The sequence below is a fragment of the Lactuca serriola genome, chromosome 4, assembly GCF_051521515.1.
Source record: "Lactuca serriola cultivar US96UC23 chromosome 4, Lser_US96UC23_V15, whole genome shotgun sequence".
NCBI classification, from domain to species: Eukaryota; Viridiplantae; Streptophyta; class Magnoliopsida; order Asterales; family Asteraceae; genus Lactuca; species Lactuca serriola.
The window spans coordinates 139,922,964-139,994,424 of record NC_136411.1 but is presented as its reverse complement, the minus strand read 5'-3'; the positions used below and the strand labels follow the sequence as shown (position 1 = coordinate 139,994,424).

The window sequence follows — 71,461 nt, the reverse complement described above, 5'->3', positions numbered from 1 at the left end:
GTGGATTAACTCGTCGAGTAGGGGCGCGATTAGGTGACGTGTTTAAATGAATGGACTCGACGAGTCGAGCATTGGAATCGCCGATTCGGCGCTGTGGAGGAAAACCCTAATTGTCCAGGTTTGGGACCTATTTAAAGAGCCTTAGGGTCTTAAATTGCGGCTATCCTTACCCTGGAGAAACTCTAAATCATCCTTGAGAGCTTAGAGAGTAAAGAAGAGCCATCTTGAGCATTTTGGTGTGTCATTTCTAAAGAGAAGATGAGATTCTAGCAAGAGGGACCAGAAGGGGTTGATGTACTGAGGTTATTAAGCCTAGAGCTTCACTTTGAGGTAACAAATCAGACCATTTCTCCTGTTTGATGTTGATTTCATGAATCTAGGGTTTCATAACCATTCTCTTTAGAGGTTTATGGAATGTTTGAGATCCCAATGTGGAATAAGCCTTAGATCTGGACCATGGGAGGTCTAGAGAGTCCCTTATGTTCAGCTTTATGCAGTCACATAGAGAGTTTGAGCCTAGGTTTCCATTTAGATGGCTATTTCTTCATTTATGGCTCTAATCATGATGCATGGACGTAAAGTTTGGACCTTTATGTGATTTGTGGGTGCTAGAAGGATAGATTTACAAGTTGGTGAAGCAAATCTGACCTCAGAAGGTCAGATGAGTTTGGTCATGGAGGAGACTCGTCGAGTCCATAGGAGGAATCGACGAGTCGGATCGAGTTTACCCGAGTTTCGTGATCAGTGGAGACCTAACGAGTTGAGTGGGCGACTCAGTGAGTCGAGTGAGACCTTGTGAGGAATTTGATTACGCGTGTGGACTCGCCGATTCGTTGTCTGACTCGACGAGTCTGGTCAAAGTTGAACGGACTTTTAGAGTTTATTCAACCAGTGGACTATTGGGCCAGGGGAGGGGTAGAACGGTCTTTTACCCTTCTTGGAAGCATAGTACGAGACTTGTCTAGCCTTTGAGAGCCACTGCTGATTTAGAGTTATTTATTTATGTGATTAGGCGGCGGCTAGATCGGTATTTCGAGTTCGAGACTTTTCGAGAATTACCCGAGGTGAGTCTTCTCACTATACGTTACCTTGAGTGGTAGTTATGTGTGACCGGAGGGTCTTATGTGCTTACATTGAGTACTATGTTATATGTGATATGCTATGCATCATGTCTTTGTGATTTATGCTATGCGGAGTTTATAGACCAGGCCGAAGGGTCCAACGATATAGACCGGACCGGAGGGTCCAACGATACAGACCGGACCGGAGGGTCCAACGATACGGAACTGGAGGGTTCCGCTGAGACACACCGACCGGAGGGTCATATTGTAGCCTTGAGTGGCATATGTGTTGTATGTGGTATTTTGGGGAACTCACTAAGCTTCGTGCTTACCGTGTTATGTGTTATGTGTTTCAGGTTCTTCAGAATCGCGGGAAGGCGGCGGCTCGATTGTACACACACAAGAGAAAAGGGTGATGAATATAGATCCTGGAATTCCATAATGTTCTGAAAACCTTGATGATTTTTAAATAAAAAGTGTTTATATAGAACAATGTGCATTTTTATGAAATAAAAATGAATAAAATAAATTTAAAATTTTTCGGTGTTACAGATACTCGAGTTTGGAGATCAGAAACCTGCGAAAAACACCTTTGGAAGGAGAGATCGTTTGAAGAAAGAGAATTTGAAGATTAATTCATTACATTCGGTTTGCATTTATTTAATCATGTCAATTTCTTTTGAACTTATGTGTTTACTTTCAGCCATGAGTAGCTAATCTAGTTTACTTTCGTTTAGTTAAATGAAACCTTGAAACTATGAGTTAGTTTAGTATTTATTGGATTTTATAAAGTTGGTTTGGTTCTTGTGTTTGATTATCATTACCTAGCATGTTAAAGTTTGTATCTTTGTTGCTTAAATTCAAGTTTAGTGTAGCTTAGTGACCATTAAATTACATGTACTTGTTTACCTAGTAGTTTAGTGGCCATTAAATTGCTAGAGCTAGGAGTGACCACATATTAGATAAAGTAATAAAGGTAACAACTTTAACTGTGTTGGAGACTATAATTATGAACATAATTGTGTTTGATTAATTGTCTGTAGCATAGATAGTTATCTAGATCTATCTTACATAGCCCAATTATCATTAATAACTAATTATGTGTTTGCTTGTGTAGGACCATTCCATAGTAGTACATGTATTGGTGAAAATATTTGTAGATTGGACCAAGATTGCTAACTACATAATAATAGGTAACCAACTTTATTAATCCATAGTAACTAACCATAGGAAAAGGTGGATTCGAAACTAAACGAAAGTGTTTTTAATATATTTATTACAATTTTTTTTTTTTTGAGTTTTTAAGGTAATCTGAACTTGAAAACCAGATAAAAACCCTTTTTAATTATTACTTGCTTTTAGATTAATTTTTAGTAGTTATTTTAATATATTGAATCCGTTCCCTGTGTTCGATACCCAACTTACTTTACTATACTATAAAATGAATAGGTACACTGCCTATAGGTGCATTACTAGATAAGTAGTTAGGTTATAAATTTATAGCTAGATAGGTGATATCTTTTGCACACATCAACCATCCTGGGAAGGCTAATGTTGTGACTGGTGCCTTAAGTTGCAAGGTGATGAGTACACCTCTTGGGACTTATTTCTGAGATTCGTTATTGTTTTTCCACTTTTAGATTTGATCAAAGAGGCTCAAATGGAGGGTTTGAAGAGGGGAAATTGGAAGGCGGAGAAAATCAAGTGGCAGATCCAATTGTTTGTCAAGGATAGTCGAGGCTTGTTGATGTAGTGTGGGAGGGTTTGGGTTGCGACTACTGGTGAGGTGAGACAGACGATGTTGGAAGAGGTTCGTAAGTCGAAGTTTTTGATCCATCCAGGGGCTACAAAGAAGTATAGGGATCTGAAGTTGGGCTATTGGTGGCCCTGTATGAAGATAGAGACAGTTTGGTTTGTGGAGCGGTGCTTGACTTGCCGGAAGGTCAAGGCCGAACACCAAAGACCCCATGACAAAGTGCAGCTGCTACTCATTCCTATGTGGAAATGGGACAAGATCACTATGCACTTCATCACAAAGTTGTCGAGGATGGCACGTGGGGTTTGATTCTATATGGGTCATTGTCGATAGATTGGCCAAGATCACATATTTTATTCCGATTACCGAGAGTATATCAATCGATAAGTTGGTCAACTTTTACATTCAGGAGGTGGTGGTTTAACACAGAGTGCCTATTTTGGTAGTTTCAGATCGAGACGTTCATTTTACCTCCAGGTTTTAGAGGAAGTTTCATGAGGAGTTGGGTACTCAGCTGCAGTTTAGTACAACATACCACCCCCAAACCGGTGGGCAGAGTGAGGAGACCATTTAGACATTCAAATGTATGCTCAAGGTGTTTGTGCTTGATTTTGGCGGGAGTTGGGTTACTTATATGTTGGGTTTTAAGCATTATAACACTCATATGGTGCACACGCAACCCTAAATGCTTTGGATCTATGTTTTCTCTAATTATACATGCAATAAGATTTCCAAAGCATGAAACCTATAACTAGCATACAATATTGGTACATGAATAAAAAAATCAAGTTATAAGAATACCTAATAATATTATAAATGAGTTACATAATGTTATATAAATATAAACAAAACATCTAACTAAACCTAAAATTATAACTGTTTGAAATATCACTTTGATTCAAAAGCACGAAATGTATACAAACCGGATTTCACTAGAAAAAAAAGTTATGTAGTTTTGTATATTGAGTTGAATCGGTCCGAGTTAGAACAATTTGGACTGATAAATGAAGTTTTTTCCCTTCACCACATACATTTGAAACTCCCACGATTTTTCAAATTGTTTACAATGATATCATAAATAAGTTTATCCGATTCCAAAAAGAACATAATGTTATATAAATATTAAAAATTATCTACCTAAACATAAAATTATAATTGTTTGAAAAATTGATTTGATTCAAAAGCACAGAATATATACTCGGGTTATATTTTATAAATGAATTCATTTTACAATAAACTTTTGAATCAAGAAAATACATATAAAAAACTTTCTATATTAAGTATCTAACTGAGTTTATGATTTTAGAATTTAACAAAAAGTTATTCAATAAAAACTTAGTTTTTTTATAGCAACTTACGAGATTATAGAAAAATGGAACTACTAAACAATAAACATGAAATATGTACAAACCGGGTTTCACTGGAAAAAAAGTTATGTAGTTTGATATATTAAGTTGAATCGGCCCGATTTTGATCAATTTAAACCGATAAATAAAGAATTTTCCTTTTACCACATACATTTGAAACTCTCATGATTTTTCAAATTGTTTCATATGATATTATTATTAAGTTACATAATGTTATATAAATACTAAAAAACATCTACCTAAACATAAAATTATAATTGTTTGAAAAATCAATTTGATTCAAAAGCACGGAATATATACTCGGGTTATATTTTATAAATGAATTCATCTTATAATAAGTTTTTGAATCATGAAAATACATATAAACAAACTTTCTATATTAAGTACCTAACTGAATTTATGATTTTAGAATTTAACAAAAAATTATTCAATAAAAACTTATTTTTTTGGATGGTAACTTACGAGATTATAGAAAAATAGAACTATATAATATATCAAATTGATTTTTATAATTGTTGCTCTCCTTTCTTGAGGTTTAGGGTTCACGTCTCGTCAGAGACATAGATGGATTTAGGAGTAGTTTAGGTTTATATTGTATTTATCGTTCAAAAAATAGTATGATGAAAAGGCTTTTTTTTAATTTACGGCCTTTAAATAAACGAAATGAAGGAAAAAAGTATTTGTTTTATAGCTACAAAGTAACTGAAACATGGTTCTTTTTTTAAATCTAACCATATTTTTAAAAGATATTTTTTAAGGGACAACATTTTCGGATATTCGGTCTAATATCCAAATCCGTATCCGAAATTTCGGATATCCGAAATGTCGGATATGGATTCGGATATCAATATTCACTATCCAAAATTCGGATATCCAGTTTTGAACACCCCTAGGTTCACGTACTTCCAGTAAGAAAAGGAAGAGTCCGGCGTGATGGCACAGCATCCCCCCCCCCCCCCCCTTATGTTTACACGATTATGATTTCTTTTACTTTGACGTTTTGGATAGTTTGTATCTTGGATGTTTTCGAGACATGATGTATGGGACTGATGAATTTGAAAATGAAAATTTTATCATTGTTTTTGGGACGTTACACATTTTGCTCAAAATAAAGTCTCGATGGTTCATCTATAGTGTACATTTCCCTTTGGGTTCTGAATATGTTGGCATCTTCACCATGAGTTTTCTATTTTCTTTGTTTCTTAACTTTCGGTCCATTTTGAAACATACCCTCTTGTTCAAACTACCGGTGGGGTGTTACTATATATTTATTATTGTAATTATCGTTATTATTATTTTCCCCAAAGCCTGCTCCGTAAATTTCCTATATAATGTTAGATAATTGAGATAAAAGAGGACTTAAGCAAAATATTTGGTATAAATTGTTACATATGATCTCTATAAATGTCACTTCTCAAGTCAAAGTGTACAAACGACCGAAGGAGTATAACTGTATAAGTTGTGGTTTGTGCTTAAGAACCGGTATAATCTTTGAAGATGCGTGAAATGTACGTGTTATATGTTAGGCATCGTAAGAGCCATGTTGTAGAGTAATGAATGATTTTGAAATCCAATAACATATGTAATAGGTATTGAGTAAAAGAAATACTATGCTAAATAATAAAGTGATTTATTTTATTATAAATTTATAGCATATATCTTTAAATATGGCATTTTAGTATATGTTTTGCAAAATGAGAACTTAATAAAAATATTTTTTTATTTTATATATAATTTGCTCTTTAAAATAATAGAAACTAACAGAAATAAATTGTTCATTATATAAAAATTTATGCTATTATAGTATTATACTTTATTTATTATAAAATATTTAACGTTAAGCAAAATTTAAATGTATTAAACTCCAATAAGTAAACATACATGAAATCAATACAATTGGATGCTATATAATTTAATTTCTTAGAAACTAGTTGTGTAACTCGTAAGTTATACGGGTTGAATAAAACAAAAAAAAATAAATATGAAGGTTTAAACAAAAATTTATTTAAATTTGAAATTTGAAAATTAAAATTTGAATTTAAAAGGAAACATATTTAATAGTATATGAGTTGTAATATTATAATTTAATGGTTAGTTTTAAATAATACAATTATTAATTGAGGTGTAAATATGATGTGTTAATTAAAAAAAGATAAACAATGAGAAAATGATACATAGAAAAAACATTTATTCAAAAATACCAAAAAATGACATGTGTTCAAGTTAATGAGAAAATGACATATTGCAAAACTATTTTCATTTATTAGGAATGACTAACTAATATAATAAGTACAATGAAGTGATAGAGTCGAAAAACAAATAATTTAAAAAAACAAAGATAAAATTGGTTAAAATATCAAAGATAATTTATATTTATATTTTTTTAAATAAATAGATTTATTGACAAGGTGGTAACCTGGAGTACACAATCACAGGCATCATTGCACTCATATAAAATTGACATTTTATAAAATTAAAAAAATTAAAAAAAACACAAGATAATTTATAAATCTGGCTTTCAACATTAATACAAATTCAGTCGGATTGGATCAAAGTAAAATTAAATTCCAGTATATGATGATATTCATATGAATTCTTTAAAAAAAAAACAAATAACAAAATAAAAATGATGAAAAGGTAGCATATATATATATATATAGCCATGGGAACAGATTGAAATTCCATGAAGAACCTTGATGAATTGGTAGATGATCTAGATGTGTTTCACGAGTTCTTCAAATGTGTTCATGGCAGAAACCGGCAATCCAAGCAACACATTCACACTTTTCCTCTCTTCTCCATGAGATAAGAACAGAATTACTTCTTTCTCCGGCAATGCCACCGGACCTGACATCAGCGGCTCCCCCCACCCAAAATCGTTGGCGTGGAACGATAACTTTGACCATGTCGTAATCAACAGCGTCGACGACAGCGACGGCCGCGCTCGTGTAACCTCGAAATAATCAATCGCCGATCTCATGTAATCGTCTGTAACCATTTTCACCGAGTCGTGAACTAATTTCACGGTGAAAGACAGCGGATTTCCGACTTGTTCTCCCGCGGTGCATATAGAGTTGGTTAGAACGATGCCGTTGCCGCAGTATCCTTCCGGCAAATTCGGTTCGAATCTGGAGCGTCCGTCTACGGCGAAGAGGAGTTTCGTTTTCTGATCCGGCTTCATTTTCAGTGATTCGGTTCTGGCTTTCCAGACGAAAGCCGATAGAGCTTCAAAAGTGGTGCAGCTCTGTACGCCGCCGTCTGCGGTGGCTTTGATTTTGAGGTTTTTGAGGTCCTCCGGTGAGAAACAGAATGAGCGGTAGGAAATCTCTTCTTTGTAGAGATCGGCGGTGTTGGATATGTCTTCAATCTCTTCGAATTCATTGTGAGAAAACTCCACCACCGGAGGATTTCTGGCATTCAAAATTGTCCGATCGAGGAATGGCTTGACTTTTAGCGGTAAACCTCTTGCAGTTCGACTCCATGAGCTGACGAATTCCATGGCCGCAATTCCATCAAACAAATTATGGTTCATACCCAACCCTACCACAAACCCTCCACATTTGAATTTTGTCACCTACCAAATTTTTGAAAAGAAAAAAAAAGTTATATTGTTTATAAATTAAACTAAATAATAATAACCAAAATATTTCAAAAGTTTCAAAAAAATCATCATCGTTTTTTTCTATATATCTGACATTGTATCAGAGCAGTATTATGAAAGCGACTAACCTGAACAACAACAGGAGGAATATCAAGAATATTTTTAGCACCAGGGGTATCATAAACCAGCTTGCCAAGTGTAATCGGATCCGGCTTTGTATGATCACCAAGTTCTTTGATATCACAGTTAGCTTCAGCTTCAACAAACACAGCACCTTCATTAGTGCAATTCACGATGAGCTTTCCCTCAGAGCTGATAGTCAACCTTCCGGCTGCTGGATAATAATGGACAAGAACCTTAGACAGAGCATCCTTAATCACCTCAGCTGCCATTTCATTTCCTTTTTCCTCGGACTTGAAGCAATAAATTGTACGGACTATGACTGCGATATTTTGGTCCAAATTAGAGAGGAAATAAAGACCCCTTTCGGTTTCCTCTGAGGGTTTAACAAGTGTCGGCTCTCCTATCCGTGTAACAGACAGTTCGACTTCTTGGTTGTTGTCGAAGGTTCCATGACTTCCCATTTTTAGCAGACTTATTAACCTGTAACTAAACCATCAAAAGAAAAGGATTTCAATAAACCGGATTATATATATAAAATATGAAGTGAAGATAAGTGTGAGTTTAAACATGCATATGATCATACACCAACATGCTTGTTTCATGAATATACCTCAAATGATGCCTTCACTTTGAGATATGAAAGTGGAAAACAAAATTTGTGATACAATTGGGAAGAAGTTATGGGTATTATATAGAGTTGAAAGAGAGAAATGGGAAGATGAACAACACGACATTTTTGGTTAACAACAAAATAGAAAGTGACGTGTGGTCATATATTTGGGGGTTTTCTTTCATTATTAGTTTGCCTTACACATTATAATTAGAGAGGGTGGAGAAGACTTTAAATATTGCAACAATTGTCTTGAATACAGATAGGAGTTGTTACAAAAAAAAAAACACACAATAAAAAAAATGTTACAATATCATAAATTTGATAGATTCACGTAAAGTTAATTAGGTTTTTATTTGTTTTGAACGGCTGAAATTTTACATAAAGTTGATTATTTGATTGTACTATGTAGTTGTATAAAGGATTAGTTATAGTCTAATTTTTCACGTGGTAATATGTGAAGGAACTATCTATTCAAATAAAATATATATTTTTAATTGGCAAATTAAAAGACTACGAAATTCGAAAATTGGTTACTTTTGAACTCCGCATTCCGCAATGAGTTTCAAACTCAATTATTATGATTTTCCTCTTTAAAATTTGTTTTTTTTCATAAATGTTTTAATCAATTTCGAAACTATCTATCATGTTTATAGTTTAGAATTGTGTTCACTGGTATACTCTAGAAATGTAAAGGTCAGTCCTGAAGAATTAAATATCCTCAAATGTCGAGGACATAGTCTAGAAATGTAAAAGTCAGTCCTGAAGAATTAAATATTCTCAAATGTCGAGGACGAACGGAAGAAAAAGACTTTATATTATAAATTTTTTATTTTTAAATAATATAGATATAATATATAATTTTAAAAATTTGGGTCATGTGTTCATTGATAACATGAAGGATTGTTTCCGAATATTTGGCACTAATGATGAAAGATTTAATCATTTTGTTTATAAGCGGGATAAAAAAACAGTGTATACAAACAAAAAACGCATTCGAAACTCACCAACAAGTTCAAAACTCTACATTTTACCATTTTTATCTTTTAAGTTTTGTGAATAAATGTTAAATTCATTTATTCTCCTAATGAAAAGATATTTGAAAACATTTAGTAGCTAACAATTATATATAATTGGTCGTTGAAAAACATTTTATAAGATTCATTTTATGTGTAAACATTGTTAAAAAAAAATATAATTGTGATATTTTAATTGTATTTGGTGTAGGGGAGGGTGTAGTTGGTAGGGTTGGCCTCCAAGATTATATTTGCTTCGCTAACTCTCTTACCCTCCAACACCATGCACGTTGAATCTTCAACAAGACTTGAGCACTGTTTTCCTTTCTTAAAACTAATATTTATTCATCAAAACATAATTAATTTTTCTAATAACTTTTCAGTTTTTCGCTTTTTAAGCAACCAATTTTTCCGTTTTTAGACAGCTAATTACAATTTAAAGATAATTAACATTTAATAACCAATGTAAACTTACTCATTTCTTAGCATTCAAGGGATACTAATTAGAAAAATCAACCACTAAAACAGTGATCATTTGCTAAATCATTAAATTTGATTCTCAACCATGCAAATACAGATAAAATTTTTGCTAATTTTTCATAAAGGTAATTTAAAAGGCACATAAAACTATTAAAATGGAAATAATCAATTGACGCAATTATAAACATCAACCACTAAAACAGTGCTTAATTTCGGATATAATTTTGGTGCACATGCATCAATAAAAAGTCATATACTCCAATTAAAACTAATAATCCAGTCAATAAAAAAAGTAGAGAAAAATTTATATCATCAAAAACCTAATAAATAATTTTTTTTAAAAAAATAACTTCAAACGAACCAACAGAACAGACTCTAATGGTCTATGGTACAAATAACGAAAAAAAAAAAAAAAAAAAGTCAAAAGTTAAAAACAACATTATGAATCACTATCCTTGTTATCATCCTCGTCAGCATCATCCTTGTCCTTGTTGTCATCCTCGTCATCATTGTTCTCCTTGTTGTCATCCACGTCATCACTACTATCAGCCTTTGCCAGCTCAGCTTCTTCTTTTTCTTCTTCATCATCAGACATGTTGTTTATGACATCAGTGATTATGGCCTTCACTTCAGCCTTTCTGCTCAATAAATCCTGACCAAAATGCGTACCTAAAACAACAAATTAGAGTAAATTACACGAATGGTCTCTATGGTTTGAGGTAATTTGCACACTTGGTCCCTAACTTATTTTTTAACTCTCCCTACTTATATGTTTTTGTTACACGATTGATCACTACTTTTAGATAAGACAGAGACCAACCGCTCAACAAAAACAAAAACAAAAAGCAAGGACCTTTGAAGTTAAAAAAACAAGTTAGGGACCAAATGCGTAAATTACCCTAAACCATAAGGACAAAAAAAGTTCATGAGATTTTTCAAAATTAAACAATCTAGAGAGAGAGAAATTTAACATACCAAGTTGTTTGATAATGTCTGATAAAGTTGCCTGAATTACAAAAGAAAAATCTACATTAGTGGCATAATCGTAAGTTGTGTAACAAGAAAAAAAAAAGTGTTTTTAATAATTTGATTAACTTACAGTGTTGAAATCAACTTCCTTCAAGATTTTAGTTACAACAGCATGCATTTCTTCATTAGTTGGTTCTGTTTTTGCTTTTTTATTAGTTTTTCCTTTTCCTGATAAAAATAAATTATTTATTAAAAAACAGATAATTAATTTATGAAGAAAAAAATAACAATCATATATGCTTTTACCTTTTACAGTGTCTGACTTTTTGACTTTCTTTTCTTCTTTGGGACTCTTCTTTGATTTAGAAGAGGAAACAGACACAGGTGTCTTTTTACTGGATTTAGTTTCTTTTTTAACAGGTTTTGATTTTTCTCCACTTTTTTTTGAAGAGCTTTTTTCACTTGTGACTTGTTTTTCTTCTTCTTCCTCTTCTTCTTTCTCTTCATTATCATTGTCTTTCTTTGACTTTTCTTCTTGGTCAACGCTTTCAACTTTCTTCTCATCTTCCTCATTGGATTCGTCTTCTTCACTCTCTGAAACTTCATCTTCTTCTTCTTCTTCTTCTTCATTGTCTTCTTCTTCCTGTTTCTTTGAAGCACGTTTGCGTTTTTCTCCAGATTTTTTCTGAAAAAAAATAAATTTTTAATAAGAAAATAAGAATCTTTCTTATTTTCCAATTGCACTTTGTTTTTTTTTCCAATCAAAACAAAAAAAGTTTCATACATTTTTCCAAATTAACAATGTAAAAATTGAATAAAAAGACAAACCATTGTTGGGGTTTTGCTCTTTCTTGCCTTTGATTTTTGCTTTTTACTTTTACGTTTCTGAAAATTAAATAAAAAAATAAAAGTTTAGATTAACATTGTCATTGTCACAATATATTAAATCCAACCATTTCTATTTTGTTAGTTAAAAAAAAAAAACCTCTTCTTTTTCAGAAAGGAGAACTTCAGTTGTAGCATGTGGAGATTGAAGAAACTCTAACAATTTTAATGCAACTTCATCCTGAAAATATACAAACATTGAAGATATAAAATTCAAAACATTTTATGGTTTTTATATTTACTGATATGAAATTATGATTAAATGGATGATGATTTTACCTTTTTGGTGGTTTTGTTAACTTGAAGATTTAGAATATCACAAAAGTCAAACAGCTTTTCTTTAACACATTTTTCAAGCTTCTCCTTCACTTTTAACCTCTGTTTTTCCTGCTGTTTATATAAATCAACAACACATGAAACCTTTTATGAATTCAACAAAGGGATATTCAAGTAATAAATATTACATAAAGATTCAGCTTATACCTCATCATCAGCCCATACAAAGCCAGAAAACATGCCAATGTTCTTCTTCAAAACTTTAGGCTGAAAAAATATGCATCATAATCAACAAATCAGAAGCCACAAAAACTTAGCTTTCATAGATATGAAAAAGAAAGATAAATAGATTGCTAAATCTGTTGATTTTTCACCTTTGTTCGTTTTCCAAAAAGGATGCCATGCAGTGAATGCAAGTTATCATCAACTTTCCTCTTAGACAGCTTGTAAGCCACTGAGACATAATATACATTGAGATTTGCATAAACAACATAAAGATATATAAATATGATTAAAGTCCATATTAGATAAACAGGGTTCAATTGTAATCCTCGTAAACCCTAAACCTCAGTGAAAATACACTTCTGAAGTGTGTGTGTGTGTGTGTGTGTGTGTGTGTTCTTCATGGCTTATCATGCTAGTAAAGACAAAGATCATAAAGTGACATGAGACAATATGATAAAAAGAAAGATAATTATAGACCAATATCATGTGTAATACATCTACACAGAGCTATAATCAATTATAAAGGTAAGGACATGTTAGAATCAGGTACCCAAAACTAGATACTAATAGTTATTGAGAAACAATCAGGTACTGTTATTATAGTTTTTTCCTATGAATGATTAAAGAGCTTTGAGGGTTTATTCTTTTTGATAATTTTTCAAATCCAGCTTTAGAAGTGAGCATAAATCAAGCTCAGAGATAATCATGATACGTACCGTTTGGAATGTCTTTGAGCTGAGTTCCAGGGCCCTGTATCCATTCGTACGAACGCGAGTAAGAAAACTTACACAATTTCTAATCAGAACAACAATGAAAGAAAAAAGGGGATTTCAATCGTAACATACCTGTTGTATGGAGATCGGTTTGCTAGCAGAAAGATTGCCGATGGCCGTATAACGTTCGACGGTCTTCCTTTCCCTGGTTGGCCTCTCAGTCGGTGTAGCAGGTGATTTAGAACTCGAATCGACCTTCGTTTTCTTCGAGCTGCCTTCGGCTTTTTTCGCGCTATCTTCTTCTTCATCATCTTCGCTCTCTTCGTCTTTAGCTTCTTCATCCTCGCTCTCTTCGTCTTTTTCTTTAGTCGCTTGTTCTTCTTCGCCTTCCTTTTCGGATTCCTCCTTGTCCTTCATTTCGACGTCGGGGACGTCTTCTCGTTTTTCACTCTCTAGGGTTTCCATATCGGAAGCCATTAAAACCCACAAAAGTCAACAACTCAAAACCTGTGTAAGTGTAGATTTGTGTTGGAATTCAGACGCTGTTTGTGTATGTATAAAGAATCACGAGTACAGATCCAGAAACACCCGAAAACCCTATAAGGTGGAAGGAAAGATCCCGCCGAAATTAGTTAAAAGATTTGGGCTCTTGAGTGAATTGTACAAGCTGCAGTAGATGAACACAGGGTAAAGAAAGGAGTGAGCTTTGTTGCTACTGCAATTGAATCTGAGAAAGAGTTGTAGAAATCTCGTAAATGGGTTTTGGGGGCAAGAAATTGGGGGTAAAAGGCGCGCTTGGTTGAATTTTGGGGGAGATTTTGAGGGTTTTGAATTTCGTGCCAAATATGTTAGCGGGCATCTCCCTGCCTCTTCCCGGTTGAATGAAATTTTTGCATCTTTTGCTTTTTCTTTTTAATTCAAGAATCAAGATCTCATCCCAATTCCAAAACCCCAAAACCTTGGATCAATATTTACTAGATTTCTTATTTCTTTATTAATTGTTTTTTTTTTAATTTTGATAGCAAAATTTTAAGAAATAGTCGAATAACAGTATAATTTTTAACTTTTCCTATCATATTAGTATTTTTTTCATTGTAATATCATGTTTTTCAGTATTTATTGTTAAAGTATTATATTTTTTCAAAAATATCTATTAAATGTGATAGGTAATTACCATTGTCGTCCTTTTCACATATCAATTTTTTATGGATAAAATATTTGACAAAATAAATGATGGATAAAAAAATGTTACATATAACTCCATTTATATTTACCGAATAAAATGTATGTATGATTAGGTAATTGATTAGGGTTTTTTTTAAGAAAAATGTTTAATATTTTGCCAAGTTTACAAAATACTTTAAAATTAATATTTCATTTTAAAAAAATTAAAGCATATAAAAGGTTGTATTTTAAACATTTTCTCTCACAGATTAATTTGAGGTTATTTCGTAAAATAATATATATATATATATATATATATATATATATATATATATATATATATATATAGTTACGTTAATATATAAACCTTGTTTATTGTGTGAACGTATGGTTATTTTTTGACCAATCGTTTGATAGGTTTATATATAAACCTTGTTTATGATTTTGTATCTTTCTTCCAATATTTACGGTTTTGTGTGATTTTGGACTTTTCTTTCAATATATGTAATGTTTATCTTATATACAATAAATTATGTAAGTGGTTCTATCCTTTCTACTTATTCATTTTTCTTGAATTCACTTCTTCTTGCATTAATGAACATTTTCTTTATTGGTTGTGTTTTTATGCATCTTGTTGCCTTATTTTGTATATTGTTGCATTACTTTCATATTATACATGTGTTCTCTATTCGTCCTAGTGTTGTGTATACCTTGACCTCTCATTTAATTCTTACAATTTATACAACTTTGAAGCAAATTTATGGGAAGACGATGATACATTTATCTGCATTTTGAGAATTTTAATAAATGATGACATACTATAGCATTCTTTAAGAATACATTGCTTGTTTAAGAATACATACTACAATATTCTTTAAAAATACATTGCTTGTTTAAGAATACATACTACAATATTCTTTCATAAGGTTTTTTCAATATTTTTTTGGAATGCTATCAAAATAAAAGTGGTGATTTTGCTCTTCCATTTTGTTGCTGCAATATGCTTTCAGAATCATAAATACTGCCTTCTTGACTTTCATCGTATTCTTTGAGTTGGCTATATGTTAAACATGTAGAAACTAATGACTTCTTTGATTTTTAATGTACTAATTTTGCCTCTAAAATCAAGTAAATTGCAAGTTGTTACAATTTTTTATCATGTTTATGTGATAAAGCTTGGTGAGTTTCCCAAAATACCACACAACACAACACAAATAAACAATTATGGGTTATCAGCAACCATGGGGACTATCAGCAGTCCCAGTGGGCTAACATCACGCCCGATGGGTTATCAGCAACCCTGGGGACTATCAACAATTCCAATGGGCTAAAAGCAAGTTTGGTGGGTTATCAACAACCTTAGGGACTATCATCAGTCCCAATGGGCTAACAACACGCTCGGTGGATTATCGGCAACCCAGGAGACTATCAGCAGTCTCATACACATATAAGCAACATAACACAATAATAACAGTTTGACCCAGTTGATCATCACATATACAACTATCTTACCATACAAACTCATACAGACATGCAATAGTCACAAAGACAGCTAGCATCCTATATACATAATTTAGTGAGTCGACATTGGTGTTTTTTACTTACGAGCACCGGAAGAAGACTCACCTCAAACTATTGAAACAACGATAAATGCTCGACCGCCTGATATAGGAAACCTCCGCACTAAATATCATCAAGCAATATCCTTATTAATAATCATGACATAAACCACAACAATAGCCCAAAATTTTAAATGGTGCCCAAAGCCCAGTATGGGCCCAAATCTGAGAAGACCCAAAGCCTAACAATGACCCAAAGTCAAAAAGGATCGGTGACCTAATAAGACCAAAAACCTTAATAGTCTAAATTAGGCCCAAACCCAAAAGTCAACAAAAGTCAACGATGGTCAACAATCTAAGTACGCCACGTATACTTGATACATGCCTAACATACACCACCTTTAGGCAATACACTTTACGTACGAGTTGGGTACACCCAGCGTACTCACGGTAGCCCAAACTCGTCATTAAGGACTTAAATGCTTAAGCCACTAAGTCCAATTCCCATATCTGATCCCAAATAACGTCTTAACCCATACAGTCAAAGACTTTAAGCCTTTTGCATGGTTGGAAAGAGTTAAAACCTTGAAACTTTAACTTGATTCACATTCAACACTACCAAAATATTGCATGGATAGAAAAGGACCATCAATTAGCCATTTGTATGAATCCACAAGACCTAAAATGCTTGAAATGACAAGTAATAAGCTTTGGAGTACTCCATACTCACAAATGTCCAAGCTTTGGGGTAAAGTTCATGAAAAAACCCATTTATGGAGATCTAAAATGAAACTCATCAAGGTATGAACTTTATACATTTAGAAGATGCACCAAATGGAGTAGTCTCTTGATCTAAAAGCTTACAAGCAACCCCTATTTCTTCACTAGTCTTAGTCTTCAACAAAAGGCTGCCAAAATCACCACAAGCTTGTAGGGTTATGAGCATACTAACACTCCTATAGTGTACATGCAACCCTAGAAACCTTGGATCTATGTTTTCTTTAAAATACATGCAGATATGATTTCCAAGGTTCACAACCTAACTAGCATGTTATGGGTACTTGTAATACAAAACTTTAAGTAGAATAGCATACCTTTCTTTTGTGGTTGATTGCTTGGATTTTTTAGCCTAGCACCAACAGTGTGGATGCCTCAAGTGGTGTCACAAATCACCAAAACAAGTTGGAAGCTCTTAAGATAATAAGAACACTTGTAGAAATCGGCTCACTCTTATGCTCACACACACTAGTGTCAATTCTAGAACCAAGGACTCCTTTATATGGTATGGAGGATTAGGGTTAAACCCTAATACTCATGACTCTTCATTTACCTAGGATCCATGGGTTAAAAACTCCATGGACTCCATATACTCTTAGCTCATCCTAAATAAATCTTAGCCCAATCCATATATATAAATAAGAGTCCATATTTAATTAGCTCCATTTTGATCACTAAATTAATTCTTGATCAATACTAATTAAATAATTATGATATCATATTAATATATTACTCCCTCCGTCCCAAATTGATAGTCCACTTTTGAATTTTTAAGTCTTTTTTCTTCAACTTTTACCTTAAATATATTTATCTGTGTTAAATATTACTTAATAAAACTTATAAAAATGAAAAAAAAAACATTTAAAATGCAATCAATTCATATATCTTGCATCAAGTATTATCTATTAGAAACAAAAATATTTAAGGTTAAAGTTGAAGAAAAAAGACTTCAAAAATCAAAAGTGGACTATAAATTTGGGACGGATGTAGTATAACAAATAATATATATATATATATATATATATATATATATATATATATATATATATATATATATAACTAATAATATATTAATATATCATAAACATCTTATTCTCAAAAGTATATACATACAAGTTGTCAGGTGAAGTGCAACCCAAATGGACCATGTCGGGTCGGGTCAAGTTGATACCAAATATAGTTACAGACTTAGACACCTTATCCAATAGTCTCCCACTTGGATAAGTCTGATAACTATAGTTGCAAGTATAACTTCAGGAACCAACCAACAGTTGTAGCTCTTTAAAACTCTGTTGAACTATGAAGCGCCATTTTAGATAAGTGATCATATATTCCTTTGTTCTCAAGATACCAGCCGGACAAACACATGGAACATGGTCTAACTTATTGTCCAACATTTGTTTCTCGATCTCTAATTTGTTTGACATATAACTAAATTGAACACATCAATTAGGTTTTGACCGGTCCCAACACATAAGTCAAAACCAAATCATCGAGGGGCCCATATATCGCTTCTATTGATAGAAGGAACAGATAAACTTCGACTCATATGCTTGTACTAACTACTCGTTGAATTATGCACAAAAGCACGTTTTATGACATCAAGTTACTGATGTGTTTTCGTACAATCAATGGATAACCAACTCACAGTCAACAATTCATATCTCTAGGTTTGAAGATATATATGATATTACCGTCTCGTGATCACTCGAGATAAATTCCATGAAGTGATACAAGCGAGCATGGGTTTAATCCAATACTCAGAACTTATGAGCACTCATGAATGTTGCAGCAACCATTGATATGTCTAATGCACCTAAAACAAATCTTACAAGCCAAATTCATGACAATCTTGATTCATATCTACTTCCAACATATGACCGACTGTGGAGAGTTTGAATAAAATAATTATTCTAGAAGTCAAAACATGCAAAATTGAAATAATAGTAAACGATCAACATAGGATAGTAACATTTTACTCATAAATAAATAACAACTTTTATTTAATCGTCAAATGTCAATTACATTTTACAAGTTTCAGAAATCTAATTATTAAAACTAATATCGTCCTTCAACCCGATGCTTCTTGCATGCTGTAAATGTCTAACCCTAGTCAGTCCCTTCGTGAGGGGATCTGCAGGGTTCTCTTCTGACGATACCCTATTTGCCACGAGGAGTCCTTCTTCTATCCTGTGTCTTATGAAGTGGTATTTTCTGTCAATGTGTATGGATCTACCGTGATCTCTTGGCTCCTTGGCTAAGGTAACCGCACTATTGCTGTCACAGAAAATTTACATAGGCTCCTATGTAGTTGGCATAACTCCAGGGTCTCCAATGAAGTTATCCAGCCATATCGCCTTCTTCGCCGCTTCACTCGCTGTTATGTACTCTGATTCACAAGTAGAATCAGCTACTGTTTCCTGCTTTGAACTTTTCCAAGTAACTGCTCATCCATTTAGGGTAAAGACCCAGCTTGACTAAGAGTGGAAATTATCCATGTCAGTCTGAAAACTAGCATCACTATACCCAATCACTCTCAAGTCATCACTCCCACCAAGGGTAAGGACCTAATCCTTAGTCCTCCGTAGGTACTTGAGAATATTCTTTATCGCAGTCCAGTACGCAATGCAAGGATTTCCCTGAAATCTGCTAACCATGCTCAAAAGCCACATCTGGGCGAGTACAAGTCATATCATACATGATCAAGCCAACAGTGGAAGCATATGAAAATCGACTCATCCCAGCTATCTCAGCCTCTGTACTCGGACTCTGAGTCTTACTCAGTTTGGCGTTGTGCTGGATCGGCAAATCCCCTTTCTTGGAATCCTGCATGATGAATATTTTCAACACCTTATCCAAGTAGGTACTCTGACTAAGTCCAATTAGTCTCTTACTCCTGTCTCTCATTATCCTTATCCCATGGATATAAGCAGCTTCTCCAAGGTCCTTCATAGCGAAACACTTCCCAAGCCAGGACTTAACCGCCTGCAAGGTTGGGATGTCATTTCCTATGAGTAGTATGTCATCCACATACAACACCAAAAAGCTAACTATACTCCCACTAGCCCTAACATACACACATGACTCATATTCGCTCCTCAAAAAGCCAAACTCTTTGACTTTCTCATCGAAGCAAATATTCCATCTACGAGATGCTTGTTTCAATCCATAAATGGATTTCTCAAGCTTACACACCCTTTTAAGGTACTTTGCATCGACAAAACCCTCTGGCTGAGCCATGTAAACATCCTCTGCCAACATCCTATTAAGGAAAGCGGTTTTGACATCCATTTTCCATATTTCATAATCATGAAATGCAGTTATGGCCAGCAAAACTCTAATAGACTTAATATTTGCTACTGCCTACTGGTGAGAAGGTCTCATCATAGTCAACTCCCGGAGTTTGAGTAAAGCCCTTTGCCACCAGTCTCGGTTTGTAGGTGTGTACCTTCCCATCCATGTCGTTCTTCTTTTTGAAGATCCATTTGCACCCAACTGTCTTACGACTGGTACATTGTCAACCAAGTTCCACACTTGAATGTCATACATGGACTGAATCTCGCTGTCTATAGCCTCCTGCCATTTAGCAGACTTAGGTCCTGCTATGGCTTCCCTGTTATTATTAGGTTCATCCAAACATATTAGTGTACTATCACTAGTAAATGTATCACCTTCAATTGTGATGTGATAACCATAATAAAATTCAGGTGTGTTCCTAACCCTAGTGGATCGCCTCGGAGGTACGTACTCATCTATCGGCTCAACAGGAGTTTCCTCCTCAGGTTGGTTGATAGTGTTTGAGGTTCCTTCACCGCTTGACTCTTGAATCTCTTAAAGGTCAATTTGCCTCCCATTGTTTCCTTGGCTTATGAGTTCTCTCTCATGAAAGACTCCCCTTATTGCTACAAAGACCACATTTTCACTAGGCCTGTAGAAGAGGTAACCAAAGGATCTTTGTGGATAGCCGATGAAAATACACCTCTCACTTCGAGGTTCAAGCTTGTCATGAGACTCGCGCCTCACAAAAGCCTCGCAACCCCAAATCTTGATGTGTTCTAGATTGGGAACTTTCCCAGTCCACATCTCGTGAGGTGTTCTGACAACCTTCTTAGTAGGGACTAGATTGAGGATATGGACGACAATCTCTAAGACATGTCCCCATAATGAGATTGGTAACAAATCTCGACTCATCATGGAACGAACCACGTCTAATAAGGTCCGATTGCGCCTCTCGGCAACACCATTCAGTTGTGGTGTCCTAAGAGGTGTCAATTGTGAGACTATCCCACATTCCTTAAGATAGTCAAGGAACTCAATACTAAGATACTCTCCTCCCCGATCGGATCAGAGCATCTTGATATTCCTGCCCAGCTGATTCTCGACTTCCTGCTTAAACTCTTTGAATTTTTCAAAGGTTTCTGACTTATGCTTGATTAAGTAGATATATCCATATCTGCTATAATCATCAGTAAAAGTCACATAGTACCGATTAGCATCCCTTGTGGCTGGTTTAAAGGGTCCACACACATCTGTGTGTATGAGATCCAACAAACCCTCACCCCTCTCACAAGTACCAGTGAAAGGTGACTTTGTCATTTTTCCAAGTAAACAATACTCGCAACTGTCATCCGACTTTAGGTCAAAGGATTCCAAAACTCCAGCCTTCTGGAGTTGGCCTATGTGCTTCTTGTTAACATGTCCAAGACGACAATGCCACAATGATGCTTTATCTAAGCTCATCGAAGAATCAATATGATATACATTATTTCCTAAGTTGTCTACAATCGACACAGTTTCATATACACCATCACAAGGTAATGCTTTAAAATAAAACACATTATTATAAAAAGCATCAACAGCACCAATTTTATTATCAAATGAAAATGTGAAACCTTGTTTGTACAAACTATGAAGGGAAATAATATTTCTCGCCATTTCTGACGAGTAACAACATTTATTCAAATCTAAAGTTAACCCATTATTAAACAATAAAGAATAAACTCCAATCTTGGACATATGTGATGCTTTCCTATTGCCCATGATTAGGTTTATCTTCCCGTGCTCCACTTCTTCACTACTTCATAGGCCCTGCAAATCAGTACAAATGTGAATACCACAACTTGTATCAAGCACCCAAGAGTTAGTATGCAATGAGTTACCAGACAATATAGTATAAATACCTGCATGGGTGGGTTTAACTTTCCCATCCTTCACATCCTGCAAGTATCTGGGGCAACTTTACTTCCAGTGCCCCTTTTCGCGGCAGTAGAAGCATTGTGCTTCCTTTGGGTTTGAAGAAGGGGGAACGAGACATTTCTTGGTCCCACTTTAATAGGATCCATCAAGGGACTTTCCCTTGGTACCCTTCGAAGGGGTCTTCCTCTTCTTCCTCTTTCCCTGCCCAATTGCCATAACATGGGCTGTTGTAGGAGTAAGAGTAGAAGTAACAGCCGCCTTACCTTTAAGGCCACTTTTAGCGGTCCTTAAAAGTCCTTGAAGTTTGCTAAGTGTAACTTCCTCCTTGTTCATACGATAAGTCATACAAAACTGATATTAACTTGGAGGTAAGGAATAGAGAATGATATCAATCGTCATGTCCTCAGGGAAGTCCACATTAAGCTTCAGCAACCGGTCCACAAACCTTTGCATCTTCTGCAAGTGACCGGTGATGGGTTCACTATCCTTCATTCTGGCTGTTATCATAGAGGAGATGATTTCATACCTCTCATGACGCGCGCTCTAATGGTACTGATCCATCAGATCCAAATGCATCTCATATGGGTAGAAATCTTCATAGGATTTATGGAGTTCGGGATTCATGGTAGCCAACATGATGCAGGACACTTTGGTAGCATCCCTTCATGTGTAGTGTACTCTGCAATCTCCTCAGGAGTAGCAGTGGACTCATTGATAACCTTAAGCTCCTTATCAAGGACATATTCCTTATCCTCATAGCGGGTAATCATCCTGATGTTTCTATTCCATTTATTGAAGTTAGACCCATTAAAGGTGACTTTCCCACATAAGTTCATGAGGGAAAATGAGCCTGCAGGATTTGAGCCAGTAGTAGTGTTGGAAGACATCTGAAAGAAAGAAGGACAAGTTTAATTAGATGAAGAATCCTTAATAAGTAACCCAAATGAAATATTAAGGTTAGGACCCTACGAACTATTTCATAACTTGGAAGAGGGATGCCGTAATCCAAGCTATAAAATAATTGAAGGTAGGTAAATGATGATTTACCAATTTCCACCATTATAAACGAAATAAATTACTAAGTTTTTAATTGGATTTGAAACTCCTAGATCTTTTGAGATACATTGAACTTTCAATGGCATGTTTGAATCTCGATTGTGCCCTCTCAAGTTTGTGATTAAGATGCCGAGAATCACAAACAAGGTGTGAATAACCATGCAAATTGACTTGGTACCCTTAATTTAATCACCTAATCGATGTGCCGGTTAACCACACGCGCTCCACCGATCTATGATAAAACTTAAGTCACCCTTTTCCACTCTTACTAGTCCTAGTTAGTGTGCCGGTTAACCACACACGCTCCACTAATGACTTGGTAAAGTATAAAGTGTAATTTCATGGGTTAACACCTAATTCACGTTTTCTAAAGTAACTAAGATTGTGAATTAATAAAGGTTTAGTTACTTTATAATTTCATTATACTTTTAATGAGGATTTAGGTCCTATCCTACTCGTTTGGCTAACGACCCTCCACCAGTCAAGGAAACGGTGGGTGAGAGTGGACACCCATTAAACTGCCATTTTATAAGCAATAACCTTATACCCCCTTTATAGACCGGCTTCGTGAATGAGGCCTACTAACGATAAGACTGACTTATTCTTATACATATATATAATAAGTAAACTTTTAATATTATAGAAGTATAAGGGTTGAATTTTAAACTTTTAAAATTCCAAGGATATATTTGGAATTAAAGTATTAATGTGTGAGTCTTTACAAATTCCAAAACTTGAGGGAAAGTATTGAAACTATTCAAGACTTTTAATTTCATAACCTATGAGTTTTAATGGTCCATCAAAATGAAGATTCTTCATTTTATGTAACCTCTTATTCGTTAATGACACTTTAAATAAGTGACTTTTGGTTATCCATAACTTGAGGACAAGTTATGGACTCCATCACTAGCCATTAAGATCAAGAATTATACTACAAACAAATTACACATAATTCTTATGATCTTCTAAAAACTCATAAGAACATAAACATTCATATCAAAATTTAAAGAATCATATTAACACATATAAAACATGGAATTTTGATATTTGCCATTGTAAATGGAATAGCATAAACATTACACCATCTAAAACAAGTTTTAAAACGCCAAAATAGTTTAGGGTAATGTTTCTAGTCCATTTCTAACAGCAAAACTCGAAAAACTGCATTCTGGGGCTCCTACTCGTCGAGTGCAAGAACTTACTCGACGAGTAGGATGAATTTACACATGGACTCGACGAGTTCATGCTGCAGAGTGCAGATTTTTTAGCTTTTTCAACAAATTTGCATCAAGTATCAAGAAAACAAGCCTAGGCTCTGATACCACTGTATGGTTATGAGCATACTAACACTCCTATGGTGTACATGCAGCCCTAGAAACCTTGGATATATGTTTTCTCTAAAATACATGCAAATATGATTTCCAAGGTTCACAACCTAACTAGCATGTTGTGGGGTACTTGTAATACAAAACTTTAAGTAGAATAACATACCTTTTTTTTGTGGTTGATTGTTAGGGGTTTTGAGCCTAGCACCAATAGTGTGGATGCCTCAAGTGGTGTCACAAATCACCAAAACAAGTTGGAAGCTCTTGAGAGAATAAGAACACTTGTAGAAATCGGCTCACTCTTATGCTCACACACACTAGTGGCAATTCTAGAACCAAGGACTCCTCTATATAGTATGGAGGATTAGGGTTAAACCCTAATACCCATGACTCTTCATTTACCTAGGATCCATGGGTTAAAAGCTCCATGGACTATCCATGGACTCCATATACTTTTAGCCCATCCTAAATAAATCTTAGCCCAATCCATATATATAAATAAGATTCCATATTTAATTAGCTCCATTTTGATCACGAAATAAATTCTAAATTAATTATTGATCAATATTAATTAAATATTTATGATATCATATTAATATATTATAACTAATAATATATTAATATATCAGAAACATCTTATTCTCAAAAGTATATCCATACAAGTTGTCAGGTGAAGTGCAACCCAAATGGACCATGTTGGGTCGGGTCAAGTTGATACCAAATATAGTTCCAGACTTAGACACCTTATCCAACAAAGCTTCCATATCTTCACTCATGAAGGATACACTCGATATTAGGGTTTTGAAGGAGTGGATGTTGATTATAGGAGTCCCAAAGGTAAGTTAATTCCTTTAAATATGGGTGATACCCTAAAAATTAGGGATTGGCATCAGCCTACGTACGCCCCGCGTGCTCTTAGTACGCCCAACGTACTAGGTTCAACTCCATGACCATTTCATGCATAGTACGCACAACGTACACCCTGTACGTCCAACGTACCAGGCTCAACCTAAAAACCTTCCATCTTCAAATAGCCATAACTTATTTGTTCGAACTCCGATTTCGACGTTCTTTATATCCACAGAAAGGTGTCGAAAGGGCCCACAATAATATCTAGATGTATTGGACTGAGAGCTCCTCGAACAAAAATCCATTTATCATGAAAGAAACCGACCTATGACTTTTCCATGTTACTCTTTGGCCCAAAGCATAATCCAGAGGATTTAGGTCTCATAACCTTCATGTTTTTCTTCCAAAAGATCTAAACATCGCCTCCTCGAGGCCTTAAAGCTTTTATGGAATCGATTTTCGGTCCATGACCCTGAATCACATAAAGGCCCAAAACAGGGCGTTACATCATCCAAAACCACTGAGACGGGGACCTCATCTGTGCCACAGCCTCTCGGATGTAAACATCCGCCAAATTTTGAGCATATATGTTATTCTAAATAGGAATGAAATTCACACTCTTGGTCAATCGATCCACGATGACCCAAATTTATTCTACCAATTGCATGGTCCGCAATAGCTTCGTCATATAAACCATTGTAATCTCTTCCCATTTCCAAACAGGAACATCCAACGACTCTATTTTTCCGTGAGTTCGTTGATGCTTGACCTTGAATGTCCAACAAGTCAGGAACATCTCCACATACCATGCTACATCCCGCTTCATTTAAGGCCACTAATAATCAAGTCGGAGGCCTCTATACATCTTCGTCACTCCTAGATTAATTGAAAACATCGATTCATGCGCCTTGTCCATCAAAATATGTCACGTACCCCCGAAATATGGGACCCAAACTCTTCGTCTCTCCTAGATGAATAGAAAACATCGATATGCGCCTCGTCCATCAAAATATGTCACTTACCCCCGACTATCATAATAAAAAAGAGTACATCTGACCCACTATACACTCACTATTTCGACGCTCCTCTTTCATAGCCTCCACCGAGCCTCTCAGATATGCTCAAAGAGTGGGGTAATCACTGTCATCCTCGGAAAAACATCCCCAATGAGAATACTCGCCGCCTTACGGATAAGGGCATCAACCACCACGTTGGGCTTCCTCGGGTGAAAAAGGATCTCACAATCATAATCATTTACCGTATCGAGCCACCTGTGTTGCCTCAGGTTCAGATTTGGCCGATCCATCAAATACCTCAAACTCTTGTGGTACATGTAAATGATACAACGAACTCCATACAAGTAACGACGCAAAATCCTGATGGCTAAAACTATTGGATTAGGTGTCTAAGTCAATAAATAAATTAGTATTATCTTAAATTATTAGCAAAGTTCTTTTGGGTTGCCCTCAAACCTAGTAATTGAATAATATGAATTTTAGAGAGACAGAGAGAAAGACCGATTTATTGATTTATTATATGATTAATAAATAACAATAAATGAATTTATTAATATATTTTATTATATGATTAATAAATAGCAATAAATGAAATTATTAATATATTATAAAAATCATATATATATATATATATATATATATTAACTAAGACTAATAATATTTAATTAAGAATTAATCAGAAGTTAATTAAAATTATTTTTGGGGTTAATTGGATTAATTAAAAGTGCAAGGGTTAAAGTGTAATTGTTCAACAATTGAACAAGAGGTTCCAGAATCTTCCTCCCTTAAGGGTGAACGGTTTCTTGGAGACTAATCTTGGGTTTGTAGATTATCCGTTATAGATAAATAGGAAGTTGGATAATTAGTAAGTTGAATAAATAATATTTTATTCAGATTAAGGTTATCTATGGCTTCCAAGTTACACTATATATAGACCCCTTGGGATCTAAATTTCGGCCATTTTTTTATCATGGTTGTCAAAATCACGATCCTGGTCGTAGGATCGTACGATCCTACGATCATAGGTATGAAAAACGATCAGGATCGTAAAATGATCGTATTTGGGGTAGGATCGTAGGATCGAGATCCAATCCGATCCTACCTTCCCTTGAGTTTTTTTTTTTTTTTTTTTTTTTTTTTTTTTTTTTTTTTTTTTTTTTGGCAAATGAATTTTTTTACCATTTTATGTCTTTTACCCTTTACCAATCTATAATTTATCATTTTTTATTGTGACTTATGACTAATATTTTGAAGTTTTTATAACTTTTTAACAAAAAATTAAATGTTTGAAATATTTTTCATGATTAAATATTATAAATAAAAATTATATTTTATTTTGTGTGATCATAGGATCTCGATCCCGATCTTGCAAACCCAAAAATGATCCTAGGTAGGATCCTGATATTGACAACCTTGCTCTTTATTAACAAGGCATAGCCGAAATTTCATATCCCCTGTTCCCTCTCTTAAAGTCTCATAATTACTAAGGTTGGTGAGAACCATCATAGGCACAAAATTTATGGTGATAGCTTCCAAGTGACTATAAGAACAATTGGATATGATTTGTTTACTATTATAAATCAAAATGTATGTAATCTTCCTTTATGAATTCTTATTTTATTAGGGTATCGTAGTTTGATAATTCATAGTATATTGCCTTTATGTGAAATACATAGATCCCACAGGTTTCATGTGTCCTAATATGATTAATTGTTAATTGTTTTTCCGCTTAGAACATTATTGATTGTAACATACGTTATCCATCAGTGGTATCACAACATATGACTGTCTTTTATCTAACTGCATATTAGTGAATTGAACAAACAAAAAATTTTCAATTTTTGTAACTCACGACGTAAGAGTTGATTCTCACGACGTGAGATCTGATAAATTCGAATTTTTCGACTTTTATCTGCCTAATTTGTTTTGGATGTTTGTTATTTGGTGATTATTTGTTTTATATTTTTCCAAATCCGATTTTGCCTATTTATTTGATAATTAAATAAAAGCCTACAAATTAGGAGATAAATCTTTGACTTTATTAATTATTTGATTGATTAATATAATTAATTTTTAAATGTGTAAATGATTAATTCATATACTAATTAATTTTAATAATTAATGTCTGATCCCCAGTGTTCTAAAATTATATAAAACACACCTTATACAATATATATAATTAAAAGTTTAATATACTACATGTATAAGACAAATTTAGTCAAATCGCTAGTACGTCTCATTCACGAAGTCATACTATAAGAAGAGTTTAAGGACGCGGCTTATATAATGACCGTCATTAGGTATCCATTCTTACCCATCACTCTCTTGTTAGGTGGATGGTCGTTAGCCGAATGTATTTGATATGACATAATCTCATTATTAAGTATAATGATATAAAGTAACTAGACCATTTTTAAAATCTCACTCTTAGTCACTTTAGGAAAAATGTGAAAAGTATGCTAATCCATGAAAACACACACCATACTTTATATGTAGTTAGTGGTGCGTGTGTGGTTAACCGACACACTAATAGGGACTATAAAGAGATATGATGATGTCTTGAAAATTATCATTGTTGATGGAGCGTGTGTGGTTAACTGGCACATCAATGTGATATGGTAAATTACACCGAGGTTGTCAAACATGTTTGCATGGTTATGTACACCTCGTTTGTGATCCTTGACATCCCAGTCACAAAAGTGAGCATAATTTGAGATTAAACATGTCATTTATAAGAATTAGTGAATCTCAATAGATTAAGGAGTTCCATAAGATTGGAATTGGTAAAAGTCTCACCTATCTAAAATAGATTCAAATTTGATTACGACATCCCTCTTCAAAGTTCGAATCGAAAACGTGGATCCAAACTTTAATTAAAATTTATAGGTTAATAATTAAGGATAAAAATCAACTAAATTAAACTCTATTTTCTCCTAAATTTTAGATGTCTTATGAATATATAAATTGTCTTCCTCGTTCTTTTGGAAATGGTTTCCTTTTCATTATGAATATGATCTTCCACATTCTAATCAAGGTGAAAATATTTTCTCTTTTTTCGGGAAATGGTGGAACTGGACATCGTGATTTTTCAACTCTTCCTCCTTCTCCTTCAGTGATTCTCCCAACGTTGCGTTTTCTTCAAGTTGAAAGATACAAAACTACTCAAGCCCTATTGGCACGTAGACATCAAGATGGAAATTATGTGTGTGTGCATGTTCTGAAAATGAAGTCTTATATTGACAAGATGGATAGAATGGGTGTCGTTTTCCTACGGGAGTGATTCATTGATTTGGTTATTCTTTTGCTACCAAGTTTATATGAACAGTTCATTGAGAACTTTCATATGATGAACATCGATATGACCCTAATTGATCTGACCTAAATGTTGATTGTTGTTGAAAGATAAATGCTCAATAGCACATTTGAAGCAAATGTGCTCAAAGGGTATATGATTTCATGGGCATTGACAATGATGACAATGGTGGTACAAAAATATTTCTCTTCCCAATGGAAAAGGGTCACCCAAAGTCAAACAGTTTTATCGTATGGTAAAGAGAAAAAGCTAGTTCTGAGATAGTTCCATGTCTTAACCCCAAAGAGACAGTATGTTTCTATTTCCAATTGAAGGGACATTGGTTGCAAAGTAGCCCAAAGTACCTAAAAGATCTCATATATAGTGAAGTCAAGTTGTGTGACTCTACTTCACGTACACCCATTATCTAGCTCCATTAGACTTTTAATGCATCATGTGATGATCACATTTAATGTTATTGCAGGATCTAAGAGAAAAAAAGAAGCTTAAGCAGAATGAGCTAAATCTGATCATGGGAAATAGACTTTGGTCACATGGTTCGATGATCAAAATTTTGAGCTACTAATTAGGAGTTAGGATAATTTAATAGATTGTTATTGCTCTTAGAAGATGTATAGAAACATAGTTTCTATTTTATGTGTTGTAAGGAAAAGTTCCAACTTCTAAATTATTTTCAATAAAAGTGAAAATTTGGTTTCTCCGGTTGCCTCATTATATATTTATTTGCAATGACATTTATGAAAGTATTGGTTACATTTCTAATATTAGCAATATTAATTGTGGATTTGATTATTATGATATCGCTTGTGACATTGTCATACCTGACCAAGTGAAAAGAATTCTCATGTAGCACCTGGTTCCTGGTACGTATGACCTATCTAAGTATTTTACATTTTTAGCCTTGGACTCGACGAGTTGTAGGCCCGACTCGCCGAGTAGAGTTGGGATATTGAGCACGTTTAAGTTGGCGACTCGGCGAGTCCCCCCTGTCTGGATGAAACCCTAATTTCAAGGGTTTACACCCTATTTAAATCAACCTTATGCGCCCCAATCCCGACTCCTTCACCCTCAGAGCTCCTTATATCGACCTAACCCCCTTTTCTTGTGAGATTAAAGTGTTTTGGTGTGATTTCTTGAAGATTTTGAGAGAAGAAGGAGAGTAGACCAAGAGGAGAAGAAGGAGGCCAGATATCTTGGTGTTATTTCAGAGATTCATTGAGGTATAACTCAGTTTCCTTCTGTTTTTATGCTTAAAGTCCCTTAGAACACTATTAAAGTCCTTCTTGAACCATTTTCCAAGCTTAATTATGGATTAAGGATTGTAATGAGTTGATTAACCTCTAGATCTAGGCTTGTTTGAGCTCCAGAAGCTCATATCCATTTTAGCCTTTATTAAGCCTTAAATCCCCATCTTGTGCATGTATACACGTAAAGTTGGAAAGTTTACATGTAAAACCTACCCTAAGAGCCCAGATTTATGTATGGTATGAGCTGGATTCAAGCAGAATCGAGTATATAGTAATTGCATGTGAACGACTCGGCGAGTCGTTCATCGGACTTGGCGAGTCGAGTCGCGAGTCCCCGAGTTTTCCCCTTTTTCGTGTTTGCTGAGTGGAGTTGTGAGTCATGGGTGGACTCAGTGAGTCGGAAGCCAGACTCATCCATGGAGGGACTCGGCGAGTCAATGCCTTGACTTGGCGAGTCCAAGGCAATCTTCTTACCTCAAGAACAGACTCGGCGAGTGGTTCATGCAACTCGGCGAGTCGCAACTTAAAGTGTTCATCGGATGAAGATGAACTCGACGAGTTGTTCATGCAACTCGGCGAGTAGGATGAAGGACTTTTGGTCATCAGTTTAAAAGGAGAACTCGACGAGTCAATGCCTGACTCGACGAGTAGAGACGGGATTAAGGACAATCGAATGGGCAGGGACTCGACGAGTTGGCAAGTTAACTCGGCGAGTCGGGTCAACTGGAAGTTGACTTTGACTTGGTCAAGGGTAAAATGGTCATTTTACCCTAAGTACAGCTAGCAGTGTTTAACTGAACGTTTTCTGGGAATTATAGCCGGAGGACTTCCGGAACAGCAGCAGCAGCAGTAGACAGTCAGTTCCCGCTCAAATCAGCAGCTACTTTGAGGTGAGTTGCCTTCCAGTAGCAGTGGGTCTACGGCCACAATGCCGACCCACCAGTAGGAGTTGTGTGTTAGATGATTGTCTTTGTGATATTCGTCTAGGTTTGCTACCACCTGATATGTTATGTGCTAGCATGATATGTTATATGTGATAGTCGTAGAGTTCGGTTGTTAGGACCGAAGGGTAGTTCAGACACCCCATACATGTCTGATAATGTGTTATGTTATGATATATGTGATAGTAGCAGTAGGGGGTGAAATAGTCCCCAAGGATCGGTTGTTAGGACCGATGGGTAGTCAGCACCCCAGAATGGCTTGACACGGGTAGGACGGCACCCCATAATGGTTGCACGGGTAGTCGGCACCCCAGAATGGCCGTACCGGGTAGTCAGACACCCCATAATAGCCTGGCAGTATGTATGTTATGTGATTGTATGGTATGTGGTACGATGGGGGAACTCGCTAAGCTTCGTGCTTATAGTTTACAGTTTTGGTTTCAGGTACCTCTTTGTCGAAGGGGAGGGAGCTGGCGTGGTAGCGGCACATCATACACACACATTGTTTTCCGCATTTATGGGATTGTTCTGGGATTTATACTCTGACATTTTGATTGATTACATTTTTTGGTTTTCAGACATAGTATATGTTCTCAAAATGGTTTGATCAGACAATGTTTATTTGCAAATGATTTTACTAAATATTTATTGAAAAATGAAATTTTTTGGACGTGAAAAATGGGTCGTTACATCTCATCACCAACTGGACATATAGTTGGTAATCTACAAGTCGTATTGTATAGTATATGTGAATATTGTTCATTTGAGAACTATAACTAATTCATTGATTACATGTTTATGTGAGTCAGGTGAAAGACTAATGGATCTAGTACACGTTGATATGGATTATTTATATCCACCACAAAGGACGATAACTCTATTCGTCATAATTTTCTGATGTTTCAATAAATATGGTTGTGTTTATAATATTGAACATAATTTTGATACTTAGAAAAGATTCAAAAAGTAGTAGGACGAATAAGAAGAATCTATTAGACATAAAGATCAAAGCTTATCCAATCTGCAAGGAAATAAGAGTACTTTAAGTATCATTTTATGTGATCATCTTAATGATTGAGGAACAATATCATAATTTATCCTCGAAGAACATCTTAGTACAATTTTATGACTAAGAAAAGGAATCAAATATTGTTGGAATAGTTCAATCAAGAGAGGAGTCATACATTGTTTCCAGTCGAGTTTTAGAGTCATGCTATAGTTACTACAAATCATATCTTGAAACTTATTTCAAACTAAGAAGGTTTATAACACCTTGTGAAATGTGGAGTAATAATACTTTCTTACTATAACGGATTTAGAATTGGAGCTGTGATGTTTTCGTTAAAACAAAAGATAAATTGAGACTAGTTCTATGAAATGTTTTCTTGTCGGGAATCCACACAAACTTTTGAATATTTGTTTTAGCTCTTTAAGGAATGTTACTTGAAAGAAAAACTCATATGTGTAGAAGTCAATGACAGTCATATTGATCTAGAGATTTTCAAGAGTTAATCGGCAGTAAATATTTTAGTTATCACTAACACACGAAGCGAGACCATTATGTATTATTCAGTTTTTATGTATTTACATGTATCTAATGTTGCTATATATATATATATATATATATATATATATATATATATATATATATATATATATATATATATATATATGAATTACTAAATCCGAATACTTTCAAGTTCTTCCAAGTACCCGCTATTCAGTTTGTTGGCCGAACAAGTACCGAATAACAAATTCTATGATCTTAAGGTCTTTTATATAAATCAAAAAATATAAATTAATCCAATCACTTAAAAAAGGGTCCATTGTAACCCAACGTTTCAAAACTCCGTTGCATATAGACACAACACAAGAGAGCGAAAGGAGTTTACTTTACAATTTACATGGAACGACTCGGCTGACTCAGTTTTTTTATACGAGAGACTCACTCGCTGCAAAATCCATCCCCCAGATGGAGAGCTCACAGTCACACCACCAATTTTTAAAACCATTCCTTCCCGCCGACGATCATCGCTTCGAATTCGAACTCTACACCATCCCCGGTAGCTCCGGTAAGTCCTCTCTCCGTTCTTCTTTTCCCTTTCATGGAAACAAACCCTAACCCTAGTTCAATTCGTTTTTCTCTTTCTGTTTCAGCCTGGTTTTCTTGGGATAACATTCACGAAACCGAGAAAACTTCGCTCAAGGAGTTTTTCGACGGGGCTTCGTTTACTAGAAACCCTAGGGTGTATAAGGAGTATCGAGATTTCATTATTTCAAAGTATAGGGAAGATCCTTCTAGAAGGCTAACATTCTCCGAAGTCCGAAAATCGCTAGTCGGTGACGTCAATTATCTCCTGAAGGTGTTCCGGTTTCTCGAAAAGTGGGGGTTAATTAATTTCAGTGCGCCATCTCCGTCATCGGCGAGCGGTGGTGAAGATAATGATTTGGTTACGGAGGACGAGGAAGGGAGATGGAAAGTTAAGGTGGAGGAAGGGCCTCCTCATGGTGTTAGGGTTGTTGCAATTCCAAATTCGTTGAAGCCTGTTTCATTGCCGACTACTGTTAGCTATATCAATGGCTCTCATCTGGCTGAGAGCGATTTCAAAATGCCACCCCTTTCTTCTCATTCCGATGTTTACCAGGAATTGATCGATTTGGTCTGTGGAAATTGCAAGGAGCTGTGCGAGTCTGGTCATTACGAGTACACAAAGGTTTGATCACTTGATTTTGTTTTCTTTTTCTCTGTGTGTATACATGAATTGATAGATTATTCCATCTTTGATTCAGAAACCATAGTTATCAGATTATCTTTCCAGTTTACACATCTGATTTTATATACAGGACAAAACTTCCATCATTTGCATTAAGTGCTTTGAAAATGGAGCTTATGGGAAGAACAAATCCCTTGATGATTACAAGTTAATCGACTCCACTCCTGACAATAAGAACAATGCCACTCCATGGACAGAAGCAGAAACATTACTTCTTCTAGAATCCGTATTAAAGCATGGAGATGACTGGGATCTTGTAGCTCAAAATGTTCAAACCAAGAGTAAACTCGAGTGTATTTCAAAACTTATACAATTACCTTTCGGCCAACTTATGTTGGGACCCACATATGATAGATTCAGACACCAGGACACCAATATCAATCCAAACAACCAGAAAAAAGGACAAGTATGCCCTCCAGTACCACCACCTCAAGAAACTAAAGATATTGAACCCGAAAGCAAAATAGAACAAAATGGTGATGCTGATAGTGAAGCTCCCCCTCCAAAGAGAATATGCATTGAACCCATTTCAGATTCTTCACAGATTGACAATAAAGATGAACAAGTGGCACCATTGTTAGTTGCCCCTGAAGAACTTAAAGAAAAAGAAAGTCAAGTTTCTGATTTCAAGATTCAGAAGCAGCAAGATGGAGATTTAGAGGACAATTTTGTTGTGAAAAACGATTGTTCTAAAGTAGTCCCCAATGTCAGTCATTCACTTATGCAACAGGTATGTAGTATGTTGCTACTCTATAACCTATTAAACTACTTTTATTATTTGTTTATTTTTTTGCTTAAGAATATGATATGAAGTTATGAAATATTCATGAAAATGGGATCTGTTAGGTTGCTCGCATATCTGCTGTGGTTGGTCCACATGTTGCAGCTTCTGCTGCTGAGGCTGCAGTTACAGCTCTTTGTGAAGAAAATGAAATTCCAAAAGAAATATTTGATAATGAAGAAAATGACAATGAGCCTGAAAGGTTATTTATTATCTTTTTATCTCTCTTTTTTAAACATGTTATAATCAGTCATTTAGTCTGTAAATTGTAACAAATCAATATTTTATATCCTTTGTTTTTTTCAGGATTTCTCATGGCAATGATTCAGAGATGGAATCAGGTACATAAATTTGTAAACAGTTAGAACTTAACCTTAAAATCCCTCTTTTCATGACTTTTTCTATTAAATCATATATATAACCTATCAGATTTTAGAACTTTATACACTAAAGCATGTCTCATAAGAAAATGACTGATTTGTAACATGTTTAAAAAAGAGAGATAAAAAGATAAATTTTGAAATTTCGGCCAAAAATGTAATTTCTTTTGGACCAGACTTGTAAATTGTATAATCAGTCATTTAGTGTATAATGGCAAAAAGTGTAAATTTTGGACCAGATTTGTAATAAAATTTGAAATCTGGGCCAAAAATGTAATTTTTGAAAGTTGGATGACCTGTTGACCGGGTAAAATGGTTAAATTGAATACGATTATCGGTTTTTGGGACTTAATTGAATAAATAAAAGATATAAAGACTAAATCGATGTAAGGACTTTATTGCAGTTTTTCTCTAAGTAAAAAAGAAACAACACCTAACTTTATTGAAAAAAATGACTTTCTATATTTAGCAATTCTTTTTGTATCAAGTAAAAAACATCTGTATATATATTTTGTATATAGCTTTCCAGATTAAGTAAAAAAGAAACGACACCTAACTTTACACTATATACAGAAAAAGGTGTCATACCTTTACCGTTACGGATGAGAGCCACAAGTGCAACCGCGCTTGGTGCCGCAGCCGCGCACGCCAAATTATTAGCAATCCAAGAAGAGAGAGAAGTTGAACGGTTGGTGTCAACCATAATTAATACACAGGTGGGCCCCATTTTTATTTATTTATAATTCATCATGTTTAAGATAATTGACTAATAGTTAAAGATTTTCGGATTGAATAGTTGAAAAAGTTGCAGTATAAGATGGAGTTATTGAAAGAGGTGGAAGTGATAATGGAAAAAGAGTTTAGTCAAATGGCTGAGGTGGAGGAATCGTTGGTGGTGGAGCGAATGGAAGTGGTTGAGAAGGCGGTTGATGGCGGTGTAAGTAGGTGGAGGGATCGGACGGTGGTTAAGTCACAAGTAGAGATTATACTCTAGGTTAATATTTTTTTAATTTAGATTAGTTTTTTTTTGGGAAGTATTGATGTGTAAGAAAATGTAGAATTTGTATGAATGATAGTTTTATATTTGAGGATGGGTAAAGATTTGATTTTAGATGATTTGAATTTGTGTTGATTTTTTGGATGGGAAAATCTAGTGTGTGTGTGTGTGTTTAATTATTTTTTAGTTGAGTTTGAATTATAATAGATGATAAAAAAAAAAAGAGAGCCGAAAAGGTGATTTTATTGATGTAAATAGTTGTGATTTTATTTGTCTATGTTAAAAATAGAAAATCATATTTGTAGTGATGGTTTTTCAGTTTGAAACCAAATCAATATGAATTGTAAATTGTTTCTGGTTTGGCACTTAATTTTGGTTCGGAGAGTTGTTCTAAACCATAATAAGAAATATTTAGGAAGTTAACTATGTATTATTTTTTAGGAACGGAAACACAAATCTCTTCAATATTCTTCTAAAACTATATTACACTAGGATGATGTTCACTATATTAGTCGATTATTACTTCATCACCACAAATGTTTCATGTTAACCATACCGGTTGGTCTTATGGTTCTTTGATAGTTGCTAACGGGTTAGAGGTTTTTACTGGTTTATAAGTAAAATGGAACACCAAACATGTGGATTAATGACCAGGTCCAAGGGAGGGGTTGATCAAAAGCAAAATAAAGAACACTTTTGATTAGGAGGGAAAAACAATAGGGACCAAATCTGTAAAAAAAAAAAAATGGGGACCGAGTCCAAGGGTACAAAAGTTCAGGGAATCAGCTGAAGGTTCAAGAAAAAAAAATGATGTTTTCAGTTCTGATGGTAGAAAAGGCTCTTGTGATCATGCTTTGGAATGATTATACTTGTGTGTAGGTCTAACAAGTTATGGAACTTCAGAATTATAGCGGTAGTGTTTCAGCTCGGCAGTTAAGGAATTAGTGACTTGTTTGTTGGAATAGTGTCTAAGGCTGCAACTATATTAGACAAGTATTTGACCCGATTGTGCATGGTCCTTTTGAGTTGCCTTTACCATAGCAATTTGACATGATGATTTATTATGAGAGAATAAATATTATTAATATATTATGAGAATAATATAAGGAATAATAATATTGTTATTTGATTAACATAAGTCATAAATTAATTAGAATTAATTTGGTGACTTGAAGAGATTAATTAAATAAGAGGGTATAAACTGTCAATTGTTTGATAGTTACACTTTGGGCTGTAAATCCTTCTTGGATAGGGTTAGACGATTTCTAGGGCTTAGGGTAAGCCACAAATCGTCCAAGGGCTTATCTTGGAAAGGATTTGGATTGTTTGAGTAAAAGATTATCCAACTAGGGTTTAAGGGTGAACCCCTGTGAGCCTTACAAGTATAAATAGACCCTTGGGGCAAGGGAAATCGGCACCTCTACTAAAGCAAAGAAACCCTGGCCGATTTCTATTCCCTCTCCTCTCTCTCAAATCATCCTCTTGCTAGTTGGTGTTTGTAAGCCATTAGAGGAGTGACATTTGTGACTCTAAAGCTCCAAGAACTAGAAGATCAAACAAGTGTTTCAAGGTAAGCTTCTAACTCTGATTTTGTATTGTTCTTATTCTCCATTAGTCATTAGAAGTCTTGGATCCAATGCATGTTTAATTAGAGAAACCTAGATCCAAGCATTAGGGTTTGTATGTGCACATAGGAATGTTCATATGGCCAAAACCCATCAGTGGTATCAGAGCCTAGATTGGTTTCTATTAAATTGATGCATGATTGTTTATTTCTTGCTTGCAAAATTCGAATTTTGTGGTTCTGTGTCATGAACTCGACGAGTCCCATGGTGGACTCGACGAGTTGGCCTGGCTCGGCGAGTCCAGTTGGGAACTCGGCGAGTCCGAGCGTCAGGAAGAGCCAAAATCGAGATTTTTTGATATTTATCTTATGGAAACTTGTCTTTATCATATTAGATCAACCCTAATCCGATTTCGTGATACATATGACTATAATTTTGATCTAATTAAAGATATTTATCAATTAATAAAATATTTAATTTCCTTATGTGATAATTAATTAATTATTTTGATTAAATTGGTAAATTATTTTGCAAGAAATCATTAAATAAATCAAATATGGATAATTATGGAATTAATTGTTAATTAAGATTATTTGTTATTTGATCCTCCATGTTTTAAATGTTTTAAAACTTGCCCTCGAGTTTTGAAATTTATGTTTTGTGATTAAAAGTTTAATTTTGACAATTTAAATTTCAAACCCTAGAATTTTACAAGTTTAAAAAATTCAACCCTATACTAATATAATATTATAAGATTAATATATATATATATATATATATAACTAAAATGCTAGTCTTACCGTTAGTAGGCCTCATTCACGAAGCCGGTCTATAAGGTGGGTATAAGGTTGTTGCCTATAAAATGGCGCTTAATGGGTGTACACTCACGCCCACCGTTTGCTTGATCGGTGGAGGGTCGTTAGTCGAACGGGTAGGATAGGACAACCTCATCTCTCATTAAAAGTATAATATGAAATACAAAGTAACTACATGTTTTTCAAAAATTTCCCAATCTTAGTTACTTTAGGAAAAGTGAATTGATGCAATCCCATGAAATTACACTTTGCACCCTTGCTAAGAAGTTAGTGGAGCGTGTGTGGTTTACCGGCACACTAATTGGTCCTAAGCAAAGGTGGCAAAGGGTGATTCATTGTTTATCATAGTTCGATGGAGCGTGTGTGGTTTACCGGCACATCGAATAGGTGATCGTTACAATGAAGGCACCATGTGAATTTGCATGGTAATTCACACCCGCTTTGTGATCCTCGGTATCCCAGTCACAAACAAGAGGGGCATATCGAGATTTAAACATGCCATTGAAAAGTTTCAATGAATCTCATCTAGACCTAGGAATTCTCAATACATTTAGAGCTTAAAGTTATGTTTTCGTGATGGAGAATTAGTGAACCGTCATTCACTTATCTTCAAATTGTTTGCATGTTAGATTACGGTATCCCTTTTCTAATATGTAAACATTGTTGTTGGATCCTAGCCCTAATTTTCTTATTGGGTGATAATTAGGGATTCATATTCTAATCTATCTTTGTCCTTTCTATTTGTAGATGTCGAACGCAAACAACACTGCTGCTAGTTCATTCACATTGATGAGCCTTTGTCAAAAGGTCACTTTCGATGGGACGAACTTTAGCGAATGGATAAGATACATTCGCACTATTGCTCGCTATGAGGACAAGGAGTATGTCCTCTATGAGAAGCTCGAGAAAATCAACCCTGAAATCGCTACTCCGGCTGAAATGACCGCTTTTGAAACTCACGAGCGTGATGCAACGAAGGTACATTGCATCATGATAGCCACTATGAAGTCCGAATTCCAAAAGTCCTATGAGGACATGTACCCATACGAGATGCACCAAGACTTGTTGGAGAGATACCACCAAAATGCGAGACAAGAACGTTATGAGATTTTCACTAACATGATTTTCCGCTAAAATGGGTCATGGAGAGTCTCTTATCGTGCACCTGCAAAAGATGCAAAGGTATGTTGACCGTCTTCGCAAGTTGAATGTTGACTTTGGGGAAGACTTGGTGATCGACATGGTGCTTCACTCTTTGCCTCCAAGTTACAATCAATTTAGGATGACCTACCACATGAACAAAGAAGAGGTCACCCTAAGCAAGCTCCAAGGTCTCTTGAGGGTCGCTGAGAGCAACTTCAAGGACAAGTCTGTTGCACCAACTCCCAATCCACCCGCTGCTCCTGTTTTGGCTATTGGACAAGGAAGGGGAAAGAAGAGGAAGGCTTCATCTAAGAACCATTGCAAGGTGAAGTCCCGAGATGGTGCCTCTTCTAGTGGGACCAAAGTTGATCCTGCTAAACCCTTCCCCAACCCAAAGGAGGCAGAGTGCCACCACTGCCACAAGATAGGACATTAGAGAAGCTGCCCAGAGTACCTGCAAGCCATCAAGGAAGGAAAGATCAAGCCGTCTTTCGCAGGTATATACACAATTAAATCTAACGATTCATCTCATGCTATTTCTTGGGTTCTTGATACCGGTTGTGGTTACCACATTTGTTCTAATGTGCAGGGACTAAGAAGAAATAGGGACGTGGAGCCTGGAAGGATAGATCTAATCATGGGGAACAAAAGATCGTCGCCTGTGACCAAGATTGGAGTGTATTCTTTAGTCCTTAGGAATGGTTTATCTTTAAATTTGAACAATTGTTGCTATTTGCCAGAAATGGCTAGAAACATCATTTCATTTCATGGTTTGTTTAGACAAGGTTTTAGATTTTCTTTTAATAATGAGAATGGTTCTATTTTGGCTTATCTAAATGGTGTCTTTTATTTTGAAGCTATACCGTGTAATGGAATTTATGAAACCGTTATGATTGTAGATAACTTAGGAAATGATGTTTTATGCATGGATTCTTCCAATAGTATGGATAGAGCATCCTTGTGGCATTGTCGTCTTGGACATGTCAACAAGAAGCGCATAGCCCAACTCCAAAATGATGGAGTGTTGGAGTCGTTCGACCTTAGGGAAGATGACACATGCGAGTCTTGTTTACTTGGAAAAATGACTAAGTCACCCTTCACAAGTACGTGTGAAACGGGTGAGGGTCTATTGGACCTAATACATACCGATGTATGTGGACCATTTAGATCAACCAAGAAGGATGGGAACCGCTTCTATGTGACTTTTACCGATGACTATGGTAGATATGGGTATATCTACTTAATCAAGCAAAAGCCATAAACTTTTGAAAAGTTCAAAGAGTTCAAGAATGAAGTGGAGAATCAATTGGGCAGGAAAATCAAGATGATTCGATCCGATCGAGGAGGAGAGTACCTAAGTCTTGAATTCCACGATTATCTCAAGGAGTGTGGAATAGTTTCACAATTGACGCCACCTAGGACACCACAATTGAATGGTGTGGCAGAAAGGCGTAATCGAACCTTGTTGGACATGGTTCGCTCTATGATGAGTCGTGCTTCACTATCAATCTCTTTTTGGGGGTATGCCTTAGAGACTGCCGCCCATATCCTTAACCGAGTCCCTACTAAAAATGTTGCCAAAACACCTCACGAGATGTGGACAGGGAAAGCTCCCTCGTTGGCACATATCAAGGTTTGGGGTTGTGAGGCTTTCGTAAGACGAGATACTCACGACAAGCTCGAACCTCGTAGTGAGCAATGTATTTTCATCGGCTACCCGCAGAAATCCTTTGGATATCTCTTCTATAGACCGAAGGACAATGTTGTCTTTGTTGCGAGGAGAGGAGTTTTCCGAGAGCGAGAACTCATAAGCCAAGGAGGCAGTGGGAGGCAAATCGAGCTTGAAGAGATTCAAGAATCGATAGATGAAGGAACCTCTACCGCTGGCACTCAACCCGAGGAAGAAACTCCGGTTGAACCGATTGACGTATCATTACCTCTTAGTCGTTCCGAACGAGTTAGAGTTCAACCCCAGTTATATGGTTTTCATATTACTACCGAAGGGGACACGTATATTAGTGATGGTACACTAGTAAACCTTGATGAACCTAATAGCTATAAGGAAGCCATGGCAGGCCCGGAGTCTGCGAAATGGAAAGAGGCAATGGATAGCAAGATCCAATCCATGTATGCTAACCAAGTTTGGAATTTGGTTGATAATGTGCCCGGACGTAAGACTGTTGGGTGCAAATGGATCTTCAAGAAAAAGACCGACGTGGATGGAAACGTACACACATATAAGGCGCGATTGGTTGCGAAGGGCTTTACTCAAACTCCCGGAGTTGACTATGATGAGACCTTCTCACCAGTTGCGAAGATAAAGTCTATTAGAGTGATGCTAGCTATTGCCGCATTTCATGATTATGAGATTTGGCAAATGGATGTCAAGACCGCTTTCCTTAACGGAAAGTTGGCTGAGGATGTTTACATGGCTTAGCCAGAGGGGTTTGTGGATCCGAAACATCCGAATAGAGTGTGTAAGCTTGAGAAGTCCATTTATGGACTTAAGCAAGCATCTCGCAGATGGAATCTTTGCTTCGATGAGAAAGTCAAAGAGTTTGGATTTGTACGAAGCGAAGATGAATTGTGTGTATATGTCAAAGCCAGTGGGAGTATAGTAAGCTTCCTCGTTCTATATGTCGATGACATATTACTCATAGGAAACGACATCCCGACTCTGCAGGAGGTTAAGTCCTGGCTCAGGAAGTGCTTCGCTATGAAGGACCTCGGAGAGGCTTCTTATATTTTGGGAATAAGGATAGTAAGAGAAAGAAGTAAGAGACTAATAGGACTTAGTCAGAACACTTACTTATAGAAGGTACTAAAACGTTTTAGTATGGAAAACTCGAAGAAGGGAGAATTACCGATACAAAGTAATGCCAAGTTGAGTAAGACTCAAAGTCCGAGTACCGAAGCTGAAATAGCAGAAATGAGCCGAGTACCATACGCTTCCGCAGTTGGCTCAATCATGTATGTTATGACTTGTACTCGCCCTGATGTAGCCTTTGCTTTGAGCATGGTTAGCAGATATCAAGGGAATCCTGGTAGAGCTCATTGGATTGCGGTTAAGAATATCCTTAAGTACCTTTGGAGGACGAAGGAATGGTTCTTAGTCCTCGGAGGGAGTGATGACTTAAAGGTGCGAGGGTATAGTGACACCAGCTTTCAGACCGACAGGGACAACTACCGTTTGCAGTCGGGCTGGGTCTTTACCCTAAACGGAGGATTAGTAACTTGGAAAAGTTCCAAGCAGGAAACCGTAGATGATTCAACGTGCGAATCAGAGTACATTGCAGCAAGCGAAGCGTCGAAGGAGGCAATATGGTTGAAGAACTTCATCGGTGATCTTGGAGTTGTACCTGCCATAAAGGAGCCCATGGAAATTTTCTGTGATAATGAAGGATCGGTTGCCTTGGCTAAGGAACCGAGGGATATTGGTAGATCTCGACATATCGACAGAAAATATCACTTTATTAGACATCATGTAGAAGAGGGACAACTCGTAGTGAAGAGGATATCATCAGAAGATAACCCAACAAATCCATTTACGAAGGGACTGAGTAGGGTTAAGCACTTGCAGCATGCTAGGAGTATTGGGCTGAAGGATGATATTAGCATAGATTAGATAGTAGTAGAAACGTGTAATAGATAAATGTAATTAACATTTGATGATTAAATAAAGGAGTATTATTTATGAGTAATGTTACTGTCTTATGTTAATTGTTTAACTATTGTTTCATTTTGCATGTTTTGACTTCCAGAATAATTGAGTTTATTGAGAATAATCGAATTATTCAAATTGTCCACAATCGTTCATATGTTGGAAGTAGATATGAATGAAGATTGTCATGAATCGGTGTGTAGATTGTCTAAATGGTTTTAGACATAGCAAAAGGGTTGTTGCAACGTTCATGAGTGCTTATGAACTGGTTTTGAGCATTGGAACAAACCCGCGCTTGCTGGAATCACCTTATGGAATACGATATAAAAGGGTGATCGCAAGACGATAATATCATATAGTCTTAAAACCTAGATATATGGTTTGTTATTTGTTAATTGGTTGTACATTGATAATGCGAAAACGCATCAGTAACTCGGTGTTATAAAACGCATTGTTGTGTATAGTTGATTAATGAATAAGTAAATGCATATAAGTCGATGTTTATCTATTACTTTTATCCCAAGAGGGTAAAAGCGATATCTCGGCCGCTCGATGATTTGATTTGACTAATGTGTCGGGCCCGGTCATAACTAAATTGATGTGTTCGATTAAGTTCTATGTCAAATGAATCGGAGATCGAGAAACCAAAATGCTAGACAAATTATTCCATAGGATTGTCAGCATGATATCTAACAGAGGACTGTACGATCCCTTATCTAAAGGACAAGATTGATTAGATCAGAGTTTGACAACGTCTTTGAGAGCTACGATTGCAAATCGAATTGTACTTGTGCATATAGTTACTAGACTTATCCAAAATGCTAGACAAGTATTTGACCCGATTGTGCATGGTCCTTTTGGGTTGCCTTCACCGTAGCAACTTGACAGGATGATTTATTATGAGAGAATAAATATTATTAATATATTATGAGAATAATATAAGAAATAATAATATTGTTATTTGATTAATATAAGTCATAAATTAATTAGAATTAATTTGGTGACTTAAAGAGATTAATTAAATAAGAGGGTATAAACTGTCAATTGTTTGATAGTTACACTTTGGGCTGTAAATCCTTCTTGGATAGGGTTGGACGATTTCTAGGGCTTAGGATAAGCCACAAATCGTCCAAGGGCTTATCTTGGGAAGGATTTGGATTGCTTTGAGTAAAAGATTATCCAACTAGGGTTTAAGGGTGAACCCCTAGGAGCCTTACAAGTATAAATAGACCCTTAGGGCAAGGGAAATCGGCACCTCTGCTAAAGCAAAAAAACCCTGGCCGATTTCTATTCCCTCCCCTCTCTATCAAATCATCCTCTTGCTAGTTGGTGTTTGTAAGCCATTAGAGGAGTGACATTTGTGACTCTAAAGCTCCAAGAACTAGAAGATCAAACAAGTGTTTCAAGGTAAGCTTCTAACTCTGATTTTGTATTGTTCATATTCTCCATTAGTCATTAGAAGTCTTGGATCTAATGCATGTTTAATTAGAGAAACCTAGATCCAAGCATTAGGGTTTGTATGTGCACATAGGAATGTTCATATGGCCAAAACCCATCATTGTTCAGCGCTAGAAGGTTTAACTCTCAGATTGTCTCTTGTGGTGCAATATGTTCATGGATTCGTTATCTCTAGGACGAGTCTTTTACTTTAAGGATTATCTAATTCCCTTTTTGTCAAGTGAAAAGTTCCAGGCAACATCAAATGGTCTGTGATTCCGCTTTCCAGTGGGAACATCAAGTCATCAGAAGTTGGGTAGCTAGTTTGGAATACAAAGTGGAGTTGAATTAGAAGTGGTTTGGTGTAGGCGGTATGACGGGGAGTCAGACAAGTTCAAGATTTCAAAATTCAGATATAATAGAAATGGTTATTCTTTAGGGGTTAGTTTAAGTTGAGTAAGGATTCGTTCATCGTCAGGATTTGGGAGCCCTGCTAAGGTTGGATTCGGTTGCATTTTGGAAGGTTGTTGTATGCATGAGGTTGCTTGCTCGGTCCACATCGGGGTTGTGGTTGATTTGCTCAGGCCGTCTGGCGTTCTTGGGATGGTAAGAATGATTTCGAGGACGAAACCTAATTTAAATGGGGGAGAGTTGTAACACCCGATTCAAAGTGCTTTTTAGTTTAGACCCTTGTTGTGTTAATGTTTTGCTGATTTGGTCCTTATGGGGCAGAATTGCCAACTTCAGGAAAGTTGGAGTACGCTGGGCGTACTAGTGCATCTAAGATTCTGCATTCAGTCCAAGTACGTTGGGCGTACATGGAGTACGCATGGCGTACGTGTGGACTATGAAACCCTAATTTCTTTGGTATTGCACCTTATTTAAGCCTTATGATAGCCTTCATTTGGTCATGTTTAGACAGCCTCCACCTCCCTTTGTCTAGCAAGCGAAACCCTAGTTTGTTCTTGAGAGTTTTAAGCCATGAAAGAGTGTTTGTTGATGCTTTGTGAAGAAGAAGAATAAGTGAACCACTTGGAGTCGTGCTTGGAGCTTGAGGATCCGGGATTAGCTCATCATTTCCTAACTTTTGAGGTAAAAGCTCACATCTTACTAATCTATGAGGCTAGCTCAAGTTATCTTGATATTTTGTGCTTTTTGAGTCCATGGAGTGTGACAACAGTCAAATTCTGGTCAAATCAAAGTCAAACAAAGTCAACGGGTCAAACCGGTCAACTCATTTAACCATCATATACTAGGGTTTACGCTATGAAATTACTATACAACTCGTTATTCTAATGAGAAATCATCAATTGAAAAGTCCGTATATCTAGATTTCCTTAACCTAAAATTGTGGTAAGTAACAAACCAAACTGATAAAACTATGTTGCATACTCATCGGGAGTGTGTAGGACCCTTAAACATGGCTTAACGGGGTTTACGGACCTTGCGTTGCGAAGCCGGACACTCAAAAATGTCACAAATGAAACCTCTCTCAATCGTTTTCACTATATCTCTCTCTATTTTAAATCTCTCCTAAATCTCTCTCAAAAGTTCCTGTAACTTTTTATAATCATTTGGGGCATCCCGACACTTGACTTGGTGAAAAACCACTCGAAGAGGGGTGATATCTTGGAAAATAACCTTTTAGGGCCGAAGCCTCTCTTTAGGGGCCAAACCCTCCTTGGACCGAGGTCCCAAGAAGCAAAATCGGAGCCTCTTGAGCAGCCACAGCTATCTGGCCACAACCACTGAGCCGAAGCCTCCGAGCCGCAGTCACCGAACCGCATCCAAACTCGCCTCCGACCCTTCCTAACGGACCCACCTGCGGTACCTCCTCGGACCGCAGTCCCCTCCCCCTCAGATTCAACCCACCAGCCAAAACCTCACTCCGGTACTAAGGCTGCTGAGACCGAGACTTCGCCTAGGCTTCGGATTTCCCCATTTTTCACCCGGTTTTCGACCACGACTTCGTTTTAAGCCCGTTTTTTTTATTATTTTAACGGGGGATTTTCACCCAAACTTATATTTTGACATATAAGGTCCCATATATTCATAAATTCATCATATTTTTAAGGAAATCCTTATTTAAGAATAAAATCCATTAAATAAGATTTGGTGGTGGAGTGTTGACTCTTCCATAATGTTTGACACAAGCAACCACCCCCATACCCACTCCATGACCAGCCATTGTCCTCCCCACCATCCCTAGTCACTTCATAGTCCTTACCCACTCATTTTGCCTCCATTCCCACGTCCTAGGAGCTGGAACATCTACCCTCTCTCTTCACACTTCATTCATTCTCTCATTTCCACCGAGAATCACACTCCAAACTCTCTCATCTTTCTCCCTCAATTTCGAGAACTTCAAGGCATACTCCAGGCTTTTCTCCTTCATTTGGTAAGTATCATCATCTTTCCTATGATTATTACACATCCTCCTACTCAAAATCATAGATTTCTTACACAAATTCCATCACATTCGTGTTAGATTCTCGAATCTTCAAGACAATCTTCTAAGTGTTCTTGAGTTAAACACTCCTTTTCCTCAACATCCATCCACTGAAATCACACAAGGTGAGTTCATACCCCTATATTTTCATTCTTTCTTATGTTCTAAGGTGGGGAATACAAGTTAAAACACCAAGAAGACAATTAAAATTCTTCTAACAACTTTCATCAGAAAAGTTGGGCTCCATTCACGGACTGTTTTGATCAACTTAAACATTTTAGTTTTCAAAACTGTTTTAGGTTCAAGTAGTTCCAGTTATTAGATTTAAAATGGCTACTTGCACACCTCCATACAATTTTTCTACAATTTATGGTGATTTTTACAAAACTGTTTATCATTTCAAGAACCAATCCGGACCAGTCTGTGATTATAGACATTTTCACACATGTTGGAGATCACTAAAAATCATGAGAAAATTTATGAGCAAACTAGACACGTTTTCCAAACTCCTAGAATTTGCAGATTCTGATTTGGACCTGTTATGATATTTCTATAAATTATCTAAGAACAGGAAATGGAGATGATAATACTAGAAAAATGTTGTCATTTCATTTACACTTTGTAACTTGTTGAGCAAGGTGTATATCATTATGTGATCATATGTCATTACATTATATGTTATTTTGTCATGGTAATTAGACATACTTCAGTAGACAAATAGATTTTTGTTACATTAGGTATGCTAAATGATAGATCGTTTTAACAAAATGTTTACATCTATTATACACGAACATTTGGTAAACTATGACAACTATAGTTTTGAACAATACTACTGCTCTTGTTGTGACAAACTATAATAGGTATAGTTGTGAAACATTTACATAACGAACTCATTACTAAAGGGTACAATTATAAATAAAAGGGGTTTTCAGTACATTACATGTAAATTCGTTAATGACTTTTGTGAGACATTCACTTCACTTTATAGAAACAAGTCCTGTATTGTAACCAGAGTCTCCTGGAGGAAGATCGTGATAGTTGTATATAGATCTATATTGGGATTGACAAACCCACATCTTAGCTGCATGCAACAGCTAGACCGCCAGGTCTGAGGTGACAAATGTCATAACATTTCCGACGCCTAAAGAACGTCGTTTCAGGCCAACTAGGTCATAGTACGGTTATAATAACTCACATTAAGTATTAATAAACATAGAATTTATGGGGATTTCATTGAAATCAAACGAGTTTATGTCGATTTAAATTTGCATTGCTTTATTATAAATATGACAAATTATTTGTACATTCCGGTCTTTGGGTTTTAAGACTACATTTACACATTAAGGAAAATATTGGATTTTCTGGAACAAACACTATTTTTACAAAAAAAAAGGTATTCATAACTACATACAAAAACTTATGAACTCACCAACCTTTGTGTTGACACTTTTTTCAAACAACTTGTATTCTCAGGAAATCACTAAATAGGTTACCAGGTGCTTTTGAGGATGGGACGTTAAGGCGTCAAACATTTCACATTTTGTCAACATATTGTAATTGATTTGGAAACATGTAATTCATACAATGATGTAACTCTTTCAATTATATATATATATATATATATATATATATATATATATATATATATGTTGGTTGTGTTTACTTAAATCACTATTGCAATTGTTGTTATGATACTATACATGAAGTCCTCCACCCCCGGACGTTTCCGACATCCTTGGTTTGGGGGTGTGACATGGAGTGATTGAGGAGCTTCTTGATTCACTCCATAAATGATTGATAGTAGATCTAGGTTTCTTTTGGTCCATTTGTCCCTAAAAATGCAAGCTTTGAGGTGTTTATAGACTCATACATGTGTTAAGACCCTTTATTAATCACTTTTGAGCTCTAGAGCCCCATTAAGCCATGCATGCATGTACATTTCCCAACTTTACATGATAAATCACCTTAAGGAAGTCATATATGGGAGTATGAATCAAGGCTTGAGCGAATTAAGTGTTGGATTAGTGTCTAAGTCCATAACTATTTTGGTATGTACTTGACCCGATGGTGTATGGTCCTTTTGGGTTGCCTTCACCAAAGCAACTTGATAGGATGAATTATGGAGAGAAAGGATTAATTATGATTTATTAATATATTATGAGAAAAATATATTAAAGGAGAAATCATATTGTTTGATTAATATTAGTCAAGAATTAATAAGAATTAAGTTTGTGGCTAAAAGACATTAATTAAACTGAAGGGACTAGAACTGTCAATTGTGTGATAGTTGAATATTGGGCTAATGGACTCCATATTAGAGGGGTAGACGAATTCTATGGGGAAACCCATTAGAAATCATCCTAGGCCTCTAAGGAGGGAGTCCATGGGTTGCTTAGGGCCTAAGCATCCAAATTAGGGTTTCCTTGTTAGATAACCCTAATAGTCTCACTATTTAAAGGACCCTTTAGACTCAAAAACGTGGTGAACTTATTCCTTAGGGTTTCCACACGTTTTGGGCAGCCTCCTCTCTCCTTATTCTTTATCCTCTTGCTATTGGTGTTTGTGAACCATTAGAGGAGTGACATTTGTGACTCTAAGCTTTCTAAAGCCATTACAAGGAAGATTTGTGATTGTTATTGCTACGTAACAATCAAGGTAAGATCTAAACCTCTTTATTATGTTAATATGATTAATTGTATGCTAGAACTAGGGTTTAAAGTTTTGGATTAATTGCATGTACAATAGATAAACCTATATCCAAGCATTAGGGTTTGCATGAGCACATAAGATGTTCTTATGGCTAAAACCTAACATTAAGTACCTAATGATGTGGAATGACCAAATGGGGAGTACGTTGGGCGTACAAGCTGGCATGCTGCGCGTGCTACCCCCAAAGCGTGTACACTAAGCATACGAGCTGAGTACGCTCCGCGTACTCATCAGTGAGCTTTGGAATTTTGGCTTTTCAGTATTGGGCCCATGTTGGACCTTAGGAGTCTAGGGCTTTGTTGGGCCATCAAAATTCTATTTTTGGGCTAACGCTATTTTATTGGACTCTTTTGGTTGAAGGCCCACTAAGTGATTTGAGCCCGATTTGGAAGATTGGGCCATATATGGGCTTTCGGTGATCATTTTGGAATTTAGGCCTTTTGGACAGTTGGTTTGGGCTTTGACCGTGTGCCAAGTTAGAAAAAGGATAAAAAGGTCTTTTACCATACTTTGGACTCTTAATGTGAGTCGGTATCCAATTATTAATTGGATGTTATTTTATGTTGATAGCGTGATGATTTTAGTAGGCCAACCGCCATAGATTTATCTGTGAGATTCAACAGTTTGAGGTGAGTTCCCTCACCGTGTTTATCGAGTCGAAGACAACAATGCGGGCCCATGTTTTATATGTTAGGATGTTAGATGTCTGCGTGACTCTTGCACGTGTTATGTGATCGTATGCTTACTGGGCACGACCTAATCCCAGGTGAGGCCTGATGAGTAAATTGTATGCCAGTTATCAGTATGTGTTTTATGCTTACCGGGCGAGGCCCGATGCCGATTTGGGCTCGATGACTGTATTGCATGCTATTATCTTTGTGATTTCACATGTTTTAGTATGATTCTGTGTTTATATGCTTATATGTGTATCGGGCAGGGTCTCATGATTTTAGTGGTTAAAGAATTTCCCAAAATGGAAAAACATTATTTTAAAAAATAGGATTAAGGGTAGTTGTTTGTCGTTTTTTTAATTAATGTAATTTCTTTTTTTATTGAATAAATAACCAGTTTTAAAAAATATATATGTTTTTTATTGCATTTTCATTTTATTTTTGAATCAACTTTACCTAAAAAAAATGATGTACATTATTGTATTAGTGGTAGGTATCCCATGATTTTAGTGGTTGGATATAGTGATGATGTGACACCCACCATTATAATGGTTATTGGTGAGTATTATGAATACCTTAACATGTAACACATAGGCCACAAGTCGATTCGTGAAGACCTTTCGGATGGTCCAATTAATGAGCGTTGGTTATAAAAATCAAAACATAAAATTGATAAAAAATTATTTTTGATTTTTTTAGCAGGTCAGTAACAAAGAAAAGTTTAATCTAAAATTTTAGATATACTAAAGATATTTTTTTATAATAAAATATTGTTATCTGATAAATGTTACCAAAAAACTATGGTAAATTTAACAAAATTAAATGGCTTAAAAGTTAAAACCCTATGACTTCCCTCTCTCTATAATGATTTCGAAAAAAAAGAGAAAAGTGGAGGGAAAACGGTGCGCTTATTGTAGACGACAATGTCCTCCAGGAGGCGTCTGAGGATAATTTGTTCATCTGACGAAGAAGACGACGACGAAGAAATACAAGAAGTACAACCTCCTCCTCAACAACACGATGATATCGAATGCGAAACCCTCAATCTTCAAGATGTAACCCTAAGTTCCATCAACTCTAACCCTACCAATCCCTCTACTTCCATCCAAGTCGAAATATCCGACGAGGACTTCATCGATGCAGCCGAGGATCTCTCCCCTTCTCCTCAGTCTCCACCTCCGCCCCCACCCTCAAACCAGACGGGTTATTCTTCGGAATATTCCAGAACTAGCAGTGCTGGTACGAGTGAAGCTTCTGGTTGTCCAATCGGTAAAATTCTAGAAGATTTAGGGTTGAGACTACGGCGTGAATGGTTGGATGCTTGTCTTCGTGGTCTCCAGACAAACGTCCCTGGATTTTCCAGCTTTGATGCAACAAAAAAGGCTAAGCTCTGCTTCGAGAAGTTTTTGCATTCTGATATGAACATTTGCGGGGCAGGCTTTCTTCCAGATAACGTGCATCAAATGCACCTTGTTGATCTTCCTGGACCTTATGTGTTACAGGTAATTTACTGTTTCTTAGTCCCCAGTTAGTTCCTCTTTGATGAATTTTTGTAGGAATTGGACTTCATTAGATGACGATATTAGTTTAATATCTGCTTTGGTTACGACCATCATTAGGGATTGGCTTCCATATGCTTCAAACTAACATAAATGTATTTTCACAGGTTGATGAGATAGTAAATATCAGTCAACCTCTTCGAGAGCGATACAAGAAGGCTCCTTCTGGCTTAAAGAGGTGCCTTAAGTTGTCTATGACTGATGGTGTTCAACGAATCTTTGGCATGGAATACCAGCCTATTAAAGATCTAGATGCCCTTTCACCTGCTGGATTGAAGGTTCTGTATTCTAGTCCTCACACTCACTTGAATAGCTTACAACTCCTACACATTCTTGTTCATAACAAAGTAAATCCAGATCAAATTTTCTGTTTCAGGTTGCTATTTCTAATGTAAATGTAAGGCATGGGCTACTAATGCTGGTTCCAGAAGTGTTTCAAGTTTTAGGAGGACTGGTTGAGGAGCTGGATGCAGCAAGGCAAAGACTTGTTAATGAAGTCAATAAGCCTCCAAGAGGCAAAAGGTTAGTTAATGATGAAAATCTTTTATGAGTTTCTGGTTTACTCATTGATGAAGAGTAAAACCACTAAAGATTAGATCAGAAAGGAGAGGCACTAAAGATTGATATCTATAATGAAAGTGATTTTTGTTAAATTGAAACTATTAATTTGAATGTTGTGTTTAATTTCAGAACAAGAACAGGAGTTGCAGCCTCTTTAGCAAGTAGAGCTACTCGTGCTGCATGGTCAACTGACAATGTTCATGCTTCAGCTAACACTGTATCCCAAAGTGCAACTCCAATACATGTAAATAACCAAGGTATGTGAATGTGAATTCATATTTTTTTTTGCTTCCAGTATTTTTTACTTGAGTATACATTTGTGTATTATAGGTACTACTACACCTTCTGTTAATGGAAGAGTGGGATCAAATTCTTCAGTCCCTGTTCATAGGGAACATGTTTCAGCATCCTCAAATAATCATGTCTTTCAAAATGTAACTCCAAATCCAATACAGGTAGATGATCAAGGTATGTGAATTCGTATTTACCTCATGAAATTAGTATGCATTAAAAGAGATCTGCTCATGTTCATCTGTTCATATAGTTAAACGAATCAAATTCTTTTTGTTCTTGTTTGTTCTTTTCATAAACAAATGAAAAAAACAAACTTTTACATCAACATTTGTCTTTTTGTTATCTCTATGGCCATGTTTTAGTTGCCTTTTGTGCCTAATTTATGTCTACTTTAAGCCATATTAAAAACTGGAATACACACTAAGCTACTGTTTTTTTTTTTTTTTTTTTTTTTCCATTAAGTGTTTTATTATTATTTTTTTTTTCAAAACTTTACCATGTATGTAATGTAATGTAATGTAGGTACTACTACTAGACCTTCTGTTAATGGAAATATGTCATCAAGTTCTTCAGTTGATAGGGAATTTGTTTTTAGAGCCTCAAATAATCATACCTCTCAAAATGATGCAACAACTCCAATACAGGTAGACAAACAAGGTATGCAACTTCTTTTCTTCCTTTTAATTAAATTTACAAAATCTATCTTGTCCATGTTCTTTTTTTTTTTTAAAAAAAAAAAATTTACTATATGTTTCAGAACAATCAAACATCAGTGTCTCTGAAAATGCAACTCTAATACATGTGGATGATGAAGGTATATGAATTCATATTTCACTTTACTCCTCTAATTATTATATTTACTAATTTGAATCGAGAAGTGAATAGTATACTTTTTGGCCACAACAGTTTCATATCTTGCCAGGTTTAGTCCCTATGTTGAAAAAAAATTGTAGAAACTGTCCTTGTAATTTTACAGAAAAGATTCTTTTTTACGGAAAAGTCCATGTGTTTAACACTTTTGTATGTTGGCAGGTTTGGTCCTTGTGTTGAAAATAAATTACAAAAACTGTCCCTGTAAATGTAATTTACATAAAAGGTCCTTGTGCAGAAATGGTCCATATGTTTAAAAAATTACAAAAATGATCCCTGCCTAATAATAGAAAATTTACAGATTACAGGGTAATATCACCCTAGTTTTATTTAAATTTCATATCATTATTATTTTTTTTCCTTAATTAAAACTTTTCAATATTATTTTATTTATAAGTATTATATTTTAATATGTTAGGTACTACTACACCTCTTGTTAATGGAAGAGTCCAAGTAGAATCATCTTCTGTTGACTTTTCCACTAGGGTTACAGAAGAGACCATTTCCACTGTTGACTTTTCAAATGAGAGAGAAACTCATTCTACTGCATATGCCTGTGGTATAAACACTGAAAACCCTTTCACATACATGGCCACTTTATCACGTAAATGGGATGAATCAAAACATAACGCCTCTCATGTCCAGGGTAAAATCAAGGTATCATCTTTTTCATCATATTTTTCCCACAAATAAATAAAAAAAAAAAAATCTAAAAATTAACACATGTTTTTTTTAGTGTTTTTTAACTGGAGTGAAAGGGTTCCAGTTTAAAGAAAGTAGCACCTACAAACTTCAAGTATACATAGATGACGGAAGCCTCATATCCGAGATCCTTATTGACCACAACGTAAGTTATACTATTATAAGTTGACTTTTCAATCTCCATTTTTTAAAATTAAAAATTATTTAATAATTTAATAATTTGTTTTCAGGTTGTACAAAGAAAGATAGGTTATTCCCCTGAAGAGGTGAATGCCGCTTTGTCATCTCGAGACTCTACAAGGGTTCATGACATGAAGAACAAAATGAAACAGTTTCAAGTTTTTTTAGTCAACTTCGAGGTCAATTCATAAATCATAACTAACCTATTTATTTATTTATTTATGTTTAGTAATTTAAATTTATTAAACATTAATTATATTTATGTGAAAATTGACAGGGGACAATGGTTGTAAGGATAAATGAAGCATGTGGTCTTCCGGTTGCTATAGAAATGCAACAGGGTTGTTGTTTATCTGAAGCATGGTCGCTTCTTACAAGACTAAAATCAACTACTAATACTCATCAAAATCATCTACATTTTCACCCAATTCATCTTTCCCCATAAACAATATATGTTTGCATCCATCTAATTCTAATGTCTCGACAATTAATATGTTGATGTTTTTTTTAGCCTCATGTTTTTACCTTCACTAAGGTGGCACTTTTGCGTTTCATATAAACTTTTGTTATTTATTTTTGTAATAGATGCATATACAAATTCGTTACAAATATTTAAAATCTGGGTCAAAAGTACATTATACATGACATAACATACAAAAACCTAAAGCATACTAACATGACATCATTTGATATGATCTCTTTGTGATAAATATGGTTTCTTGCTTCCCTACGAACATGTGATGAGTAAACGGATAGTCCATTTTAGTATTTTGGGACAGTGTTTTCCACATTAATAAAACCCCCATCCGTCTTGGCTCCGTCAAATACTCATTTCCATGTCTTATACCATCTAAAACCGTCTTGGCACAATCTTCTGTCGACACCATCGGTGTCCAATTTAGGTTTGCTTGCAAAACAATAGTCATTACAAATGTAAATAAGCTACACAACCACTTGATAGATGGATGTCATAATAAAGAGTCTACGAATCAATCCACATTAGAATTAGAATTGAAACTCCCACATTGTATTCAAACTGTCATCTGATTTTTGCAAGTATACAATTCCAAAACCAATTCTGTTACATGTAAAAGCCATTTGTTGTTTGTAATTTCTGATCTGACAACTCCAGGGGTAACAATTGTTATCCCAATATGTGAACCAACCTCACCATGTATCGTTTCAAAATATCTTATAATTGCTGCTTTGCTTGCTTAACAAAGACCAAACTAAACACCATAATTTCGAAAATAGTTCAAATTAAATCAAAACAAGTAATGATACTAATATGCAACACTTTGATTATATTAGAGAAATTCAGTATCACAAAACTCTAATAGTTGACCTCTATTCTATACATGATCGGATGCATACATATATAGAATAGAAAACTTATTGGATTACAATTCCTATTTTATCATCTATTCATAGAAAAGGAAACTTTCCATATATCACGTATCTAGGACAACACTCCATAACACCGATGGGTTGACCCGCAGCTAAAAGCCCATGGCTGAACAACCAATTTGCCAACAATCACCCCCTGATGGTTGAGACGGTAGGTCGCACACACCGAGCAACGATCTCATTTCAGTGATCCTTACTCGCGCTAAGGCCTTTGTTAGGGGATCCGCCGCTCGTTCTTTTCCCGCCACGTGTTCGATTTCAACTTGCTCGTTTTCCACACGCTCTCGAATAAAGTGGAAACGAGTGTGAATGTGTTTGCTCCTCCTGTGAAACACCGGATTTTTAGACAACGCGATCGCCGACTTGTTGTCTATACGAATCAACACATTTTGCTTCTCTAATCCGGTCACCTCCGCAAGCAACTCCCTTAGCCAAATTGCTTGACATGCTGCTGAAGTAGCTGCCATGAACTCGACTTCACATGAAGATAAAGCAACGGTTTCTTGCTTTTGCGAGCACCACGTAATAGGGGATTTACCAAGAAAGAAAATGTGACCGGTAGTACTCCGACCATCATCCATGTCTACATTATGACTACTATCACTATAACCCAAAAGTTTCCACTCGTCAAACTTCTCATATTTAATTCCAAACGAAATTGTACCATGAAGGTAACGAAGAATTTGCTTGATCGCGCGCGCATGAGATTCTCTCGGACTTTGCATATAACGACTTACTACCCCGACCGATTAAGATAAGTCCGGACGAGTGTGAAAGTGGTAACGTAAGCATCCAACTATCCTTTTGTAATGAATGGCTTCAACTTCTGGTTCATTCTCGACTTTCGATAATTTTAGTCCTGGTTCCATTGGACATTGTGTGGCATTACATTCTTCCATCCCGGCTTCTTTTAAAATTTTCATTGCATAGCCCTCTTGTTTAATTGTCACGAACCCCTTTTGTTGAGAAACTTCGATCCCCAAATAATAAGTTAATAATCCAAGGTCCGAGTCGAGCTACCGGCGCGGAAACTTCATCAAAATCAATGCCGTGTTCTTGTACATAGCCGTTTGCTACGAGTCGCGATTTGTACCTAGAAATAGATTAGTCCGCATTTCTTTTGATTTTATATACCCACTTTAATCCGATGGGTTTGACATTCTTGGGAAGAGACACCAGCTTCCAAGTTTTATTCATTTCAATTGACTCGATCTCGTCTTTCATTACCTTAAGCCATTCGGGTTTCACAATGGCTTCTTTAACATCCTTTGGTTCCTCATCAAACGATAACATCAATTCATTCATGTTAAGTTCGTAATTGTTGAGGCGAATCGGCAAAACGGAAACACAATTAGAACGACGTACCGGGTTATTTTCGAATTCGTTATTGCCATCAGACTCGTGATTGCTGCTGTCCGTATCAGGTTGTGTTGAGATTGGGTTGTCTACTACTGTTGTGCTCGTCGTTGGGCTACTAGAACCCTGTTGAACAGTGGTAGCCGCTGGGTTGCTTCCTGGTGGGCTCGCTGCTGCAGGGCTATTATTGAGAGGAGTTGAATTAGGCTCATTTATAGTAGGCCCAATAGGCATAGTTGTGTCATGTATAACAAATGTTCCTACATCATTTTTCTCTTGCTCCTTTGTTCGAAGAGTGGTCCACTGTGTCATTCCAATTCCATGTCCTTTTTTCATCATAAATTACATTGGTGCTAATAATTATTTTATTTTCATCCGGGTTATACAAACGAACACCTCCCGAACCCGGTTTCGTTCCGAAATAGACCAATGGTCTCGATCTATCGTCAAGTTTCTTTAGATGTTTCGAAACAATCCTTTCATACGCAACGCATCAGAACACCTTTAGATCTTCAAGATTCAGTTTTTGACCATAGAGTTTTTCGTAAGACGTGACTCCTACTAATGCTCGTGTAGGGGTACGATTTATAATATAAGTTGCATGTCGAACGACTTCACCCCAAAACTGATTTGGAACTTCGTTTGCTTTCACAAGACATCGTGTCATCTCGATTAGTGTCCGGTTTTGTCGTTCTACTATGCCGTTTTGTTGGAGTGAGTATGGAGCCGTTAACATTCTTGCAACACCTTCTTCGCTCCAAAAACGATTAAAATCGTTTGAAGTAAACTCTCCGCCTCTATCCATGTGAAACGTCTTTATATCCTTCCCGATCCTATTTTCAATGGACTTTTTGAATTTTTTAATTACATCCGTTGCGTCGTTTTTGTGTTTCAACAAAAAAACCACATGTACCTAGAAAAACTGTCAGTTAGTACCAACATATAAACGTTACCGGCCATCGTGGGAGGATCAATAGGTCCGCAAATATCTTCATGTAGCATCTCGAGAATATTTTTAGACTTATAATTGGTTTTCTTCGGGAATGTGTGTTTGTTTTGTTTGCCTATCACGCAAATTTCACAAACTTCTTCTTGATGTTTCAAAACTGGAACTCCATTAGTCAACTTGTGCATCATATTCACCGCACCAAAGTTGATATGGCCTAGTCGTGCATGCCATAACCAAGACTCGTCATCGATCTTTGCTTGTAAACATTGGGGTTTTCCGACTTTAAGTCATGTTTTATAAAGATGATTTTCACTACGTGGAACCTTCATTAGCAACTTCCATTTCGATCTTTCATAGTCAAGTAATCACCATGCATTCTAATGTCACAACTGGATGTCATTTGGCCAAGACTAATAACATTGCTACGAAGAGAGGGAATATAGTAGATATCTTTCATAACCTTTTGCTCACCGTTTTTACCTTCGAACAAAATTGATCATTTTCCTTCAATCCGAACACACGAGCCATCTCCAAATCTTACTCTTCCGATTATCCGTTCATTCAACTCCGAAAAATATGAGTACTTCCCGGTCATGTGATTACTTGCCCCATTGTCGAGGCACCACATATCGTCGTCTTCTTGATTCGCCTCTACTTTGGGTGGAATGTATTTGTCTTCATTTAGGAAGATTGTCTCCTCTTGCATCATAAAAAACGTTCCTTCTTCGTAATCGACCTCCTCTCGGGCATCGTTGAGATTTGCTTCATGTTTCCTCTTATGTTCTGGGCATCGCGAAACAAAGTGTCCGAACTTATTACACAGGTACCATTGAATATTTGATAGGTCTCTTTGTTCATGATTTTTCCTTTTCGTCTTTGATCATCACGATTCTTTGACGAGTCCCTTTGATCATGGTTTTGGGTGTTATCCCGACCACGACCACGTACTCGGCCTCGTCCCCCACGGTATGCACCACGTCCTTTCCCATGACTTGAGTATTGGTTACGATTTGAGTTTTCAGTCTTGGCATAAAGTAGCTTTTCACCGGATGCTTTGCCGGGTTCTTTAGTCCGTTCCTTGTAAGCTTTCAGCCGCCCAACTACATCTTCAAAAGTAATGGTTTTTAAATCCAAAACTTGATCGAGTGCCGCTACGATGTGAATGAATCGACTAGGAAGACTCGTAATAAATTTCTTCACCAACTTCTCTTGTGAGATTGTTACTCCAAGTGTCGTTGAAACGGTCGCAAGTCCCGATAGTTTTGAAGAGAAATCGCCAATAGTGCTCGTATCTTTCATCTTCAAACTTTCGAATTCCGAAGTCAATGTTTGCAAACGTGCTTCCTTCACTCGATCCGCACCCATGTTCCGAGATTTGATTGCTTCCCACATCTCCTTAGCAGTGGCGAGATTCCCGATTTGCAAGATTAAATCTTCCGGTATCGATTGAAACAGTAATCCCATCACGATATTGTTTCTCTTTACATCCGTTGAACCCAGATCAACCACGTCCCACACGCCATGAATGCTAAGTAAAACTTTCATACACATGTTCCATATTGTGTAGTTTAATGGCGTCAACTGTGAAAATTGAAACTAGATCGAGTGTGCCTCCTTCGCGGGCAGATTCGCTCCGTCTCCTGTCATGAACAAGCAACAACAAACCACACACCTTTATCTTCAATGGGTGAAAAATAATGATTCCAATTAAGAAATTGGAAAGGACGACCAACAAAACCAGAATCGTTGCTTTCTTTAATTGGACCACAAGAAAACAATTGTTTTCTTCAAAACGTGTTCTTGATTCAGGAGCATTTCAATAAATAATTGGGGTATTAAATACTTGGAGGAAAAACAATAATTTTGCATACGAAGAAAAAACTTAAAAGCAATTTTTGCATGCGAAGAAACCTATTGCCGCCTGAGAAACTGAATGATTGGAAGCCACTGGTAACCGCTCTGATACCAATTTAAAAAAGTCTATTAATCAAACTAACATTTTGATTATATTAGAGAAATTCAGTATCACAAAACTCTAATAGTTGACCTCTACTCTATACATGATTAGACACATACATATATAAAATATAAAACTTATTGAGTTACAATTCCTATTCTATCATCTATTCACAGAAAATGAAACTTTCCATATATCACGTATCTTGGACAACACTCCAAAACACCGATGGGTTGAACCGCAGCTAAAAGCCCATGGCCGAACAACCAATTCGCCAACAGTTCTTACATAACAAATCCCTAATTTTTTGATGACAAACCATCCACAATAAGAAGAAATGACGACTATTTTGCCTTTGCTGTTACGTAAATATGGAACTACAAATTGGGTTGTATACAGTGAACCCTAAAAGTTTATGTCTTGTTATAAATTCAAATTAGTAAGTTCAAAGTGGTTATTAATATGTGATTTTATTTTAAGTTTATTAGGTGATTTAGCTTAGTACCACGACTGATAGTCCGAGGAACATCTTTCATCCTGAACATGGTTAATGTATATGGTCCGCAATCCTTGTTGGATAAAAAGTAGTTATGGAAAGAACTAATAGAAATCAAAAATGAAAAGCCAGGAATGTGGGTTATGTTTGGGGATTTTAATGCTGTTAGAAATCCAGGTGAGAGATGTAACTCAAAGTTTTGCCCTTCCAGTGCTCTTGCCTTTAACATATTCATTGAGGAGGCGGATTTAAAGGATTTCAACATGGGTGGGGAAAAATATACGTTTATGAGTCGCGCGGATGCAAAACTTAGTAAGCTAGATAGATTCTTGGTTTGTTCGAGATATCTCAATTCTTTTCCCCTCTGTGTAGTGACGGCTCACCCGAGGGAGTTATCAGACCACATCCCCATCACACTACTTACTGCTGCATTTGACTTTGGTTCGATTCCGTTTAAACTATTCAATTCATGGTTATTAAGTGAGGATTTTGATCAGGTTATAATTGATGCTTGGAACCGATTTGTGGGATATGGTACTCCAGATATGTATTTGACTACCAAGTTAAGATTTTTAAAGGATTCTATTAAGAAATGGAGGAAGGAAGTGAGCCAAAAAGAAAGGAAGGAACTTACAGAAACAAAGAATATGGTTAAGGATTTAGAGAAGCTTGCGGAATCCAGACCACTCACTGCTGTGGAGGTGAATATTTGGAACATTGGGTTAAAAAAGATAATGGAGTTGGAGCGGTTGAAGGCTATGGATTTAAAACAGAAAGCTAGAATTAAATGGATAGTTGATTGGGGATGAAAACAATAAATTTTTCCATGGTTACATCAACAGCAAAAACAGGAGAAATTTTCTGCATGGTCTCATAATTAACGGGCGTTGGACTTCCGACGTTAATGAGATCAAAGAGGAAGTTTATAAATTCTACGAGAAAAAATTCACTGAAGACCATGTTTCTAGACCTAAACTCTTCAACCCGATGTTCAAAACTATCTCAATGATGGACGCCATCAGAATTGAATCTCCATTCAGTATGGAGGAGGTTAAAGCTGCTATTTGGCAATGTGGCAGCGAGAAAGCCCCAGGTCCCGATGGTTTTACTTTCAAGTTTCTTAAAAAATTCTGGGACATTATTAAATACGACGTGGTGAATTTTGTGAGGTATTTGGAAGAGTTTGGATCATTATCTCGTGGGTGTAACTCTTCCTTCATTATGCTTGCTCCTAAAACCAAGGACCCACCGTCATTGAATGATTTTCTTCCGATAAGCCTTATTGGATGTCTAAGTAAGATTATAAGCAAGTTACTTTCCACTCGTATGAAGACTGTCATTGGTGGGATTATTGATGATGTCCAGTCGGCATATGTGGAAGGGCGGTGTATACTTGACGGCCCCCTTGCGGTTAATGAGATTTGTTCATGGGCTAAGCGGATCCGAAAAAAAGTCCTTCTCTTCAAGGTGGATTTTGACAAAACATTCGACTCATTGAATTGGGAATATTTAGATTCGATTCTTGCACAGATGGGATTCGGGAACAAATGGAGGATGTGGATTCGGGGCTGTTTGATCACGTCTAGGGCATCTGTTATCATTAACGGCTTTCCAACGAAAGAATTCTCTATATCCAAAGGAGTTAGGCAAGGGGATCCTCTCTCACCATACTTATTTATTATTGCCATGGAGGGCTTAAGCGTAGCCCTTAAATCTGCTTGTGAGAAAGGGATTTTCAAAGGGATACGAATCCCTAGAAATGGACCAACCATATCTCACTTATTTTATGCGGACGATGCGTTGTTTATCGGTGAGTGGTCTCGAGATAATCTCAAAAACCTTGCGCGAATTCTAAGATGAATTCATATATCATCGGATCTTAAGGTAAACTTTCATAAATCAAGAGTTTTTGGTATTGGCGCTACTGTGCAAGAAACTAAAAATTGGGCCAGCTTGCTGGGGTGTGAAGCTGGCGTTCTCCCTTTCGACTACCTTGGGGTTCCGGTGGGAGCCAATATGAATCTCATAAGAAATTGGAAGCCCATAATTATGAAATTCCAATCCAAACTCTCTCTCTGGAAGGCCAAAACCCTCTCGTTTGGTGGCAGATTAACGTTAATAAAGTCAGTTATGGGTAATTTGCCCACCTACTACTTATCATTATTTAAGGCCCCTAAAAGGCGTAATAGACGAGATGGAGAAAATTGGAAGAACTTTCTTATGGGGTGGCTGTGTCGATCGAAAGAAGATACATTGGGTGGCTTGGGATAAAGTCATGGCAGATAAAAGTGACGGTGGATTGGATGTAGGATCGATACAATCTTTAAACTATGGGTTACTCGTGAAATGGTGGTGGCGGATAAAAAACGAAAAGAACTCTCTTTGGGCCCGGATAATCCATGGGATCCACAATCTGTCGAATAAGCCCTTCGAATACTTATCTTGACAGACGGGCAGTGGGATGTGGATCAACATTGGGCGTATTAAAGAGGACCTGTTACAGTACGGACTGGGAGTTCACGATTTGTTCAAAGGATGATTGGTTAGTGTGCCCTTTTATTGGCTTGTAATTGTTCTCTTTTGTACGTTGCTTGGGGCCCTCTTCTAGTCTTTGCTAGTTGAGGTTTTTCCCTCCTATAATATATTTGCAGTTTAAAAAAAAAAAAAAACAAAATTGTTAATTAAGTTTTTGAGTTCCACTCCCCCTCTTCTCCTATTTTGTGTCATCAAGCTCCCCAACGAGACCTCCAGCTCATTTTTGCCTCTGTCGCCGACGGCAACCCTCCAGCATCATAACTGTTCAGTTGCCGGCTAACCCTCCACCTCCGATGTGAGTTAGCGTTCATCAGAAAACCCATCGCTACCCATTTTCTGCATTTCGTCTCTCTTTCTCTCCCCTTCGGCTGCCACCGCCCCTGCAACAAAAGTGGGTTTTTTTATTTGGAATTAGGCGTTCGTGTGTGAAACAATGGAGGATTCGATTTCTCACATAGGGTGTGTTGCTGGTAGTTGAAGATGGTGTTGTTGTGTTCTTAGATACCAAATAGCAGTAAAAAAGAAAATGGAAGGTAGATGTGATTTGGATGAATCGTTTTCAAAAGTGTTGGTGTTTTACTGATTTTTTTTAATCAAATTTCTACCAGTTCTGTTTCTAAAATTATCTGAAACCTGCAACTTGATTTCCCCCTTCAAAATTTGAATCGAAGCCCAGATTCAAATATGAATTACGCAACTTGATTTTCATCCTCACCCTCGCAACTGACTTAGGGAGTTAACAAGTAGCTTGTTTTAGTCGATACTTGAGGTAATCAGAGTCAGGTCTGAAATAAATTTAGCGATTGAACTTTGAATCGATGACCCCTTATCATAAATTTAGCGATTGAATTTGGTATATCATCACTGGTTTTTAGATTTCATCTCCCTCTGAATCATACACCTTTAAATCAAAGCATAAAAACAAAAGGTAATAATTGCACCCCACTTTCTTTTTTCGGGTTGTTTACTTCTGTTTGTCTAGGTCTTTGATGAAAATCGCTGGAGATTTGATTTCTGGCGAGGGAAGAATAGAAAGGCAATGGCAACAAAAAAGAGAAAGATGGTAAGAGGGTTTGTTTCTTTAAAATCAGATCAAATGTAATGGAATGCACATATGTTATGTTACTTTTTTTTTTTTTCTTTCATAAAGAGGGCTTTGGTCACACCATTAACGATCTTGGTTTCATCAAAACAAAAACTCTGGTGAGGGAGGTCGGTGGTCTCGCCTGAGAAGACGAAATGGAGTGAGGAGGTGGAGGGTTAGGGTGGTGGGTACCACGTGCGTTTTTTCCCTAGTGTATTTGTTTATTTAATTCTTTTTAAGTTTTAAATAATTAACTTTTGGTTTGATTATATTTAGTGATCTAACTTTTAAAATTGTGCTTATTTAGTGACTAAATCATTAAATGAACACAATTTTAAAAGTTAGGTGACTAAATCAATACAAATGTAAAAGTTAGGTGACCAAACCAAAAGTTAAGTGACTAAACGAACACAAAGTCAAAAGTTTGATGGTCTTTTAAAATTTAAAAATAATTAAATGACCAAAAGTAGGGGTGACAATTGTTGACACGACACAACAAAAATACACGACACGAAATGAAATTGGGACGAAACTGAAATTCGAATTCGTGTTCGTGTTAAGTGTAAAAAACACGATGTCGTGTCGTGTCGTGTTCGTGTTTAAAGTTCTACACGATATTGACACGATTTAACATTTATTTGTCGTGTTTTCGTGTTTTTCGTGTTATGTATCATTAAATATTAATTAAATAAACTATTTTTTTATTATGTTATCTTTGTCGTGTCGTGTCGTGTTTGTCGTTTTTTTATCGATTCGTTTTCGTGTTGGTTAAAAAAAAAACACGACATCGTGTCGTGTTCGTGTTACATAGTCATGTCGTGTCGTGTCAGACAAAAACATGACACGATGGTCCGTTTTGCCACCCCTAACCAAATGAACACAAAACCAAAAGTTAAATGATAAAAAATGATCTAAACCCTAAAAATATTTACCATATTATTATTTATTTTTATTTTTCTTTATTTTTTTCAGTTTTATTTATTTATTTTTTTAAGTCAGATTTTTCTTTTTTATTTCACATGTTCACTGTTTTATTATTAATTTTTATTTTAGTATTTTACTTGTTTTTATTGTTTTTTTAATAACAATTTTTATTTATCTTTTTAATTTTTGTTTTTTTTATTTATTTTAAATATCCGTTTTTCTTATACAAACCTTTGATCATCAAATTTTAATCATCATAAATTTAACATACAATATATTTTAAGCTACAAAAACTCCCAACATTACACATAGAATGTTTTTAAGGTGTAATAACTCTCAACATTACAAATACAATGTTTTTAAGATAAAAAAAACACACCACAATTAAAAAAAACTCAAACATTGTCTGTTACAAAAAGAAAAACATCACAATTAGCTTGAACATGACTAGTAACAAATCTTTAACTGTAAAAAGAAAGAAAAAAAAGAGAATAGCAACAACAATACCATAAAAAAATGTCCACTACGTTTACGTTTAATTGCATGAAATATCCATCTGCAACCAGATTTAAAATATAACTTGCATCTTAGAGTCCAAATAGTTCGCCGTGGGTCAATGTCATCAAATTGTCTATGTGCCCTAATTGAATGTATCTTGATTGTTTTAACAAGTTCCTCTTTATCATTGAAATAATCTTTTTCCAACTCTCGCGTAAAATCGTTCTTACTCGTTGATTGTGATATAATCCAATTGTCATCAATATTCAAATTTGTTCATTCCATATTAGTAAAAGTTGAAGGTACTTGAACATTGTTGTCAAAAGATGCTTCTTCATCATCTTCATCACCAATTCAATCTTTCAATATCTCATTTAACTCAACTTCATTGTCTATATTCATAACATAGTCACAACAATAGCTTAAGAGATTATAGAAAAATCATCATTGTCAATCATGTCTCCAATTCCATCTTCCAATATTTCATTTAACTCAACTTCATTGCTAATATTATAACTTTATCAAACTAAATACCGATGTAGTTTAACCTAAAAACCAATGAAAACAAATAAACAAAATGAAAACCAATGTAGTTTAACCTAAAAACCGAGAGAAAACTAAACAAAATCGGGTTTTTGGAGCTAAAAACCAAAATTTCAAGCTACAAACGAACATAACATAGGAAAACAGAACCTGAACAGTTTTTAAACCAAACAAATTCAGACTTTTTGGAGCTAGAAACCGATTCCATCAGTTTCTCAATTGCAACAGAAACATCAGAATTGGAATCTGAAACGTAGGAGCTGAAACAGAATCAAGCATACCTTTAACGAAGCTGCAAGTGGCTGACGATGGATGGAGGAAGCCATAGGTGGCAAATGACAGGTGGAGGTAGACGCAGAAGGTCGCCGATGGACGGAGGAGAGATGAGTGAACCCTTATTTATTTATTTATTTATTTATTTTTATTTTTATTTTTTTTAATTTTGTTCGAGGTGCAGAGAGGTACTAACGTGTTTTCTTTTTTCTTTAAACAATATTTTAATTTTAAATTTAAAATAATACTAGTATGATAAATAGTTTTGAAACTATACTAAAATGGAAATAGTTTTTTTTTGAATAACTCTATTACGGATAAAAACTCCTGAATTGGTAGAAATTTTGTTTTTATTAAATCAAGGGTTGAACATTAGGTTTTTTTCCGATGAAGAAGTGGCAGACTGAGAAAACAATGGTGGTGGTTGACGTGATGAATTAGGGTTGGGGTGGGTGGGGCCTTATATACAAAAACTAATTAATCAAAGATGAATTTTTAATAACTATATATAAAAAATCAGAAAAGAAATAGATAAGAGCAGTATGGTCATTTGAGGTCTGGGAGGGATGAAAAAATCCGAGTTAAGAAAAATAATTAGAGACAAAACATACAAATTAACCCAAATCATAGGAACTATTAATGTAATTTACTCTTTTTTTAATTATAAAAATATTTAAGTGAATAAAAGAAAATGAAAAAAAATCAAGAAGGCAAAGTAGTATTTTTAAATAGATTTAAATTTTCGAGAGATCAAATCTGTATGATGTTTTCAATTTTGAACTAACCATGACACAAAAAAAAGTTAGACTCGAAGTGTAATTTTTGATAAAGTGTATGAACCAATTTTGCAATTTTCTTTTATTTTTTCTTCAATCCCCTTACAAAACAAAACACGTGAAAAGTACAACATACATTGTTTAGTCAAATCAAAATAGTTTATAATTGATAAGTACATCACACACGACAAATTGTTTTGTCACCATTTTTAATCAAACATACAAAAAAAAAAGACAAAAAAACATATACTACCATACCATGACATCATTCAATATGACCTTTGTCTGACAAACATGATTTCTTGTTTTCCTGATAATACTTCGAACACGTGATGAATAAAAAGCGGGTAATCCATTTTAGTATCTCGGGACAAAGTGTTTTCCACATAAAGAAAATCCCCATCCATCTTGGCACCGTCAAATACTCATCTCCACGTCTTATACTATCTAAAACTGTCTTGACACAATCTTCTGTTGACACCATCGGTGCCCAATATAGGTTTGCCTGCACAATAATAGTCAGATGTAATAGTTATACAACGACGTGATAGATGGATGTCATAATAAGAGTCCAAGAATCTAATCCATATTGTAATTGAAACTCTAGAGTGTTTTTCAAAGTTCAAACCCTTATCTGTTTTTTTTTTATAAAGATATCATTCAAGAACCACCCGTATTACCTGCGAAAGCCATTTGTCGCTTGTAATTTCTGATTTGACAACTCCAGGGGTGACAATTGTTATCCCAATATCTGAACCAAACTCGACACGTAACGTTTCAAAATATCTTATCATCGCTGCTTTGCTTGCCTAACAAAGACCATATCAAACACAATAATTAAGAATTTTTTGGTACAGTGTAAAATAAATTAAATTAAACCAAGTGAAGTGATGATATTGATATCTAACACTTGTTCTTACACAATAAATTCCTAGTTTTGGAAGGGCAAACCATCCGGCACAAGAAGAAATGACGACTATTTTGCCTTTGCTTTTACGTAAATGTGGAACTGCGAATTGGGTTGCATACACGGAACCCCAAAAGTTTATGTCCTGTTAAAATTAGACAAATAGTAAATTCAAATTTGTTTTTAATTTGTGATTTTATTTATTTATTATATGATTTAGATTAGTACCATGAGTGAAACATAATCCAATTCCAAAGAACATCTTTGATCCTGATCCTCCTGAATGTAGCATACTCCCGCATTGTTCACCAAGTGATTCACTTTTCCACATAAAGTAAAGAGAATTAATTAAAGAAAAAAATAATTCACTTTTCCACATAAAATAAAGGGAATTAATTAATTTAAAAACAAATTAAAGGAAAAGATATTTTAAGAAAAAATACAGGTCAACGAACAAGGATGAAAGGAAACTGTAAACACTCACAGGTACCAAAATGGTGGATGGTTTCGTCGACAAACCGCTTACAGTCGTCGACCTTCGAAACGTCGGCGGAAATCACGATAACTTCCGGCGACCCCAACTCCCTCGCCCTCTCCGCAACCACCTCCAGCTGCTCCTTTCTTCTTGCAACCAATGCTAAACGCGCTCCTCTTTTTGCATATTCATACGCCAAATACTTCAATTGTTTTATTGTTTGTTAGTTAATCTCAATATACATTGTCGATTATCAACAAAAATTCAACGATTCAACAGTAAAACTGCTTGTACTTTACCTCGCCAATACCAGAAGAAGCTCCGGTGATCAGCGCTACTTTTCCGGCGAGTTCTTCAGGGAAAGCGAATTTAATGAAGTAGTTGAAGAACCTGAATAGTAAGACCAGGGGATAAAGAAATAGTAACATGAAAATGGTTAAAATAGGAAGAACAACGTTTAAGAGCTTGTGAATCAGATCCATGAGAGTATGTATTTGAGTTTATGCTGCAGGGAGGAAGATCTAGTTAGGGCAAACATCCAAAATGTTATCCTACTTCGGAGTATTTTATATAATTAATATTTTAGCTGTCATTCTCTATGCATAGGTATCTACGCATAATGTATTAAAGACTAATGTCTCACATATAAAAATACGCTCTTTGTGTAAATTTATGTAGTAGTTAAACTTGACCGTTTTTCTAGTTTATGTAAAAGGAAGTAGTTATAGAAAAACTCGTCATGGTATGTATGTTGGGATAACAAGTTTATTGGGATATAGTTACTAAACAGACGTATTAAGAATGACTATTAAAATAGTTACTCATTTGGTTCCACTAAACTATTAAAACACTTGTGGTTTCTTGTCCATTTTTTTTTACTTTCTTTTTATTTATTATTTTTTTTTGTTTCTCATTTATTTTATAATATTTTTTTTGAAAGACAAATTATTTACTCATAAATTATAACTTATGTTTTCAATGAGGCCTGAACCTATGATCTTTAAATTGAGAAAGTGACTCTTTATCGTTAAGCCAAAAACCCTTTGACATTTGTTGGTTTTCTCGTTAAAAAAAGGGAAAGTGACTCTTGAGGGTAATTAACTTTTGCGTTTGTACTCATTTGGTCTTTTTTTTTTTTTTTTTTTTTTTTTTTTTTTTTTTTGTATTTAATATACCATCGAACTTGTTGTTGGTGTTTACCATAACCCTTACCGACTTTTGACCTGTGATAGCCGGTCAAAGGGTTATGGTGAACACAAACAACAAGTTCGATGGTATATTGAGTACAAAAAAAGGAAAGAGACCAAATGAGAACAAACGCAACAGTTGGTTACCCTCCTAATTCATTTTTCCTTTACTCATTTACAACAAATCCCACATCATCTCCTACTGATATTAATGACTTTATGAGATTCATTCTTGCTTATCTTCAAAACATAACCTACGAAAGGACATTATTCATACATGTACAACTTTGTAATGCACTTGAATATTTATTAGGGGAATCTTGACTAAGCAGACGTATTTCATGACTACATTTACATTTCCAATCAAATGATTTATCGTATCATGGATTCTAGACAAGTCTACAAACGAGTGGATTCACAAGTGCTGTGATTTTTTTAGTTTACTTAGCTTTAAGATCGAACTCATGGGATAAGATACAACATCAATATGTACAATATTATGGTGATGTGTTTACAAAAGCAGCATGATATTGTACATATTGATGTTGTATCTTATCCCATGAGTTCGATCTTAAAGCTAAGTAAACTCAAAAATCACAGCACTTGTGATTCCACTCGTTTGTAGACGTGTCTAGAATCCATGATACGATAAATCATTTGATTGCAAATGTAAATGTAGTCATGAAATGCGCCTGCTTAGTCAAGATTCCCCTAATAAATATTTAAGCGCATTACAATGTTGTACATGCATGAATAATGTCCTTTCGTGAGTTATGTTTTGAAGAGAATCAATAATGAATCTCATAGTCATTAATTTCATTAGGAGATGACGTGAGATTTGCTGTAAATGAGTAAAGAGAAAATGAATCAGGAGGGTAACCAACTGTTGCATTTGTTCTCATTTGGTCCCTTTCCTTTTTTTTGTACTCAATGTACCATCGAACTTATTGTTTGTGTTCACCATAACCCTTTGACCGGCTATCACAGGTCAAAAGCCGGTCAAAAGGGCTATGGTAAACAC

At 35.7% G+C, this 71,461-nt stretch overlaps 7 protein-coding genes across 9 annotated transcripts; 3 read left to right on the top strand and 4 right to left on the bottom strand.

Annotated features, from left to right (window-relative positions):
* Positions 1-6,666: 6,666 nt before the first annotated feature.
* Positions 6,667-8,711, bottom strand: LOC145102638 (omega-hydroxypalmitate O-feruloyl transferase-like). Of its 2 annotated transcripts, none has more exons than XM_079040088.1 (3): positions 8,519-8,711; positions 7,914-8,388; positions 6,667-7,758 (listed from the first exon to the last, which is right to left on the bottom strand). In XM_079040088.1, the coding sequence occupies exons 2-3, from the start codon at positions 8,367-8,369 to the stop codon at positions 6,898-6,900; spliced, it is 1,317 nt and encodes a 438-aa protein (XP_078896214.1). In that variant the 5' UTR covers positions 8,370-8,388; positions 8,519-8,711; the 3' UTR covers positions 6,667-6,897. The 2 variants fall into 2 exon arrangements, with proteins under 2 accessions (XP_078896214.1, XP_078896213.1); XM_079040087.1 differs by having other exon boundaries at positions 7,914-8,394; positions 8,519-8,710.
* Positions 8,712-10,254: 1,543 nt separating this feature from the next.
* LOC145102637 (DEK domain-containing chromatin-associated protein 1-like) lies at positions 10,255-14,003 on the bottom strand. 2 transcript variants are annotated; one of them, XM_079040086.1, is made up of 11 exons: positions 13,215-14,003; positions 13,086-13,119; positions 12,519-12,598; positions 12,352-12,411; positions 12,148-12,255; positions 11,969-12,049; positions 11,812-11,868; positions 11,290-11,668; positions 11,114-11,211; positions 10,990-11,020; positions 10,255-10,683 (listed from the first exon to the last, which is right to left on the bottom strand). In XM_079040086.1, exons 1-11 carry the CDS (start codon positions 13,557-13,559, stop codon positions 10,454-10,456), a joined length of 1,503 nt encoding a protein of 500 aa, XP_078896212.1. In that variant the 5' UTR covers positions 13,560-14,003; the 3' UTR covers positions 10,255-10,453. The 2 variants fall into 2 exon arrangements, with proteins under 2 accessions (XP_078896212.1, XP_078896211.1); XM_079040085.1 differs by having other exon boundaries at positions 12,148-12,258; positions 13,215-14,002.
* Positions 14,004-33,391: 19,388 nt separating this feature from the next.
* SWI3A (SWITCH/sucrose nonfermenting 3A) lies at positions 33,392-36,571 on the top strand. The gene is made up of 7 exons (XM_079040084.1): positions 33,392-33,597; positions 33,683-34,239; positions 34,370-35,029; positions 35,146-35,282; positions 35,387-35,421; positions 36,034-36,176; positions 36,257-36,571. Exons 1-7 carry the CDS (start codon positions 33,498-33,500, stop codon positions 36,452-36,454), a joined length of 1,830 nt encoding a protein of 609 aa, XP_078896210.1. The 5' UTR covers positions 33,392-33,497; the 3' UTR covers positions 36,455-36,571.
* A 15,195-nt stretch (positions 36,572-51,766) lies between these two features.
* Positions 51,767-55,691, top strand: RMI1 (recQ-mediated instability protein (DUF1767)). The gene is made up of 11 exons (XM_079040083.1): positions 51,767-52,409; positions 52,574-52,744; positions 52,843-52,988; positions 53,157-53,284; positions 53,358-53,495; positions 53,844-53,978; positions 54,079-54,135; positions 54,610-54,848; positions 54,928-55,038; positions 55,124-55,252; positions 55,351-55,691. The coding sequence occupies exons 1-11, from the start codon at positions 51,831-51,833 to the stop codon at positions 55,516-55,518; spliced, it is 2,001 nt and encodes a 666-aa protein (XP_078896209.1). The 5' UTR covers positions 51,767-51,830; the 3' UTR covers positions 55,519-55,691.
* A 2,638-nt stretch (positions 55,692-58,329) lies between these two features.
* Positions 58,330-60,336, bottom strand: LOC145098868 (uncharacterized). Its single transcript, XM_079036462.1, has 3 exons — positions 59,613-60,336; positions 59,327-59,568; positions 58,330-58,749 (listed from the first exon to the last, which is right to left on the bottom strand). Exons 1-3 carry the CDS (start codon positions 60,334-60,336, stop codon positions 58,330-58,332), a joined length of 1,386 nt encoding a protein of 461 aa, XP_078892588.1.
* A 1,036-nt stretch (positions 60,337-61,372) lies between these two features.
* On the top strand, positions 61,373-62,047 carry LOC145098867 (uncharacterized). The gene has a single exon (XM_079036461.1). It carries the CDS (start codon positions 61,373-61,375, stop codon positions 62,045-62,047), a length of 675 nt encoding a protein of 224 aa, XP_078892587.1.
* Positions 62,048-67,990: 5,943 nt separating this feature from the next.
* LOC145102634 (11-beta-hydroxysteroid dehydrogenase-like 2) lies at positions 67,991-69,835 on the bottom strand. Its single transcript, XM_079040082.1, has 6 exons — positions 69,553-69,835; positions 69,263-69,455; positions 69,007-69,098; positions 68,792-68,923; positions 68,552-68,680; positions 67,991-68,376 (listed from the first exon to the last, which is right to left on the bottom strand). Exons 1-6 carry the CDS (start codon positions 69,733-69,735, stop codon positions 68,137-68,139), a joined length of 969 nt encoding a protein of 322 aa, XP_078896208.1. The 5' UTR covers positions 69,736-69,835; the 3' UTR covers positions 67,991-68,136.
* Positions 69,836-71,461: the final 1,626 nt, after the last annotated feature.

Coding starts and splice junctions, on each gene's coding strand:
- LOC145102637 (XM_079040085.1), bottom strand. CDS start 13,559: ATGGCTTCCGATATGGAAACCCTAGAGAGTGAAAAACGAGAAGACGTC. Junction 12,599..13,085: donor GCTCAAAGACATTCCAAACG/GTACGTATCATG, acceptor ATTATGTCTCAG/TGGCTTACAAGCTGTCTAAG. Junction 11,212..11,289: donor AAAGTCAGACACTGTAAAAG/GTAAAAGCATAT, acceptor TATTTTTATCAG/GAAAAGGAAAAACTAATAAA.
- LOC145102638 (XM_079040088.1), bottom strand. CDS start 8,369: ATGGGAAGTCATGGAACCTTCGACAACAACCAAGAAGTCGAACTGTCT. Junction 7,759..7,913: donor TTCCTCCTGTTGTTGTTCAG/GTTAGTCGCTTT, acceptor AAAATTTGGTAG/GTGACAAAATTCAAATGTGG.
- RMI1 (XM_079040083.1), top strand. CDS start 51,831: ATGTCCTCCAGGAGGCGTCTGAGGATAATTTGTTCATCTGACGAAGAA. Junction 54,849..54,927: donor ATGTCCAGGGTAAAATCAAG/GTATCATCTTTT, acceptor TGTTTTTTTTAG/TGTTTTTTAACTGGAGTGAA. Junction 55,253..55,350: donor TTTTTTTAGTCAACTTCGAG/GTCAATTCATAA, acceptor GAAAATTGACAG/GGGACAATGGTTGTAAGGAT.
- LOC145102634 (XM_079040082.1), bottom strand. CDS start 69,735: ATGGATCTGATTCACAAGCTCTTAAACGTTGTTCTTCCTATTTTAACC. Junction 68,924..69,006: donor TGGATTATGTTTCACTCATG/GTACTAATCTAA, acceptor TAATTTTAACAG/GACATAAACTTTTGGGGTTC. Junction 68,377..68,551: donor GCGACAAATGGCTTTCGCAG/GTAATACGGGTG, acceptor ATTATTGTGCAG/GCAAACCTATATTGGGCACC.
- LOC145098868 (XM_079036462.1), bottom strand. CDS start 60,336: ATGTGTATGAAAGTTTTACTTAGCATTCATGGCGTGTGGGACGTGGTT. Junction 59,569..59,612: donor GACCTATCAAATATTCAATG/GTACCTGTGTAA, acceptor CGCGATGCCCAG/AACATAAGAGGAAACATGAA. Junction 58,750..59,326: donor ATGAACGGATAATCGGAAGA/GTAAGATTTGGA, acceptor CAGTTTTTCTAG/GTACATGTGGTTTTTTTGTT.
- SWI3A (XM_079040084.1), top strand. CDS start 33,498: ATGGAGAGCTCACAGTCACACCACCAATTTTTAAAACCATTCCTTCCC. Junction 35,422..36,033: donor TGATTCAGAGATGGAATCAG/GTACATAAATTT, acceptor CACTATATACAG/AAAAAGGTGTCATACCTTTA. Junction 36,177..36,256: donor CAACCATAATTAATACACAG/GTGGGCCCCATT, acceptor CGGATTGAATAG/TTGAAAAAGTTGCAGTATAA.
- LOC145098867 (XM_079036461.1), top strand. CDS start 61,373: ATGTGGGTTATGTTTGGGGATTTTAATGCTGTTAGAAATCCAGGTGAG.